This window comes from Anas acuta, chromosome 1, assembly GCF_963932015.1.
Source record: "Anas acuta chromosome 1, bAnaAcu1.1, whole genome shotgun sequence".
Taxonomy (NCBI): Eukaryota; Metazoa; Chordata; class Aves; order Anseriformes; family Anatidae; genus Anas; species Anas acuta.
The window spans coordinates 87,437,347-87,509,435 of NC_088979.1; the positions used below are offsets into that span (position 1 = coordinate 87,437,347).

The 72,089-nt window shown below is 39.4% G+C and overlaps 1 protein-coding gene across 4 annotated transcripts; it reads left to right on the forward strand.

Annotated features, from left to right (window-relative positions):
* The first annotated feature begins 2,778 nt into the window (after nucleotides 1–2,778).
* TAB3 (TGF-beta activated kinase 1 (MAP3K7) binding protein 3) lies at nucleotides 2,779–46,981 on the forward strand. Of its 4 annotated transcripts, none has more exons than XM_068686854.1 (8): nucleotides 2,781–2,970; nucleotides 28,470–28,658; nucleotides 30,123–31,254; nucleotides 31,399–31,572; nucleotides 35,234–35,394; nucleotides 37,806–37,899; nucleotides 38,639–38,722; nucleotides 42,425–46,981. In XM_068686854.1, exons 2-8 carry the CDS (start codon nucleotides 28,557–28,559, stop codon nucleotides 42,571–42,573), a joined length of 1,896 nt encoding a protein of 631 aa, XP_068542955.1. In that variant the 5' UTR covers nucleotides 2,781–2,970; nucleotides 28,470–28,556; the 3' UTR covers nucleotides 42,574–46,981. The 4 variants fall into 4 exon arrangements, 3 of the variants coding, with proteins under 3 accessions (XP_068542955.1, XP_068542966.1, XP_068542944.1); XM_068686865.1 differs by having other exon boundaries at nucleotides 31,435–31,572; XM_068686843.1 differs by having other exon boundaries at nucleotides 2,782–2,970; nucleotides 30,123–31,572.
* The last annotated feature ends 25,108 nt before the right edge of the window (nucleotides 46,982–72,089 follow it).

Below are 72,089 nucleotides of genomic sequence, written 5' to 3' on the forward strand. Positions count from 1 at the left end.
TCCTTGTTTCCAGCTGCTAAATCCCATTAGAAGTAGCTAAAAATACATTAAATACTTTCCTAATATTACTTTTTCATATAATCACTTGTCACACGGATAACAGGAAACAGAAGAACTGGATCAGCAATAAAATGAACTACTTTGAGAGGTGTGTTCAGCAAAGCTAAAACACATACAATCTCTTATTTCTTGGGTTATCAGGTACCTAATAGCCATAAGGATTTTTCCCTAAATCCTTAAGCAGAGCCAGCGCTTTGCTCAAGAATTTAAGAAAAAATCCTTATGGCTATTATTATGATTAATTGTGAACTTTCAAAGTTTATTTATTTCCTGGAAGTACAATTCCACCATCAAATCTATGAACAGGCAGATTAAAAACATGATACCAAGTCTCTGCAATTCTGTTGGAAAAATGTTTTGAAAGTGACACATGTAAACATAAACGAAGCACTTGCTAATGGAGGTCTTCCATTACAGTCCATTGTAAAGGAAAATAATAATTTCCTAGCGCTTACAAAGGACTGGTGGCTGCTAAACTGAAAGGGAGCTGTGGAGCTCAGTCTTATGATTATACAGTGGCTAGGCAAAACACCATCCCCTGGAGCTGTAGTACAGGGAACTTACAGACAGACAGTAAGAAACAGTAGCAAAAATGTTTGACTCAGATGTGGATCTGAAGGGTCTGGAAGCAACAAATGAGAGGACGAATTAAGGCAGGAGCTGGATAACACAAGAAGTGCTGAACAAAGAAGGGTCAGTGCAGGGGCACAGAAGCTCTCATCAAGGATCAACAGCTATGCACAGGGTTTTTACTTGCATATCACGAAAGAGACCGGATAGAGCTTCTAGAGCTATTAATTAGGTCCAAAAGCACCCACTTATACTTAGAAAATATGCATTTTTGCTGAGGAATGTGCACTTTAGGATTTTGATAATAGTTTCAAACATAGGGCAAGAACTGATCTCTGTTAGGTAAAAGCACTGTTGCACTGAGATCTTGCTTCCTTCTGGTTTTGCATCTTGCCTCTCCAAAAACACTAGTCAGGCTTGGCTGGCTTCCAATGTAGGGATTAGAATACAGGAATTCCTTAATTAACTTTACACAATCTCTGACACAGGAGCCAAGGCCTCAGCCTAAGGAAGATGACGTGAACAGTCGGTAATGACAATACAAGATGCATGCCGCCTCCTTTCACTGCCTCACCCCGCACTTCCCAGATTTTTACCAGCCAGGTGGAAGGTGGGTACACGAGCTCTGCATCCGCTCTGAGCAATTTCAGCACAGTGGTATTCTGTGGCTCTGATAAATGGTGATAAGTAAGAGAAAGGACTCTGTAAAGAGAGATGCTGACTAAACAAATAAAAACATTTGAAGGAGAGAAGAAAAAAAAAAAGCTCAAATCATGTTTTTTATATTTATTGATCTTTATCATTCAGAAGCAGGCATGTTAGATCAGCTTACACAGGCACACAAACGGAAGATAACCTCAAACTAAGGCCCAGTTTACGGATGAAAAATTAAATGTACACCCACTAAACCATCTGCAGCGCTCTGCCCGAACAGAGATTTCAGGCTCTACTGACGTCAATGAAAAGTCCATCCATCAGTCACAGCTGCCTGAAGCCTGTCCTCGGAGCAGGGGGATGCAGAATTGCTGTTCACTACGGCAGATGTTGACAAGAGCTTCAGGCAGGAACACTGGGCATGGGCATTTTTATACTAACATTTATCCCCTGTTACATGGAAGAAATATTAAGAAATGTATTAAGAATTGTAATACAGCTGTTGTATCCACACAGCTTGTTGCTGGTGGTATTCACAAAACGATGCCCAATGTTTTGGTGACCACGTGGACCAGGCACTGACTTTAACCATGCTCATGAGGAAGTTTCTGAGAATGGAAAGCTCAGGGCACCGAGGCTACCCTTCACACAGCCTCCAGCCGCGTGAGGGACCACCACTGGGTTCCCAAAACCTCTTTTTGAGGAGAAAACCATTTCCCTGCACTCTGCTCTGGTGAGGCTGCACCTTGAGCACTGTGCTCAGCTTTGGGCCCCTCACTGCAAGAAGGACATCGAGGCCCTGGAGCATATACAGAGAAGGGCTAGGAAGCTGGTGAAGGGCCTGGACCACAAGTCCTGTGAGGAGCGGCTGAGGGAGCTGGGGGTGCTTGGTCTGGAGGAGGCTCAGGGGAGACCTCATTGCTCTCTGCAGCTACCTGAAAGGAAGCTGTGGGGAGCTGGGGGTCGGCCTCTTCTCGCAGGTAGCTGGTGATAGGACTAGAGGGAATGGCCTCAAGTTGCACCAGGGGAGGTTGAGGCTGGCAATGAGGAGCCATTTCTGCTCAGAAGGAGCAGTCAGGCACTGGGACGGGTTGCCCAGGGAGGTGGTGGAGTCACCGTCCCTGGGGGTGTTCAAGGAGAGGTTGGACGCGGTGCTTGGGGCATGGTGTAGTGGGTGACACTGGTGGTAAGGGCTGGTTGGAGCAGACGACCTTGGAGCTCTATCGCTTTAACACTTTATTTTCGCTGAGCTCCCCCAGCCCCACGGCCGTATTTTTTTTTATTTTTTTTTTTAAGCGCGCGCCTCCCCGCCCCTCCCCTCCCTCCCCTCCCTCTCTCGCGATGCCGGGCGCCATGCCGGAGCCGGGCGGGCGCAGGCCGGGCCCCTCCCCTCGCCGCGCGGCCTCAGCGCCGCGCACTGAGCGTGCGGCGCCGCCCGCAGCCCGGAAGCGCTTCGCGGCCGCTGCTCCAGGCCCCCCCCTTCCCCCTTCCCTTCCCTCCCTCCCCCCCCTCCCCGCTCGGTAGACCCGGAGCGCGCCCCCCGCCCCCCCCGCAACCGCCTCCAGCGGCCGGCGCCTGCCGCCCCCTCCTCTTTTTCCAACGGCCGCCGTGGCGGAGGCCCGGCGGGGCGCCCAGGGGCCGGGCATGCGGCCGGCGGCGGCGGAGCCGAGCCCCCAGCGCAGCACGGTGAGGGGCCGGGGGGCGCACCGGGAGTGAGGGGGGGATCGTCCCCGGCCTGGTGGGGGGGGGGGAAACGCGGCCTGTGAGGGAAAGGGGGGGGGAAAACTCGGGGCTTGGAGACCTCCATGGGGGTCCTGGGGGGGTTGGTCCGCGAAGGGAAGGGAAGGGAGGAGAAGGGAGGGGAAGGGGGAGCAGCCGCCGTGGTGCTGTTGGGGGTGGGAGGGCCCCAAAGGACCCCAAAGGTAGCAGGCCGTAGGTGTGCTCTGCCCGAGCTCCTGTCCTGAGGGCAGGTCCTGCCGGTTGTGGGAGCTGCTGGGGGGACGAGCAGGCCTGGTTTGTGTGGGGGTGCCTTATCGCTGTAGCTGGGTATGCTAGGCAGGTGCTGCCCTACGCCTTGGTGTTATACCTCTCCCAGGCATCCAGCCCTGTGGTTAGTGTGTTTCGCCCCCCCCCCCCCGTTCAGACAGGACTTGTGACCTGGCATTGGCAGTTCTTTCCCCTGCTTCAGCAAGGCGAGGAAAGGTGGCTTCTCAGATGGTCTGGGAGCAACTGCGCTTTGGAGCTTGAGGGAGAGTCTCTGTCAACCAAAAAGTAGTGTGGGCCAGGTGTGCTGCGCTGCAAGGTGATGCAAAACGTAAAGCAAGACGCTCTGCTCAGATAGGTATGCATGGACATAGGCGCCTTTGAAGGCTTAATTTCAAGATGTCATTAGTAACTATTAATATTTATTGTATTGATTCTGACTTTGAAAATTAGCTAGGATGTTGGCTATTTCTAATGCTTTTCCCATTGCTTTTATAGTTACCGAACGTTACAGTTTGTCAGTGTGATGTTCTACAGCAGTTATCCTCTTCCCCTCTTTGTCTATTCCAAATAAATACTGCGAGTGAATAAGCTGACCATTCCTGGTGGTGCACTGAGAGGTGTCCGGTATCTTGAGTGCTGCTTGAACAGTGTTCACAGTTACTGAAGTTGGGAACTGATTGCTTGTAGGCTCACGTTCCATCAGAGGGCCATTCAGAATCACAGAATGGTTGGTCAGTTCTGTTTTCAGAAGGAAAAGCATAAAAGAATTCTTAAAACTTGCAGGTAAAGCCTGCATGGGCCAAGGTCCATAACTGTTCTGGTAGTGTTAGTTTGGTCTTCAGACCTGTGAGAAGAACGCTGCTTTTCCCTGCCCCTTCTCAAGTATATTTTCAGTTAACCATTCTTTTTACATGAAATATGTTAAATTCATTTCCTCTTAGCAATGAGAGAGGAACAGGAATCTTAAAAAATAAAGTATTTCACAACATTTGTTAAAGTCAGCCCATTGTCCTGGCCTGTGAATGGTGTCAGTTGAGAGTAGCAACTAAAACTTGTATCTGAGTGTAAATACATGTCTCAGTTCACTCATAAGACAGTTAATGCATCATTTTTTACACACCTTATTAAAAGGAAATAAAATCAGCATCTAAAATCAGCAAAGTCTGCCTTTAGTTGTAGGCCTTTTGTTTTAGGTACAGTGAGATGGGTAAGGGTGATGGATGCATGTTATACTTTTATGATCTATTTTCTTCTGGTTCATGTTGTAACTTTTGCTGTAGATGACTGCAGATATACGTAAAGATGATATTGTGAGATTTGTGTCCATTCTTTTTTGTTGTTTTGTGTGTCTCATTGAGGCTCCTTTTTCTTTCTGTTAGTCATCATATTCAAGTAGATAAAATGAATAGGTGTTGTGAAAATGGGCTGCCTTTTCCACCAGGTTTTGGCGATATGCCTGTGTTGATACTTATCCGCTGAATTGCAGAGGAATAGCAGTTTCTAATGGTAAATGATTCTTTTGAATTGTTCCAAGAGAATACATTAACGCGATTCTCAGTGTTATCAGGTAATAGCTTGTCTCTGTCCCCTCTCAGAAATCAGGTAGCACTTAAAGGAAAGAATGTTTTCAGTTCTACTAGTCTGTAGATGCTTTCTCCTCATTTTGATCCTGTGCTGATTTGTTTTGTATGTAGTTTTAAGTAGCATAAGTAGCCCCGAAGGATGGCGTGCAAAAGTATAAAGTATTCTTGGTTGGGGTCAGAGTTGCATATTTCTATTATGCCTGCTTAGTCATTCAACTTGACTATAGCACGACATGTTTTGCTTTCTGTGTGTCTCTTTCCACTACTGTGAGCTGAACCAGGTGTATCTGTGCATGCATAAATGTAAATAAAGGTATCTACAGTGACAGACTTTTGTTACTTGGTGTGTGTAAAGACAGGTGACAGATGGAGAGTGAAACTAGAGTTTGTATAAAGCCTCAAACTTGTTCACAAGCATCTTTTGGACTACTTTTGAATTCACATGTTTTGAGTTACAAGGTAGAAATATCTGTGACTTGTGTTCTTGCAATGTGTTTTCCTGTCCTTATTATAGTCTTTACACAAATGGGGGGAGGAGGGGGTGTAGGGACGACACCCTTCTAAAGTTGAAACTGGTAGTGCTGCCTAGCATTGTAAACTGATATCAGCAGAAAAGTTTGGCAGAGATTTGAAAGTAATTCCCTAATACTTGCCTTTTTTTTTTTTTTTTTTTTTTTTTTACACAAGGTGAAGCTTCATTCAGTTATCTATAATAATGTAGACTTTCTGTAGACTTATTTCTGTAGAGGCATAATAGAATAAAATGTTGTCTGAAGGGTGACATTAGCTGTCTTGTGAAAGACCAAGACTCATATATTGTTGAGTTTGAGCGTGTGGTGATGTCATGGTGGCAGTTTGCACATGTAAGCATTCTTCCACATGGGAAGATAAGAGTTCAGAAATGCTTGTTTAGTTTCTTCAATGCAGATATCAAAGGTGTTGGTTCAAAACATTTCTGGAATAGGTTCCTGTAGACTGCCAAACCTTAAAGTATCCCTCGGTTATCCTTGTGAAAGGCTTTCAAACTGTATATGTTAATATGTCACAAATTTGTCTCCAGCTTAAGACAAAAGATACTGATACTGTTCTTGCAGAAGGTTCTATAGTACCGAGTATATTTTATGGCCTCCTACTCTGTATGAGGTGGAGGGCTTGTTGTCAACTTCTGTGCCATGTCAGTTGGTGCTTTGAAGGTGGCACTGTAGGACTAGTATCCAGGAGACTCATCTGCACATCCACCAGGAAAGGAATCATTGAAGCCTTTTTATTGGCATGAGAAGCTGAAAACATCTGTCATAATCCAGCATGCAATAAGATGGTGAGACAAATTACAGTGTTGCTAATAAACCATATAGATCAAGATAGAAAGACACTTTTTTTTTCTTGTTCTTTTTCTCCTTTAAAAGCTGAATTATACAGGATAGATCAGATGTAGTTGCTCAGTTTCATGTCAGAGTGGATTTAATACTTCAGTGTCCGTGCATCCCATTGATTACTACTACAAATGTCTGTCCTCCTCCAAGTGCTGTTTCGTTACAGCCAGCAAAGCAATATAGTACAAAAGTGAAGAGTTTCATCTCCGTTAAGGTTATATACAACTTTGTGTTCTTAAGAAGCCATAGTTCTTGGATTCCGGGTAGGCTTTTTGTTTTTCCTCAGGGCCTGAATTTAAAGCTATGGTGTTCTAAAGACATCTTCAATGCATTACTGGGTTCTGCCCTAACCTATCTCTATCATAGGGAAAGTTACTTCTCCTTTTTCTCTTTTCAGAGGTTGTGTACAGCAGGATGGCTTTGTAAGCAAACAGTGAAGCTACAGACTAGAGTTAAAGGTCATTGTGCTATAGCAGTGTTCAGTAGCCTATCACAGCTTAAGGATAGATGTTTTGCTACTTACGTGTGGGCTTGCTGATGGATAGTTAAGAATGTTTTCTTAAAAGCACTTTTCAGCAGGTTGCGTGCAGTTAGTCACGTTCCGCACTTGATGTGCTTTAATAGAATGCTCACATTCCAATGAAATTGTATGTCCACTATAAAGTATGCTAATTGGAAAAGTGGATCAGTTTCTGTGAAATCATGGTAGAGTTAGGGATGCTTTTAGGAAAAAAAGTCAAATACTACCAACATTTGTCTCAGATGTGGCAGAAAAAAGTATGGATACTTTTCTAAAATGTTTTCAGTGTTGACTGCTCAAGTTTGATCATGAGATCCGTGGTAGTGCTAGTATTTTAATCTGGTTGTGGCTTTAAGGTTTCCTTTTTCCCTTCCTTGGCTGTATTCAAAGTTTTTTGGCCCGAAGTCTCATCTGTCCGAGAAATTTTTGCTGGTTTACAATGTTAGAGACTATTGAAAATAGCTGGTGAAAGGCTTCTTTTATTCTTTGGATGTGATTGCATTTGTCACACAGTGTATAAATCCTCAAGTATAATTCTTTCTGTTTTGTGGGGAGCTTGTACACTGTGGCTTAACTCAAGCCACGGACACTTACTGCTAACACTTGAAGGAGTCAGGGATTTATGTTCTGCCTTGGGTTTTCGTATTGGGCATGCCATCAGTAGTAGTTAGGAAAGGTGTAAGGGGTTCTGTATTTACCCAGACTGCAAATTCTGAAGGGAACTTAAAATTTGCCTTTCCTGTTGATGTCCTTGAAGATCAGCTTGCAGAATCAGTGGGCTGCGTGCTAGGTCACTTGTGGAGCGTTGCTGTTGAAATGTGCCTGCTTCACTTTTCTGAAACTGCTAAGATTGTGTTGATGGAGTAGTGACTCTTGCTGTAACGCTGCTAACATCAGGTCAAAAGTGACATATCCAGATAAGGCAAAGTGTTCATTTGGTACAGTTTTACTCTATTCCTTCATACTTGCTCAAAACAGTATATTAATAGGATGAATTTATACTAACGAGCACTTCTCTGTCAAATATTATCCTTCTCTTCCCCCTGCTGACTTGAAGGTGGTAAAAAGGAAAAAAAAAAAAAAACAACACTTCATTTTCTGGGTAATTCTACAAGAGTGCCAATTGTACAAAATCAAGTTTTTGCTCCTATGTGGTCTGATAGTGTACAGATGTGACTTTACTAACCCTGAGATTGCTGAGTAAGTATTGTAACTGAACTCAGAACTCTTGTATGAGACATAGTTCTTTAAAACGGGACCTTTTAATGCTTTTGTAGGTCGGCATTGCAATTCACTAGTAAATTTCAAATGGGCAGTGTAGGGCAACAGTTACTGTAGTCTGGAGCTCTGTTTTGTTTCCTGCTGCTAGAGCAGGATTGTGAAAAATGTAGTTGTAGAAGTTTGCTTACTATTCCTTCTGTATGAGCAGCAGTGTTCTGTGCAGGTATTTCAAAACAGATCTCACTGTCAGGCTGCAAATGGGTCGTGTGTTGTGAGCTTCTGAGTAACTCGTCAGGGTGATGTACGTGGTTTGTACTTTTTCTTGCTTCTGTGTTGAAGGCATTAGTCTTCAGTGTGTGCCTGTGCCACTAGCAGGTAGCAGTGGTGAGATGTCTCTGTTCATGTCCAGCTTCCTTTTATGTTTGAGTGTTGGTTTTTTTTTTGTAACAAACCTGTTTTTTTTTTTTTCTTGGAATATCCAGTTTAAAGGAATAGGGTGTAACTGTCTCTGTCATATCTGTTGCAGTGCAATGAAGTTTGAGATGTCAGAATACAGACTTAACTGCAGTCTACCTCTTTGCTTTTGAAGCCCTTGCTGGATACAGTAAATGCTACTTCTGCTTCAGAGAAATTCCAAGTCAACTAAGTGTTCTACCTGCTAGTCCTTTTTAAGGCTTGGGAGCTGAGGTACACAAGGCTGAAGGGGGCATTAGGCCTAAGAGACCTGACTCAGATCAGGTTCTTTATCTGTCTTTAGAAAAGACCGTCTATTGTATTTTAAAGAGAGAGGAAAGAAAATAAAGGGTCAGCAAAGTTTAGTGTTGAAACAGTTTCCTCATCTAGGAGGAAGGGGTCTGTGAGAGGGAGATGAATGAGCAGCTTCTGTAAAGAACAACTTGGTCAAGTTTTCCAAATACAGGAAAGAAACTTGCTCTTCCAGCAACTCTAGAGCAAGCCTTGGTGTCTTTAGTTTTAAGTGGATGGCATCTCCCTGTACTGACACGGACATTGAGGGAACTTCACTGATCTTTGCTGTTGTTAGGCAGCAAGGCAGCAGAACCAACAACACAGACACTGCTAGTACTGTGACAAGCAGTACTTCTATTTCTGGAGGAACACACAGTCACTTGAAAGCTGCTTTTCCCTAACTGAGACAGCTTTCTGTAAAAGTTGTAACAAAAATGCATGACGGGTCTCCGAAGAGCATATGTTACCCAAGATGTGATCGGGGCAGGGAGGCAGCAGCTTACATTGTTCCGTTTGTATCTACACAGCTCCTGGGCTTTTCATTTGCAGAAGCCCTTGTGCAGTTTGTTCTCATGTATGTCTGCCTGCAGGTCAAAGGAAAGCTTTATTGAGCAGGCGTCTGATATCTGGTGGAGGATTCTCCTCTTGGAAACAATGGAAAAGATGACAGAAGAGCTTCTGCTTCTCTCATATTTTAAGGAATCCATATATTCTCAAAGAGAACATTCTGCATACTTCTTAAGGTAGAGGGAGAAAGCCTTCTTTTTATTGCCAGTCTTGGACGCATTGAACCAATCCCTGTGGAAATTACTCTCTATGGACTTAATAATTGCAAGAACTGGATGGGGGGGGGAGAGGTAGTGTTAAGGCACTGGCAGAAAAGGACCAAAAGAAGTTGTAGCTATTCTTGCATGAATTCAATTTAAAATGAAATAAACAAAAAACCCCACCAAAGTTCTCTTATTTTTTCCCTTCTATTGATTTCTGTTAAGATCTACATGATACTTTTAGTCCCTCTTTCTGTAGAGAAGTCTGAAGAATTGTCCTAATATCTCATGGTTTTTGAAAGGTCTGAAAGGTAAAGCTTTTTTAAGAACATACAGAGTGCTAGAAGAAGGGCAAGGGGAAGAAAAAGGCTTAAGCTTTTATGATGGTCTTTGATTAAGAAGGGAAAAATGTTATGAAATTAGTATTTTTTTTTTTTCTTGTTTTTTCCCTATGTGATGGAATACAGATTTGAGAGAGTACAGACGTGTCTTATAGTAAAGGCTGTGCTCTCATGACTGTCACAAATTTCTTTGGGGCTACTCTGAATGAATTTGCTTGAGCCCAAACATTGGTATATTCTTTGGTGATCACTATTCTCTTGCTCATTCACAGAATGAACATTTGAAGTTAAGATTTGGTAGTAGTAGTTTATAGTAAACCTTACTGGTATTTTGAAAAGTTTCTAAATGCTACTTTCTGAATAGAGCATGTTTATATACTTCATTTGCCACCGTTTGTTGTATTGCTGTCAGTAAAAAATGCTTATGACGACTGCCACATGCTTACATAAGCTGCACTCATTTTTAACTGAAACTATTTATGGCACAGGCTATTTAGTCTGTTCAGAAAATGAAAACTCCACATGCTTAGGGGGAATGCACTTAGACTTGCTAAGACCTTTTTTGTCTGTTTTCCTGTTCATTTTGTTGGTTTTTTTTACTGATTTTTTTTCTTTTTCCGAGCAAGTATGGGGTATGCTTAAATGTTTAAGGCAAGTTATTTCTGAGTACAGTAGAATATTTACATTTATATGACGTTTACATAATTCACATAATCTTAATTTTTATTAAACTAAAGAAATTGAAAGCAGTCAGAGAAACATGATGGTTTTGCTTATTTGTTCACAAGTAGCAGTGGTCCTGTGTTGTGTAGCATGAAGATCATAGCTGCTGGTTACCCGGCGGTGAGGACAGCACAACACAATGCCATGAGAAGGTTGCCCTGTAGGCAGGCACTCCACAGAACATTTGTTGGAGTGGTGATGGTGATTTCAGCAGTGTCTTCCTGAAAAGCAGTAAAATAGTTGTATGGCAATTGTATTAGACAGTATTTACCTGGGGTTCCATTAACAGTTACTTAAATTGCTAGCTATGAAAAAAATAATGCTTAAGCATTACATGAGTTTACCAAGGTACAAACCTCAAAAGTGAATTATAAGTTGTTATTGAAGATACATTTGAGTACATTAAGTCTGTTAGTTTTATTAAATAAGTTACAAAGCCAAGATGATTAAAATATTCAGGAATTACCCATATAACTTTACAATTTTCTAGTGATTAACTTTTCAGGAAGGATCTGTGAGGCTTGCAAACTTGGGCTTAGGTGTTTGATCTAATTCTTCATGATACCAGGTTAAAGTCGTATCACTGCAATGTATCCCATTGAAATACTAACATTTTTTTCCAGCATCATACAGGTATGCATAGCTTGCCCTCTGTGTAAGTTTTCACTGTTTCTTGCTTGCTGAAATTCCTCCACAGCTCATCTGGATGTATAGGATAGCCTTGTTGTTTTTTTTTTTCTGTGTTCCTGGCTGAGAACTTTTCCTGATTCTTGCAAACAAACAAACAAAAAAAGACTCAGGAGGGATTTCAGGGATGCTGAAACAGCCACCCCCCTCTCCAAGGCTTGGGTTCCTGGCTTGCTTTAATGTAGATCATTTGGATGTTACAGGGTACTGTACTGATTGCCATATTACTTAACCTTGTAAACAAGATTTCTAGTTTCTCATTTTCTCCAGTGGTCATACTGAGCATTTGAGGCTTCCAGATACATTGGTCTCTTGAAAGCTGGCTGCAGCTATGAGGTGGCTGTACTAACCCAGACAGGCAGAAAGATGCTAAAAAGAGCGCACAGGTGTATGGCTTGGACTGACCTAATATCAGAACAGTCAGATTTGTAGCACTTTTTGCCTTTACTTAAAGGAAAAGTCTGCTCCAGAGATATTTCTAGTGAGATCTTGTGATCATTTTGGTCTGACACTGCTCTCCCCCCTGGCTAACTGCTTCTGCCCCAGCATCTTTCATTTGTCCTGGCACAAGGCTTCATGTGGTTTTGAGGTAAATCAGAGAAGTGATCAGGGTTGAGCTAGTGTTTGGTGGTTGTAAATAAGAGTTCAGCTTTAATAATCCATTCGCTATTTGGTCCCTAAGCATTTGTTCAAGTGCCCTTGGGAGGAGCAAGCAGACTAGGGAAAGGAGAAGCAAATTGCTGTATTTTTGCTGGATTAAAGTGATTATGAAACAGTCAGACCAGACTGCCTATGTGATAGTTTGCTCTTGTGGAAGCACCCAGTACAGCTGATGGTTTGTGCTTTATCATTTTATGTTGACAAATATTTCCTAGGACAAAGGCTTTTTTGTTCCTCCAAAACTTAATTCCTCAAGTTAGAGGTTGTTTTGTAGCTAATGCTCACTTGTTTCAATTTTTAATGTTTTCAGAGTTCAACAACAGGAAAAGCCCATCTCCTTTTTGGGGATTGTTCTGTTGTGGTTTTTATTGTTTGTTTCAGTGTTCTCAGCTGTGACTGACACCCTATGCTGCAGAGAAAATTATAGCATTTGGATGTTCAGTATTCCTTTTCCCTTATAACTGCCTATTTCTCTCTCTCTTCATGTAAGGGAAGTAGACTGCAGCCCTCAAATAAGCAGAGGTGATCTTAAGTTCCCTGTTCAAGAAAGTTTTCTCAGAAGCTTGCTATTTGAGTATAGTCGGGTTTAATATTTTTTGTTTCCCTGCTGTTAATTATTTTGCACTTCTGGCATTTGAGTAGTTTTTTTTTCCCTTTCTTTCTGGAAATATCATTCGTAGTTGTAAGTTCTAATATTATAGGTACTGCTAGCAAGTTAAGTCTTTCTAATGACTCCCAAATTAGTCCAGGTTATGTCTATTCTGTTATATAACCTTCTCTATAGAGGCATATTTGTTAACACCACTAATTGATAAAATAACTCAAAATATAAAGTAATAAAATTGAATTTTCAAATCTAAGAGCGGCTATCTGAGCAATTCTATAGTATTGTATTCTTGTAGTGAGATTTCCTTTAATTCTTTGGCTCTCATTTGAGAGTAAAAGGTAATCACGTGAACTTCATAAGCTGTTTGTTGTAATACATGATTACAAATTCTCACTCTGCATACAGTTTAAACATGCATGTTACAGTTCTTTCATGATGGTGTTCAGTTATTGGCAGCTGCGATGTATGTACTAAATACTTTGCTGTGTAGTCGATACTACAGTGTTTGAACTTGCAGCCTGCTTTTCTTCATGTGCAGTCTGTTTTCTGGAACCTGTTCAGTTAATCTGAGCATGTATAACTACATAAAGAATGTCTTTACTCTTCTGCATACTTGGAAATTTGTTGATTAAGGCAGTGACTCATTAGGGTATTTTATCTGTGTCTCCAGTTAACTCACTTTTCAAGTATGTAGAAAGCTGCTCTTCTGATCAAAGTGAATGGCTGGGTGTGGAAACATGACAAATTATCAAGCAAAGTAATTGGTATTGGAACATAGGTGTATCAAGAGCTCAGTATACATTTTCTTACAAGAACACTTAAAAGTGTTCAAATTTATGTGAATTTTGTTTTTAATTAACTTGAAAATCAGACAAAATCAGTAGTGAGAAGATAGATGAATTACGAGTAACCCCATAGGTTAAGCTGTTCACACAGCAGTGGAGAATTAGTTGGCCCTGAGTGCCCAAGGTCTGCTAAAGAGTCTGAAGAAGTCACTGGGGCTGTTTGGCTAAGCAGTGGGTGTGACTACTCACACTGTGACTGCAGATTCAAAGCATCAGGTTACAGTGTTATTTTAATGTACTTGGGCTTCTGAAATCTACAAATCTGTAAGTGATAGGACAAGGGGTAATGAATGGCTGAACTTACAGAGGGGAGATTTAAGATGAGATGCTAGGAGGACATTCTTTACTGTGAGGGCAGTGAGGCACTGGAATGGGTTGCCCAGAGAAGCTGCAGATGCCCCATCCCTGGAGGTGTTCGAGGCCAGGTTGGATGAGGCCCTTGGCAACCTGATTTATTGGGTGGCATCCCTGCCCATGACAGGGGGGTTGGAACCAGGTAGTCTTTCAACCCAAACTGTTCTGTGATTGATGCTGCTTCGTGCCCTTCATGTGTGTAGGGCAGATATTGTCTGTCATAGGCTGCAGGGGAATACCCAGGTGGCAGTGTGTTCAGCTGGTGGGGGGTGACTGCAATTCATTTTAAATCTTAGATTTTTCTGCTGTGTAACCTCTTGTATACAGAACTACATTTGATTTGTGGAAACGTATGACCTTTGTTTTTTTCCTTCTGTGTTCTCAGCAGATGATGTTCTTCTAAGACTCCTGGGAGTTATACCAAGAGACCTGTGTTTCAGATTCAAATTAGTTGTGTCTAAGTGGAGAGCTGGATGTATTCCATATTGTTTTGCTCTACAAACCATATGCGTACTGCCAAAGCTGAACAGTAAAGAAATTGGAGATTCATTAAAGAACTAGCTAAAGACTATTATGCCTATTATGCTTCTTTGCTGCAGCATCTAAGAAAAAAAAAAGTGGTACTCTTACTAGGTGAAAGACAAAAGCTCTTGTAGCTTGTATCTGCAGCCACTCAGATCATGGGATATCTGTTATGCTCTTTCATTCTTGTGAAGGTGAATAGCATTGAGCACAGCACAAATACAAGGGTAATTTTAGAGTAGTGTAAAGAACATTTCGGGCAGTTCATTTGCTACTGTTCTACCAAGTTATCCACGGGACCACACATAAGGCAATGGAGAAGTCTGCTAAAAAGGGCTGCGCTTGTGGGGGATGCATCTACCTTGAGCTTGTGGACAGCATCTTGTTTTAGGCACGTGAAATAATCCAAATGTCTTGAAGAGTAGAGTGAGTTTGTAACTATCTTAAGTTTGGGCTGTCTTTGAGCCTTTTTATTTTTTTCCTCTAAAGCAGGATTATGTGGGTAGCTTCCTAAAAGGGAAATGAAATCAGAGCAGTTTATCCTACCAGCCTTAATGGAGTACACCAGGGAAGATCAGTGTGGAAATGATCTGGCTTTAGAGAGATACTGATTGCTTTAAGCATTTAACATGCATGTTTAACTTGCGTTTCAAGGATATGCTTGATACAGCATAAAAATAACATTTTAAAAGCTGAAATTGTGATTTTAGACAGTTTTGGATGAAATGCCTTAAAGTCATACCTATTCTTGGAAGTTTCAGAAAATGTGCTTTGTTCATTTGCAATGTGGTCAGATTTATACCTTTTTTTTTTCCCTATAACTGGACCTGATGGAAGTGAAGCTTGCATGGCTGTATGACGCTAAGAAGTTACAAGCAAAGTCAACTGTGGAAAGACTAGCTATTAGCAAAGAGTCTCTTTACCTTTATTTTTTTTTCTACTGTAAGCCCAGTTTTATGCAGCCACAGAGTTGTTTAACATGTTCCTGCTAAAATTTGTGATGCACGCTTCTACCACAAATTGTGTTAATCTCATCATCTGGCTCTGAAACTTTCTAGCCTGGTACCAGACCAACAAAAATAAACAAATGTGACTTGACTACTGATAACTTGCCTTTGCATACATACAATATTAGGGAGTAATCAAGGTGTCAGGACTGTAAGTACAGTTTTCCTTAACCTACTGAAGTCATGACTTAAAGGTCTTTAAAGGCAGGTAAAGCATGGTCTGTAGCATCATTTCATGCTGGTATATAGCAAAGTGATTGAAATGCATAAAGCTTCTAATTTAGAGATTATTAAAATGTCAAAAAAAAAAAAGCAGTTTTTGGTCCTGTCATCTGTCCAGGGCTCATGGAAAAGCACAAAAGTTACTTGTGGTGTGAAGTGGAAGTCAATATTGTTGTGGAAAAGCTCAGTGTTGGTAGCTGCACTTTTACTGCTATCTGTGTTCTCTCAGCATGCTTGCTTTGGTATTAAAATATCTGACTTAGTGCCAGATTCTCTGTAAGGAAGAGGACACTGAAGCTTATATCAAGTAAAGCTGCTGGTTACTGTTCAAGTCCTCTGAAGTTGTACAAGAATTTTGGCAGGAATGCATCAGTGCATCTTAGGATGAACAATTGTATTCGTATTCTGGTCTTTCCATTATCTATTTTGGCTGTCCTATTTCTGGCCTAAGGTTATGGAACAAGTGGGTCTGAAATATCTAGACTTCCTCATGGAGATTTGCCACTGAAGCAATGCAACAGACAGGGCAGCTACAGCTTTATCTGAGTATTGATTATTTAACCATTACCCTACACCACCCAGGTTTCTCTCTCCAACACCTGTAGCATAGAACTTGATTATGGAAGATGCTTAGGAAATCTCAAAGCTTTCCTCCCACCAGACAGACTTGTATCTTGTTAGTATTCTTTGTAGAGAATGAAGATGAATGTGGCCTTAGCAGAACAAAAATTGCATTGCATAAACAAAGATCTAATTTTAAGGTATTCTTCCTCCCCTTGCCTAAAGCAAAACAAAGTTTGATCTAGAGTTTATATCACATACATATATGATATCTGGTTATATCTATATAGACATATATATGGTGGCAGATTAACCTTATTTTAAAGTATCTGTTGTGTTTCACTAGGAAATTGGGTACAGGAATTCCTCATATGCAACATGCCCTTAAGCATCGATGTTCCTATCTATCTATCTATATATATATACATACATAATGTGTATAAATAATATATACACATTATTTATATATCTTAAAATATTATCATATGAAAGTAAACATATATAGATAATACAATTAATGCTGTATGTCACCTCTTGTGGTCTGTCATTGTGACAGTCTTATGGTTATTCATGCAAAGAGTTGTTGGAATGTATCACAGAGTAGGCAAAGTCCATGTTACAGTTTGGTAATAAATTCTTCTGGCGTGATACAAAAGATGGGTGTGCTGCGTCACTTGCCCACCATATTTTATAGCAATTAGTCACATCAGAGAAATGTAGGCAGTTAGTGTAATCTTTGTGCTGCTCTGTATTGACTCCTGTCTCTTCCGTGTTTTTTCTGTGTTGGCCCCCTCCCTATTTCTGTCATATTTTTTTGTTCCTGTTTATGTGCCTCTCCACTTCCCTCCTCTGTTTCCTCTGTGTAGAGTCATATCCTCCATTAGTGTGTGTTTGCTGTGGATCCTGAAAGCAGGTTTTCTCGGCTTCTCGCTCAGCTCCTTGTGTTTCTAGTCTAGTGTATTTCTTCTAGTTTAAGGTCTCCAGAGTGAGGACAGGCTGGTAGTGGTCAGGCCAGAAACAGTTGTGTAGGTGCCTGTGCTTCCCAGGACCCTGTTATTCTTTCTGCTTTATAATCTCTCAGCTTGTTTTGGGTGTAAGAGTTCCAGTGCATGCAGTGCAGGGGCAGCCTTTACAATAGATGTTGCTTTTGGCACTGTTGTCAGTTACATGGGCTGCTAATAAATTTACATAAATCATTTAAATTGAAACTAATTCTGGTTAGTTTCTTCTTTTCTCTCTGCATTAGAAGGAATGCTTCTTGACAAGTAGAAATATGTTTTGCAATTGCTTTCTTTGTGGTGCAGCAAAATTTGAAAGTTTGAGACAAGTGCTGTTACAGAAATTGTCTGCATCTCATCCTGTAGTGCTCTTCTGCATATGCAGTTTTCAACAAATCTTTGGGTTCAGCTAGTGTTCTTAACACAGAGTATTTTCAAGGTTTGTCATATAAAAACTCACGGGATGCATGTCAGAGGAATCCTACTCGTCTTGTTATTTTTAATTTTCATTTATGACATTATTGCTGTTACCTCTGACAATTTTATGATGGCTATTTCAGAAGCAGGAAACCCAATCATTTATTTGAAATAGTTGGCTTAGAACTCTTTCTCTTCTTTCTATCTACTTTAATTCAGGCTTATTTAACAATGAAACTTTATTTTGGAAAGTTTCTGTTACCATTAATTGCCCATCCTATTGCTTACTCATAGCATGGTTAACTCGGAAGAATGAATTTCCATCTTGTAGTTCTTGTAGCTTTAGCTGACTCAGAGAGATGGCCAAACTCTTATTTCACTGTGAAATTGTTTGCCCTGAGCCACCCAAGTAAATCAAATAGCTGGTTCAAAATTGGGATGGTATACCACTGAATGCATGAAGTGCAGCTGTGTGCCTGTACAGAAATATCAGCTGTCTCAGATGACTAACCTGATTATGCTGCTTCTGCTCTGCAGACGGACAATAGTTTCTTTCAGTTTTATTGCTAGCAACCCGTTTATTTAGAGCAAACATTTTAACAGGGAGAAGCCTGAATCAAAGGGTGAAGGTGAACAGAAGTGAGGGAGATGTTGAAGCTAATTATGTGAGTAGCAATATGCATGTGTAACAGTGGATTTGCGAGTGTAGTTTACTCTAAAATTTTATTACTTTTATATGACAAGCCAAGTGACACATTCTTATTCTTAGATAATGACTGTTGTCTTCAGTCTTCCTGAAACCTCTGGCTTGAGGAAATAGTAACGAGTCCATACTTACTTCTGCAGGAGTTCAGTGTTTCAATTTGTAGAAGTCTCTTGTCGGAGTACTCACTGTATTTTGACCAGTGTAAATGCATCTTACGACAAAGCCTGCTCTGAATATCTTACAAGTGAATGCTAAGTGTGGCAGTGAATTTGTGATCTGGGAGCAAGAGCTGATGCTGAGGATCATTTACCTTGTGTAGGAGCTGTCAGACGTCTCCTTGTCCGGGACAGCATTAAATTCCTGGTAGGGACTCACGCTGGTGACCTTCAGACACCTCTGCCTCCATAGCAAAGCTCGAAGACATGTATTCTATGAGGAAATTTAATGTCACTTTTGAGAAGGAAGCTCACTTTCTGAAGCAGTTACGTATTAAACAATGTTCTAGTGGCTTTGCAGTTTGTTGGACATTGGCTTTTAGTAACTGTTAAACATGGAAATACGGATGGGCTGTACCATGGATTTGAAGTAGACGTTTTCTGATACTGTTAGTACGTGTTTAATTTTATATATTCTTGGAAGGGAATATATATCCTTTCTGGCTCACTTTGACTCCTAAAATAGGATGTGGCAGCCACTCCTCCCCCATATAATTTTTACACTGCATTTAGTAGGGCCAACATTTGGAGTTTGTGAATCGGGAAATCTGTCAGCGAGCTGATTTACTGCAGGATTTTTTCCAGCCACAGCCTGTAGTTCACAGCTATTCAGTCAGTAGTTGTACGTCCTGGCAAGGAGGACGATTCATCATCCTTATATATTTTGGTACAAACGTGATACTTGTGATAAAATCTCATGATTATCTCTGTGACATACAAACTCAGTTGTTCTCACAATTTTGTTTGACCTGGTACTCTGCAGAACTGTTGTGGAAACTATTATTTGCTGTTTAGTAGCATTATTCCAGAACTGTCTCAGTGCCTTGTAAACCTACGGGGTTGTAACTGTTGTGTAGCAAGAGCTGCTTCTAGTTGCTTGGGGGAGTGAGAGAACCATACATATCTAATGAAGTATTTCATTATAAACACAAGAAGGTTACTAGTATCTTCTTGGTAGTGGAATTACTAGGCAAGTACTTCTTAGCCACTTGCTAAAAGGATTATTATTTTTCCAGTTAAGTAGTCTTCTCATTATCCTTTGGTTCTTACTGTGAAGTAATCAAAAGTACTCTGTATTTTATGAAGATTTGACTTGTATTAGGGTTAAGATGATTTTGACTCCTTTTCTTTTGTTTCTAAAGCAGTGGAATAAATAAGCTCTCTTAGTGCCACATATAGATACTACCTTAAAGGAGAGAAATTTAATCATGACCAAGGCCACAGAATAATGTATGACTTGTTTGGGAAACAAGATCTTTGTATTCTACATAATAAATCCCTTTCCACCTGGTAACATGCTGTCTCAGTGCCTGATGTTTTTGTTTAATTGGTGTCAACACTGTGACATTTTTGGTGTCTTTTATCATAGATGGAAGAGGAGGAATAGTAGATAGATAACACTCGTCCATTTAGATGCTGACAGCTTACAAGGGTAACAGACCATAATGAAAGGGAGAAAAGCAAAGCAAATACTAAAGCACACAAAGCAACACAAAATAGGTTCCTAAGAGGGAACAGTGATTGATTATAACTTCTGATTTTTTTCCTAGCAACAGCTGTCACTGAAATGCTTGCCCACAGACCACAGAAGAAACCTAATTATGCTTTAGTCCCATCCCCAGGCAGTATCCCTGTTGTGTGAAAAATGGATTTCCTTCTTCCAGGTTTTTCTTGCCTTGGGATTGTATGTTGCCTTTTGTGTGATGAAGACAAATCACATTGTATTTCCATATTCCTCATTTATTGAATTTGTCAAAATAGTTTTCAAACATGGACAAAATTGATCATTGCATAAATGAATAAAAACAAGAGAAGGAATATCTTGATTGTTTGACACTCCTGTTTCATCAGTGTGAGCTAATGGTATTATTGTCGTGCCCGCTTTGATGAGTTATGCTCCATTTCGGTACTCTGAGCTGTTCTAGGCCATCAGGTGACACACCTGCGAAGTTGTTGTATGCCATATGCACAGGGAAATTGAATCAAGAATTGGCAAGTGAGATTGTGTAACTTTACCCTAATTTAAGAGACCAATTGGTCAGCAATTTGTCAGTTATATTTTTAGCTTTATTTTGCCATATACTTCTTTACTATGTTTCCCTTTGCCTTCCTGCCATCCAGGAGCTTTTTGAAGCTGTTGGCCTTCTTTCATACGAATGAATGAATGCTCATCATAAAACAGCTTGCCAAACCACTCATTGTGGTTTTTAGTGACTTAGCCGGTCATTTATTTCAGAGCAAGTGACAACAGCAAGCTGAGCTCGGCTTTAAACATTGACTGCTTTTCTTTTTTCTCTTTGTGGAACTTACTATGTCTGTATGAAATGACTAGATAAGCTCAGTGGCTAAATGTTATATTGCTTTCTAGCTGTTTCCAGGCTGTGAAGCAGTGTACTCCAAAAGCTATGGGATGTGTCACCCAGTAAATAAAAAGGCTTCTGTAACAAATGATCATTGTGATATATGTGGTGTGGGAGAAGTTTTTAGCTATAAATAATCTTAAAAATTACCTATTGCAGAGAAAAATAATTCCTGTTTTTTTGTTTTGTTTTGTTTTTTTGTGATAGAACATGTTTAAATAGCATGATTGTGGGCCTAAAAACAGGTGTGAGAAAATTGTATTGGAAATGCTGTAATAGCTTAGCTTCTTGTATTTGATTTCTTTAACGATGTTCCAGCTAAAAATCTTTATAAAGTTGTTACATGGCAGTAAAAAGTGTTTGCTTTCCTCTGCTACAAGAGCAATCCAAAGTTGGATTGGGGCGTGTTCTTACACCCATGGGACGGATTGGTTGTTTGGTTTTATTTATTTGAATGGTTCAATCAAGGGAAGCTTAATGTACAAAACTGTTTATTTCATTGTTCCTAGTATCATTATAGTGTGACTTTAAACCATTTACAGCCAGTTGAATATTCTTCTGCAGGCATCTTTGAATTGAAGCCAACAGTGGTTCCAGAGGCTACTCAAGGATTAGAGGTGTGATTATGTGATTGCATCTGCAGCCAGGTCACATGCCAGGCGTGTTTACAAGGCTATAATTGGGTGCAGATGCCTATTAAACAGTAGCTGTGTGTGGGATGGGATGGTAAAAAAACTAAGTTTTTGCTCAGTTGATCCTTGGTGCAAAGAAACTCAGTTTGAATCATCTTAAAATTTTAAGGTCTTTACTTATGCAAAATGTTACTTTAAGCAAGTGCTTTTTGACACCTTAACTGTGGTTTGTTTGCAGCCATTGTTGGAAGCACCACAGTAATTACACGCCTCAACATCTTGAGTATTGAAATACAGAAGTGGAATTGGGATGTGATCACACTAGCATTGCAGGCCTCCCTGGCCCAAACCACGTTTATTTGTTAATACCACAATGTTAGTCAAATACCTTGTCTACTTCAAAGTCAGTGCTTTCTAAATCTGTTGGCTGAGCTAATTCCTTTCTTGTTTTCTCCTGTTTTACTACTGGCATGCAGTGTATCAGGAGTATTCTGGCCTTTGGAAGTATGTAACTAGTGTGGTAACAGATAATAAAGTCTGAGTGTAATCATGACAGTAGTACAGATGGGGATGCCGATATTCAGTCGCTCTGTTGTGGTTTTCAGAGAGTAATATTGTGTGGACTGTGGGCAGATGACGTGGAGCTTGAAGTTTCTTCAGTTCTGGCCTCTTGCTGATGGTGCCTCTCCTGTGCTCAGCTGCCCATCACCTGTCTCACATTGCCACAGCTTTGTGCTGGACACACAAGGCTGTGGACAGAAAGCTGTTGTGGGTGGCTTGTAACTCGCTACGATGGAACTCATCTCACTGCTTTTTTTATGCTGCCTCATATGCAGTGAAGTTTAGCATCCCTGGGGGACTGTAGCCAAAACTCTGGAGGACTTGGGAGTAGCTGGTTTGCTCACTGCTGTTCTAGGAGCTCACCTGGCATTACCTAAGCACTCCTTGCAGAGAGAGTAACTTGTTTCAAGAAACTGTAATGAATGTGTTCCCAGTCCTCTACCAGTAACATAGTTTCCAGGGACCTAACTTGCCTAATTTTTAGTTCTCTAATATTAATAAATGGTTTGGAGTAGACGTTGTATTAGAGTGCTGAAGATGGAACAGGTGATGTTTTTACCGTTGGGAGAAGTGGGTAGTTTCTCTCTGTCTTATCTTTTGCCATAGCTTTTAATAAAGAAACTTCTACTAAGTAGGCTAATCTCTTTAATGCACCTTAAATACCTTTGTTTATGCTAACGTAGCACAATGAAATCGCTTCTGCTGTTGGGAAGATAATAGATTACTTTGGAAAATGTGTTACGTGCTTCCCCTGTGGAAGGGGAACACCACAGTTCAGAATGTGGATGACTTTTTTTGTAGGATTATTTCCATACTATCTGATGTCTTGAATTTAGAAATCTGGAAGGAAGTAGTCATGAAACATGAACGTAGATGCTTTTAATAAGCAGCTATGGTTTTCAATTATATAGATAAAGGCATTTCTTTTATACAATGTTTTTTAGTTCCTAAGCACTCCATGTACTGTGTTCTTCTAAAGAGCTTTTCAGATTAGAAGTCTTTTTTAAAGTTAATCTCAAGAATAAGTTACTCCCTTTAACTTCAACAAAATAAGTAAAAGTAAGTAAAAGTAAGAGAAATGCAATAACAAAGGTAATTTGAAGAAGTTTTTCTTCAGGTATCATGACCAGAGAAACACAGTTTGTAATTATCTCTCAGAAAAAATATGATTCATAGCACACATTATCAACTTATTTCCATTTAATAAATTTTGGGGTTTGAGTTTGCCAAGATGGCAGGTGCCCACCATGCTGTGTTCTCATTCCCTTTCCTCAGCTGGAGAGGGGCTGAAAATACAACGAAGCAACTCACAGGTTGAGGTAAGGACAGGGAGGTCACTCAACAATTACTGGCATGGGCAAAACAGACTTGGCTTGGGGAAGATTAATTTATTTTAGTTACTTATTTCATAATAACAATAGTGAGCAGTGCAAACTTAAAACCAAAACAAACAAACAAAAAAACCTGAAAACCCCTTCCCCTCCCAGTCACCTGCTTCTACGTCCTCCCCCCAAGCAGTGCAGGGGAAGGGGCAATGGGGGCTGTGGTCAGTCCCTGTCACTTCATCTTGGGCTACGATGAAGTGGGCATCAAATGGCTACTCCTTCTCAGTCATTCTGCCCCTGCTCTATGTGGGGTCCCTCCCACTGGATGCCGTCCTTCCCGAACTGAGCTTGTGGGGGGCTGCCCACAGGCAGCAGCCCTTCAAACATGACTCTGTCCCATGAGGTCCATCCATCCCCCAAGAGCAAACTGCTCCAGCATGAGTCCCCCATGGGTGGGCGGCAGCTGCTGCTGCATGGGCTCCTCTCCACAGGCTGCAGCTCTGGCCCGGGGCCAGCTCCTGTGGTAGCACTCCATGGTCTGCAGCCTCCTCCAGGCCACATCCACCTGCACCACATGGGCTCCTCCATGGGCTGCCTGCTCCACCAGGGGCCTCTCCGCAGGCCTCAGGGGAACTGCTGCTGCCTGCCTGGAGCACCTCCTGCCCTCCTGCTGCACTGACCTGGGGTCTACAGGGCTGCTTCTCTCACATTTTCTTACTCCTCTCTTCCAGCCACTGTCACACAGTAGTTTTTCCCATCTTAAATCTGCTCTCACAGAGGCACAAACTTCGCTCATTGGCTCAGCTCTGGGCAGTAGTGGGTCCCTTTGGAGCCAGCTGAAACTGGTCCTTATCTGACATGGGGCAACTGCTGGATTCATCTCACAGAGGTCTTGAGTGTTAAACTTTTGTTCTTTTGTTTAAAAAACAAACAAACAAACTATATTTTTCTTTTCAACATAATCTCATTTTTATTTACATTGCCATTTTTTGGTGAAAATATATTTATGTACTTACCCAGATTAATGAAATTGTGTTTTAGAATTTCACATTTTTCTGCTACATCCATTCCTGCCTTCGCTCCTCAGTTCTCCCTCTATCCACTACATGAGGAACAAGTAAAATTCGTATTTGGGGAAGAGTACTCAGACTGTTTTTGCTCTTCTGTGTAGGCCAGAGCAGGAATAAAGGTCATAAAACGCTGTCATCACTGTTACTTAGAAGTCTCATACCTAAATGCCAGAAGCGAATATGAAGAGGTATGAGTTGTTGGTATTGGCAAATTATATTTTGATGGCAAATTATATTTATTGTAGATCACAATTAGGAATTTCTGTCGAGAATTTGGATTGTATAACTGTTTATTGGATTTGCTATTTTGCATTCACTGGAAATGAGTTTAAATGTCACTACAATACAAGTCGCTTTTGCTTGGTGAAGATGTTATGTATGCTCACTTCATTCGCTGATGTGTATCTAATATTTGTTTTTATTCTGAAGTTTCTATAAGTAAGAAGTTGGTGGTAGTTTACTGTTTTGTCCAGCGAAATTTCATGGTACATCCACACTGAAGTTCGAGAGGTGTTCAGACAGACAATCTGGTGCAGGTGTTTGAAGGAAGCACCTAGTGAGCACTGAAGTAGGGGGAAAAAAAGTCTCTCTCACACACATGCTGCATGCATGAATCTGAAATTTTTCCTCAACACCTTGAACAGTAATGGTGAAAAAGTGAACAAAAGAGAAAAAGAACATTAATTTACAAAGATTGGGTTGAGTTCATCTAAACGCCATTCAGTAAATCCGCTTCTTGTCTGTAAGTGTCAGCATGCATTAGATTAGAAGTCAGGACAACAAAGTGTAAGAACTACATTTGTGTAGTATGCTGAGGGAAAATTGAGGCTCTTTACCTGTCTGTACTTAATCCATCTGTTTTCTCATCTTTCTAATCTAAAGATTTAAACGATCTTTTAAGATGAAGGAATTTGCTTAAAAGGTACAATAGCACGGTGTCTTTGAAGAGTTGATTTTTCTATAAACTGATTTGCTTACTGGTGTGGTGTGGTTTGGGTGGGGTTTTCCTCTTATCCTTCAAGGCACAACTACGGTTATACAACTCATAATTCATTTTAAGTTGATGAGGCTTTGTGAGAAGCTGTCTCCCAGATAGCCTTTTTCTGGGAACTCACTTAGGAATCATTTCAGTTGTTGCATATGTTGTAATTGCATGGTGCAATTGCATTGTAAGCACATGCCATTACATAATTTATAAACTTTCACATCGTATGTATTTACCTCATTTGTTTTTCAATTAGATCTTTTTGATGATTCATTTATCTTTATTTTAGGTGACTTAGTGTTTAAAAATAACGGTAATAAAATAGATTTTCTTCTGAACACAGTGTGGGGGAGTAACCAGATTATAGTAATTCTGGTTTTTATTCATCCTTCTTGAAGAGAGAAATTAGTTGTTTAGTGGAAGTGTGGACCCTGGTTTATTTTCTTAACTTACAAAGTTCACAAGTGACTTTAGGGAAGAAGATACAGGTACTGTTTTCCCATCCATACAATTTAGTCATGTAAAAGGTGTGGAAAAAATACTGGTGGAATTGTTTAGGACCAGAGTGATGCTTTGCATAAGGTCCAAGTTTCACTAGTGGCTGCCAAGGCCATTTCTGTGTCTTATCACAGCAGGACCAATTCTGCAACAATATCCTTTAATGCTTTTGTTACTACAACTTCAATGTACATAGCAATGTTAATTTATTTCATCCTTGTGAATTACTTTTCGGCTAGGATCTAGGTAACCTCTGTGCGCTTTTGAAAGTTGCAGATGAAGTGACTTTTGCTTTCATTGCAATTGTGGGTTATTTTTTGATGTGAACTGTGCTGTGAACTTTCAGTAATAATAAGGCACCTTAAATGTAGCGTACCTCAGCGTGTCCCTCAGCACGTGCATGCCATGAAAGAGGAGCCTCAGATAGTTGCTTTCCTAGGCTCTTGCACCTCAGCAGGAGCTCCTGTCCTGTTTGCTCCTGTCTGTTGCAGCTCCCTTGTCTACACTGTGAGGTCTGCTCTTGTCTCACTGCTCTGCTTGCCTGGTGCCATGCAGTGACCTGGGATGTGAGTCTTTTGTTCCCACTGGTTTGGGCCACTTAGCCTGGAAAATGCTGATTGAGGTGTAGGCAGGTCAGATAGAGTAGGCAGATGTGTGCTCCAACATATGGCTGAAGAGGACTTTGTGGGGTTGACTGTAAAATAAATGCGTAAGTAAATAAATCCACAGTTGTGCAGCCATAGAACCGATGGAGTTCTGAGTGTTTGTGTGTTTGTTCTTCTCACGAGAATTATTTCAGGTTTCTTGTAGACTTTTCAAGACTAGAGGATTTGACTCTGAAATGAGAATGGAAGTTTCTCTTATCCGTTATTTGTGGTTAGAGAACTCTGATTAAATTCCTAGTTGGCTAATAGCTGCCAATAACTGAGGGTTACACATCTGCTCACCCTAAGTATTCAGGAATTGTTGGAAAAAATGTCAAAGGGAATGTTGGATTTAAATTCCCAGTCTGCTTTCTTGTGTTACATTTGAATTGATGTTTGAAGAGAGAAATGATGCACTATGATTATACAAGTTATATTTCTTGCAGTATATCTGAAATCATGGCAGGATAATTAAGATCTCGCTGTTTTTATTTTTTTTAATTTTTCTCATTTATTTTGGAAGAGTATGATGTGACAGGTGTAGTACTGGATACTAGAATGCATCAGATAAAACAGAGCAACCCTTCCTGTGAGCACATGTCATTTCATGATTGATAATGTTACTTGAGGGCTGTCCACATATGTAGCAGCCAGATAGTGAAGCAGACTTCTGTTTTGTGTTGTTGCTGTTCTGCCACTTTTCAGTGAAAGGAAGTAATATTTAGGAAGAGGTAATAAAAACAAAGGCCTGAGTATTGAACATTTAAAACAATACAAATCCCTCCCCCATTCTCCACCAAACCTTTTTTTCTTTTACCCTAAACCTGACATGTTTTATTTCTTTGAAAACATGTTTTATTTTCTTACTTAGTCAAACTAAGAGACTTTCTTAGGAAAGATACAGGAAGCTGTAGGAGATGATTATCACATGAAGGTGTGAAGGTGTGCGGATGTCTAGGCTGATTTGTTGTACTTTACTAGTTTTCTGTTACGAGCTGAGCTAACTACTGAAAAGACAACTCTGGAGTATGTACATTATGTACCATTCAAAAATTCCACCAAGGCTGAAATATGAATGTTTTAAATGGAGAGAAAACTTTGGCCTTAATCTAGCTAATGATGAACACCCTAACTTGAACACCCACTCTGCTGGTATCTTTCATTTTCATTTTTGAAAACGCCTTTACATTCTCCCCAGTTAAAAATTCAGCTGAATATTACTGTTGGAAAGACAGAGGCTATTTCATGTACCATCTCCATGCAGTGTTCACGTGAATTTTTACTTAGACTTAGCTCTTGGATGATTACTCCTCTGATCATGAGCAACAAGTGAGGAAAGCATTTATTGACTCAGATTGTATTTGTTGTCTAGCATTTCTTTGGTATTGTAGTTCAAATCCTGTATTTTTGCTGTTGAATGCAAGAATCCTGAAATGTTTTTTGTAATTAATTATGCTGATAATTAATAGGTGCTTTACAATGATCTGAAATAGATTATTATCATAGGCCTAAAAAGGACTTACACAACAGGATTTAAACATAGTTTAGTTTCACAAAAATTCCTTCCAACTCCTTGAATTTACAGCAATGTAAGGAGTTTATGCCCCATTACTAGAAAATTATTTTAAAATATTTGCGCTACTTCTAGCCCATTATTTCTGGTGTAATGTGAATAATAAAGATACGTGTGCTCCATGACCTCAGACGTTTCCACAAACTATTCAGATTCTCGCTGGGAATACTATGTAAGTAATCTATTACAATTCTGTTTTATACAAGCCAGGTTAATTAAAGCCATGCATATATGGTACCACAATGGGACTAAGTAAAGAACTGAGCTAGCACATTCCAGTAAAATATTGTGTAGATACACCTGTGCTATGTTAAGTGTTTTTGGATTAGAATTTGAGAAATGATGATTCCCACTCTCATGCTTAAGCCATCGTCTCTTTATATCTGGATCTAAAAATGTACTTGTCATTGCAGTTGGGGAAAGGAAAAAGAATGGCTGTGATAGCTTAAAAATAATTGGCTGCTTCTTATTACAGAAAATGCCAGAAGCCTCAGAAGATCATAATCATTGGAAGGCCTGTTGACTTCTGTTTTTTGATAATCTGGAACATCATCAGTCTGGCATGGCGCAGGGCAGTCAACAACTCGATGTGCAGGTACTCCATGATCTCCGACAACGTTTCCCTGAGATACCTGAAGGGGTGGTATCTCAGTGCATGCTTCAGGTATGGTGAAGAGTTTAAAGGTGCCTATGTACTTCTGTTGTTGTAGCATGAAAACTTCTTAGTAGTCTACTTGGAACATAAATTCTCATTCTTCTGGTTTTATTTTGAAGGAGTAGAAGACTCTGTTGCTTGCTTTTTTATTCTGTCTTGTACATACAAGATGTTACCATTCCTCCACTTGCATTTGTGTTTTATTGTTGTTTTTTGTTTTTCTTGCTGGTTATTCATCCTTGCATGTGTGACTGTATGGACACAGGATTAAGGAGAGTGGCTAACAGGGTGGTTATTAATGATGGCTTCATCAAGAAGCATCAAGAACATAAGTATGCTGGAGGAGGTTTTAATACAACTCCTTCCTCCAAAATAAGGAACTGGCTTTACCTAAAAACTTAAAGTTTTTCAATCTTTGTGGCATGGATGCTGAGGACTGACCTGATTAAGTTTTTTCTTATGAAGGCAAGTGGCTGATGTCTTGGGACTGTGGTTCTGGTTATTATTATAAGGTCTGTCTCCCAGGTGTTCTGTTAGATTTGTGTGATACATCTGGATATTCCCACTGACCATTGGAGTCTAGCAGGGGAGCTTGACAGGAGGGGGAAGTAAGCAGGTAGAAGTATCCACAGAGTGAGAGTCATATAAAGTTAAGTGCTGGACTATTCTCTTTTTCTGTCATGTTCAATTGTCTTCATCTGAAAGGATGCTGAATGTCCGTGTTAGCCTGGTAGTGAAATTTGGTGAAGTTTTGACTAAGTCTTCACTTTAGTATTAAGATATGAAGCTAAAATGGATGAAGAAGGGAAAAGGGAGTTCCCTATTTTAAATTGATTGATTCATAATTTAATGTTTGTATATTCAACTGCTGGCATCACAGAACAAATCAAGCTCTTACAGGGGTTATTTGGTCTTTCCCCTGATGTGTGAATAAGCCTTTTTTTTTTTTTTTTAAGCTTTGAGCCTGGAAATCTTTAAGACAGTTAAAACTATGTAATAATTATAAGGGGCCTTTAGGTAGAAAAGTACTCAGCTAAACTGTAAAATAAAGGTAAAACAATAAACACATGGGTAAACAGTAAAGTGATATCTGCATCTCTGCTTGGACTCTTCAGAGTGTGCAATTTTGATCTAGTTTAATTTTTTTATGTTATTAGAAATAATTGTGCATTCCTGTTCTTTGCAGAAGATGCATAGAGTTAGAACTTTTAATTTCACCAAATCCAGACTTGATTCTTATATCATACTGTAGCTAGCATTACCATTGTATTTTGCTAGATGCAATGTGAGCTATGTACTACTTGCTATGACCTGGTAGGTAAGATCTTTATTTCAAAATTCATATCTGTGTCAACTGCTATGAGGTCTGCCTATTGAGGCTTGATTGCAGCTTCAGTTGAATGCTTGTTGAACTTTTAGCAGTGGCTTGTTCTTTTGCCATTTAAGAACACAGGTGTCCCTTCTTCTTCCTAGAACAACAACAATCTAGATGCCTGTTGTCGAGCCCTCGCACAGGAGAGCAACAAATACTTATATATGGAGTACCATAGTCCTGATGACACCAGAATGAATAGAAATAGCCTTTTGCACATTAATCTGGGTATTCATCCTCATACCAGCTATCATGCAGGGGATGGAGCTCAACTTAATGGTGGTCGTACACTGGTACATAGTTCAAGTGATGGACATATTGATCCACAACGCACAGCAGGTAAACAACTGATATGCTTAGTTCAAGAACCACATTCTGCTCCCGCTGTTGTGGCAGCTTCTCCTAATTACAATCCATTTTTCATGAATGACCAGAATAGAAATGCAGCTACTCCTCCTCCACAGCCACCTCCACAGCCATCTTCCATACAACCAGGAATGAACACGTCTGCTATGCAAGGCCCTCCCACGTATATGCACATACCTCGGTACAGTACAAATCCCATTACTGTTACAGTATCACAAAACCTCCCATCTGGACAGAGTGTACCCAGAGCTCTACAAATTCTTCCACAGATTCCAAGCAATCTTTATGGGACTCCTGGCTCTATTTATATTAGACAAACATCTCAAAGTTCTTCAGGACGACAGACTCCTCAGAATACGCAGTGGCATTCGTCACCACAGGGCCCAGTTCCACATTATACTCCCCGTCCTCTACCTGTGTATCCACATCAACAGAACTACCAACCTTCTCAGTATTCTCCTAAACAACCCCAGATCCCTCAGACAGCTTTTCGATCACCACCGGCATCCCAGTGTCCCTCTCCTTTTGGCTCTCCTCAGCACCAAGTTCAGCCTCCTCAGCTGGGTCATCAGAGTTCACATGTCTTCATGCCTCCTAGTCCTTCAACTGTCCCACCTCATCCATATCAGCAAGCATCCCAGACTTTTCAAAAACAAAGCGGTCACTCCGTGTCGTATCTTCCTCCTTTTGCTGGACCTAGTTTATCCAAAGGTTCCATGAACAAAATAGAAATTACAGTTGAGCCACCGCAAAGGCCTGGGACTGCAATGAACAGAAGTCCTTCACCAATAAGTAATCAACCATCTCAACGAAACCAGCACCCGCTGTATGCAGCCACTACTCCTCCTACAAGCTCTCCATCAAGAGGTATGTCGGGTCAACCCAAACCTCCATTTAGTGTTAATCCAGTATATATTACCTACACTCAACCAACTGGACCTACAGGTGCACCAACACAGTCTCCTCGGGTAATGGTATCTCAGCCAAACCCAACTATTTTTAAAATCACAGTAGGTCGAGCACCGACTGAGAATCTTTTAAATTTAGTGGACCAAGAAGAGCGTACTGCAGCACCAGAACCTATTCAGCCTATTTCTGTAATCCCAGGATCTGGAGGAGAAAAAGGAAGCCATAAATATCAGAGAAGTTCTAGTTCTGGATCAGATGACTATGCTTACACTCAAGGTAAATGCTTTACCCTTGCAAATTGTATTATTGTAAAAGGCATTTTTAGCTTGATTTTGCTACTTGTTAAAGTGGGAAATATCGAACCTGTACAGAGAAGAAGACAAATCATGCCAAAGATCATCTAATCAGTTTGTTTTTTAAAATTGTACCAAAGTTTAGTCGAATACATTAAGAATTTCTGAGGCTCATAAAATTACTGTGCTTTTGACAAAAGAAAGGGAATTTCTTAAGAGAACACTACAATGAATGAACGTATGCCATGTATTTGGTTTGTAAATTGTGTACCATGTCGTAAATTTACATGTGGATTTTATTACTTTTTGTTTGAAGAACTTTGCAGTACATTTAGTTGTTCAGTACTGGGTGCTTTATGGAACTTGAAGCACTAACTTCTGCAAGGAATTTTATTCTTATTTGTTTTAGCTTGAAGAGTATGAAGTAAAAGAGGAGAGAGGATTGCAGCTAAAATTGCTTCTGATGTCACTATAAATTGTGTTTTGTTTTGAAGGGTATTAAAATAATTATTTTGAAGAACTTGATCAAAAGCTCACTTGTTGCACTTAAAGTTTTCAAAGAGGAGGAAAAGCTTGGTAGACAGATTTTAGGATTTGTGTTCTGCTGCATGGGGACAGATTATAGTTAGTCTTAATGCCATGTGTAGAGTTAAATAATTCACTCAAGAAAGATAAACACAAAGTGGTGAAAACTAAACTTTAGATGAATACTGCTTTTCTCAGGGTAACCAGCTTTCTAGATTTGAAATGTTTGAAATGGAATAAATGAATCACTCTGTAAGCATTCAAACTAATCAGTTGGGGTAATGACAGAATGATAATCAACAGCAGATATTTAAAGAATGTACTTTGTTTCTAAATTTGTGTTTGGAAAGAAGAGTCTCTATTCCTGCATTGCTCCTGCATTGCAATTCCTGCATTGGTTTCCTTTCACTTGAGACAGCTGAAATAATGGTTATAAATCTGTTCTTGATTTATTTTGCTTTCTGTTTATTGAGCTATTTTAATTCATTGACAGAGCTGTTTTGTACTTGGTAAACCCAATTAGAAATGTTATTTTGAGAGAATGCTAGTAGATCTGTAACTCAGGTCATATGATTTCTTTGGTAATGTTTGTTTTCCAACTTCACAAAAGGTAGTCATTTATGTTTCACATATGTTCTGAAATGTAGAAAGCTGTTTTTGACTTTTGAATCTGTGTCTAGATTTCCATGTTTGGAAAACAATAAAACCAGCTAGTATGTGCCGTTTGGGCTGTCTGCTTTTGTGGTAATACCACATCTGGAGCTTTGTTAGCCTTTGGTGTTGCCGCACTGTGAACTCTTAACAGAAATAAATTGTGGAAGAATAAATGTTATACTCTGCTACCACTGCGGAGGCCTGAAGAGGAGTATACTTAACAGCTTAATGTAGGGAACAAGATCACTTCATTTTCTTCTGAATATGAACCATTGTGAAAACTGTTACCAAAAATTCATTCTGGTGTCTGTACTTCTAAGGTTTTGTAGCATAAGTCAAATTTGATCAGTTGTACCTGAGGTATAATACTAAGCTATGTAGTGAAGCCATATTCCATGTTAAGTTGGAGGAGTCATGTGAAGACAGGATTTGACTGTAATGGTGGTAAATCATACACCCTAGTACCAGTACGTTCTTTTTTTAAAATTAATTCTGTGATCTCCTCAAATGTACTCGAGTGACTTGCATTTACCTCAAAAAGTAGAGAACGGTTTTGATCAGTAATATTGGAACCTATATTATAAGAACATCTCATGTTATTCTTTGGATAGGATTTAGTGTTTATTCTTTGACCAAGAATTGGTGGTTCCATACCAAAACCAAAGTATAGTGCTGTTGTTTTGCACAGAATACTGACACATGTTAAAAAGTCATTTTATGCCACTGCATTTTTATCTTCCCCCGGTAAGCTACATCACGTTGTTGCTTACTTTTTCTATATTTTTTTTCCAGCAAGAATGCAAGTATGTGTGAGACTTTATTTTTTCTCTTTGCCTGTATTAGATAGAGACGAAGAAAAGGGGTTGGTGGTGGCAGGTGCTTTGTATGAAATGTCATTTTTTTCCTAAGTTTTCTACAGCATCTTCATGTATTCAGTTTGCTGAAAGATTGTTACATGGGTAGCATGCTTGTCTGAATACTAGCAACAAATTTCTCCTATTTTTCTCTTTCCTGGTAGACTTTCATCGGGTAAAACAGCTAGGTCAGAAAGTGTTAAGCATCACACTAACAAACTTGGCCAATTTTGCATCATGATGAAATACTCAGGACTCTCTTCCTGCAAAAAAGTATTTTGTAGCTAGGCAAATTTCTATAGCTGAGTGGCTGCTCAGAGAGCCCAACATCAGCTTGCAACTGGGAGTCATAAGTTTCACTGTCATGACAGAAGTATGAGAAAATGGTTGATTAACAGCAGGGAGAGGTGAGAGGGCAGCAAATTAGTTGTATTGTAGAATTAATGACTATGAAAAACCTGAGCTTCCCTCTCCCCCTGCCAGCTCTGTCGCTTCCCCCCCTCCCTCCCCCCCTCAGGATTCTCATGTGTAGGCTATTTTATTGAAGTTCTGTAGTTCTGCCTTTGAGCAATGCTGAATGTGTAGTATTGATAATTAAAGTACTCCCTGAAAAGATGGTTGTCCCTCTCTCTGCTTGGAGTACTGCATCCAGATGTAGGACTGTTAGAGGAGATCCAGAGGAGGCCACGAAGATGGTCAGAGGGCTGGAGCAACTCTCACCTATGAAGAAAGGCAGAGAGCTCCGGGGAGACCTCATTGTGGCTTTTTAGTACTTAAAGGGGGTTATAAAAGAGATGGAGAGTGACTTTTTACTCAGGCAGACATTGAAAGGACTAGGAGGAATGGTTGTAAACTAAAAGAGGAGAGACTTAGATTAGATACCAGAAGGAAATTCTTCACTGTGAGCATGGTGAGGCATTGGAACAGGTTGCCCAGTGAAGCTGAAGATCCCTCATCCCTGGAGGTGCTCAAGGACAGCCTGGATGAGGCCCTGTCCAACCTGATCCAGTGACTGTCATCTCTGCCCGTGGCAAGGTGGTTACAACTGGATGATTCTGAAGGTCCCTTCTATCCTGAGACATTTTATGGTTCTGTGAAAAGCAAGGAATACTTAAGTATTTAAATATTCCTTCCTATACTGCATACTCTGGAATAGCACTGAATAAACAACTTAGCAGTCTAAGGGCTAGCGTGTCAGACACTGTTGGAACAGTAGCTATGAAGTGTTATCTTCTGATCTTACCTCTGGTATTTACTTTTTTGTCAGTACAGTATTAACATAATTAGGTTGCTGTTCTATCCTGAGAAGCTGTCTGCTTGTACAGGTGCCTTTTGTATTTTTTGAGATGAGAAAGACCAAATGCAAAAAAAAAAAAAAAAAAAAAAAAAACTGACCAAAATGGTAATATCAACTTCAAGTTACTATTTTTTTAATTTATTCTGGAAGAACTTTGTCCTAAATAGCATCTTCACGCTGGTATTTGGCTGCATGTTTATGATCACATTCTTTTCCAGAAAGGTCACTCATGAATCTTACATATAAGCTAAGAATTCAGTTTTCCAGCTTTTTTTTTTTATGTTAGTAACTATTTCTTCCATGTGAAATATTAGCCTTGCTTTTACATCAACGAGCAAGGATGGAGAGATTAGCAAAGGAATTGAAGCTTGAGAAAGAAGAACTTGAACGCCTGAAAGCTGAAGTCAATGGCATGGAGCACGATCTAATGCAGAGGCGGCTTCGAAGAGTTAGCTGTACAACTGCAATTCCAACAGTAAGCAATTTGTTAGTATTTTAATTCAAGATACAAATTTATTTCTTACGCTTTCATGAAATAAGGCAAAATATTTGGGGGTATATTATACTTTTTAAAATCTTCAGTATTTGGAAATGATTTTTCTCTTAAGTTCTTGGCTTTGTAGTAAGCCAGTTCTTAACATTTAAGGAGTGTGTATGTCTGGTTTTCTTAGGATTCACAACAGACCTAGTGAGACTTGTATATGTGTGTTTCTCTGGGCCACAGAACTGAATAGACAATTGCTTTCGTAACAACCTGTAGAAGCATGTGTCCAAGTCTGTCTGTAGTGTCTGATCCATATCCAGCACAGTTGTTGATACAGCTCAGCTTCAAGTTTTTTAAAAAGGTATTTTAAACACCAAAATACCTTGATACAATGAGTAATTGCATCTCTTAGACATTCCACTTCCCATTTGGTATGTGCACAATGTGCCAAGTTACTTTTCACTGGCAGTGTTGGCTCAAATAGCTGGCACCTCTCTCTCCTCGTGTCCCTGTTACTTCTTCCTATCTCTGACTTCTAACCACTAGTGACTCTAGCCCAGACATCTGTATGGCTCTGATAAGAGAACTCATCTGACTGAAAAATAGCTTTCAGTTTGTGCAGTTGTTAGCCAAATCAGTTCAGTCTTGTTCACTATGCTTACATAGACAATACAGTCAGATGTAGGCAGGAAAGCACACTGTGCTTTAGTAACAGCATACATGTATATGCTGTTATCTGCTGAAGTAGTAAGTACATCTGCTGTATGCCTTATCTGTTTGAGGTATTTGGCATGTATGAGCATCCAGGGATGAGGTTACGAAAGCCAAAACCCAACTGGATTTGAATCTGGCCAGAGATATCAAACACAGCAAGGTCTTCTGTAAGCACATTGATGACAGAAGGAAAAGTATGGAAAACATGGGCCCATTGCTGAACCATGTGAGGGACTTGGCTCTACAGGGAAGGGACAAGGCTGAGGTACTGAATGCCTTCTTTGCCTCAGTGTTTACCAGCAAGAGCAGCCTTCTAGGATCCCAAGCCCTAGAGACCAGGGGGAAGGGCTAGAACAAGGAATACCTACCCTTGGAGGAAGAGGACCAGGTCAGGGAATACTTAAGCAAACTGGACACTAAGTCTGTGGACCCTGACAGGAGGTACCCATGAGTGCTGAGGGAGCTGGCAGATGTGATTGGGAGGCTACTCTATGATCTTTGGTCAGTCATGGCAACTGGAAGAAGTGCCTAAAGACTGGAGGAAAGCAAATGTCACTGCTGTCCTCAGGGAGGGCAAGAAGGAGGACCCAGGGAACCACAAGCTGTCCAGCCCTACCTCATTCCCTGGGAAGATGGTGGAACAGCTAATGTCAGAGACCATTTTCAGGCCTGTGAAAGTCAGCATGGCTTCGCTGAGAGGAAGTCATGCCTGTCCAACCTGATATGCTTCTACAATGAAGTGACCAGCCTGGTGGACAAGGGGAGAGCCATGGATGTTGTCTCCCTAGACTTCAGTATGGCCTTCGATGCTGTTGCCCATAAGTTCTATCTGAACATTGGGAAACACACTGTTACTCTGCAGGTGGTGAGAACAAGATGCCCAGAGAGGTGGAGATTCTCTCCTTGGGAGATCTCTGTAAGCTGCCTGGGCATGGTCCTGGGCAACCTGCTCTCGGTGTCCCTGCTTGAGCAGGGGTTGGAGCAGATGACCTCCAGAGGTTCCAACCTCAACAATTTTGTAATGCTGAAGTGTACCGTAAGGTAGGATGCCTAGGGTTACTTCTGCATCTGTGTTGTTAATCGTTGCTGCTAACATTAGGAACACTTTGCATTTCTGTAACTTAAGTGGGGTTTCTTTATTGTATGCATATAGACTTGACTCTATTCATTCTTCTATTATGAATAATTATTGTTATGCAGTACTGAATTATTTAAATGTACTGGGTTAGAAGGTTTGGCATGTTGGAGCTCTTTTGGGTGATGTAAATTGACTATTATTTGATTATAATCAAATAATATCAGAAGCTTATATGAACTGCAGCTCCTGTTTTCTTTTCTGATCATCATGATGTAAACTAATGTATCAAGTTGTCAGTTCATACAGATTTTTATAAGGCGTGTGATTTTATAAGGTTGTGAAGAACTATGCCCTTTTACAAATGAATTCTAATATTGTATTTTTCTTTTTTTTTTTCCTTAAACCTCTTCAAATGACAATAGAAAAACGTTTTTTGAGGAAAAATTGGGTGGCAGGGAGGGTGAGGCAGTGAAATCTTGGATGTTCTATTCAGTGCCTTGGCTATACTTTGTTTATCTATGTTAACAGCTTTATTAGAAACTATGTTATTTATATGTCAGATAAGATGCTGACTCTCCTACAATTGCTATCTTGGGTTGTTTCTCCCTAGCCTGAGGAAATGACCAAATTAAGAAGCCTCAACAGACAGCTCCAGATAAATGTTGACTGTACACTGAAAGAAGTTGACCTCCTTCAGTCTAGAGGTATAGAACTGTTTTTTGGTTTTGAAAAAAAAACAAACAAACAAACAAACTCTATATTTAAATTACGTTTTTTTGTATGCTTAAGTGTGCATATTCTTCTTGGACTCTCTAATTAAAAATTGAACTTTATCAATCTCTTTTTTTTAACTAAAAAGATGTATTTTTCAATAGCAACTTGTTAAATTTGACTTGGCCAAGTTAAATTACAATATTGACTAAATAGTTACTTAAAATTAACTTTAAGTAAATCTAAAAATAGTACTTCCTAGTGAAGGTTCTCAAATTTTTAATTTACCTCTGATAAAGTGATACAAACCAGAAAGACTGATTGCAGCCAAGAAGTTGGCAAATATAAATTTGTCTAGATATTTAAAATCCTTTATGTGACAGAAACCTGACATAAATACAGTCAAATAGGTGTAAAAATTCATAGTCTCTCTTTTCTCATTCTTTTTAACCAAGACCATGTCCTACAGAATGATTTGAATTTTCCTGTATTTTCAAAGCAATACAGAACATTGAACTGGAGTTAATTGTTCAGTATGAGATTAGACTGCTAAAAATTACTAGAATCAATATAAAACTGAAAATACTTTTAAAAAGACTGTCAGGAAAAAGCTAAAATAGAGTGTAATAGTAATAACATGTATAAAATCTGAAGTTTCTAGATGTTCATGTCACTGGTATAGGCTTGTAAATAACATTTGAATTATGCTTTCTTATTTCTCTCTTTTGACAGGGAACTTTGATCCGAAAGCCACATGTAACTTCTACGATAACATAGAGCCTGGTCCTGTTGTGCCACCAAAGCCATATAAAAAAGGTAAGTTAAAAAGCAAGCCTCAACTTGCTTTAACTGTACTGAGAATGTTTTCTTTTTTTTCTTTGTATAAGCCAAACCATAACATGCTTACGTAACTGCAGTAATCCTGGCTGCAGCTTGTTTTCCTCAGACAGGTTGTTTCCAACAAGTGTTCTAGTAGTGTCTTGTTTGCAAATACTGTTACCCACTATTAGAAGAAGAGTTTAAAGTATACAAGCTCTTAACACTTTAAAGCTTCCTAATTACGTTTTTTTTTTTTTTTGAAATGCTTTTAACCGAAGAGTTAAAAGGATTTTTAACTCTTATCAGGATTTTTTTTTTAGCTGTCTTCTAATACATTGTTGGGATTTTATAGTTTGAGATCTTTTATGTAAATTTATTTGTCAAGATCAGCTTTTTAAAATTTGCATTTATATTTTTAATTTAACTTGCCTGGTCATGCTTGCATTTTGTGTGCAGAATAGGAGTTTCACAGTAGCAACCCTGAAGTTTGTTCTAGTGTAGCAAGAGCCTCAGACATCTGAAGGACTGTGATGGAGTATGTTTTCTTACAGGGGACTGCAGTTATTCCAGGTTCCCACCTGTTAGAAGTGCATTCCTGATTTCTGAAATTTTCTCTGCTAATTGTATAGTATCTAGCATTCCTATCCAGCTTAGGACTTAAGATATATGTGCACACAGGAGCTACGTATTTAGTCTTGTTGTTCAGCGGAGATTCAATCACTACATTCCAGAGTGAATCCCTGCTCACCCGAAGTAGACACCTAGTGGTTGCATAGCTCAGTAGCACTCTAGACTTCAGTACACACAGGGGTCATTTTGGAGTAGAACCCTGCCTCTTGTCTTGGGTATTTTTTGCCCAAGTATTTTTTTTAACAATTAGTTCTAGAAATCTGTTAGAAGAATCACTTTCAAATGCCAGTGAATGTTCTTAAATGCTTAATACCTTTCCTCTAAAATAGTCAGTCCAGGATCCTGTGCTCCGATAAGAGAAAACAGTGATCTTTTCTCTGAAAATCTTATGTGATAAGATGCATAATACTGTCTCCTCTCACCGTAAATAGTATGTACTGATATTGCTACTGTATCAGAAAATTAACTATATAATTTGCTTGAAAATCCAAATTTTATTTAAAATAAAAATAAAATCTATTTGTTAGTAAGCACTTCTCAAAGGCTTTTGCGGTTTAATTTTGAATTTATATGAGGAAATCTTTTCCCACCTTCTTCTGAACCAAATTTTTTCCCTTCAGTGTTCTAAAATGCCAGGCATGTGGAAATTTAAAAAGTAAAGGTCCAGAACTACTGCTCATCCATATACCAGCTTAAAAAAAAGTGTTCCCTGCACAAGTGCTACTGCGTGGTAAAGACAGTATCATCAGGTGGGCAGTGGCACAAAAGCAGCTACCTGGATTCATGTTAAATTGCAGTGGTCATTTGGTTGATTCAAGGTACTTAGTGATTCTTTAAGACACTCTTTTGATTATACAAGTCAATTTATTCTTTCAAAGCAAAATAGAGTGCAAGATGTATGAAATAAGTGATTTTACTGGTAATAGGAAAGTGTCTTATGAGGACTCGGATGACTTAAGACTAGCTTCTGGGTTTCGTCTGACAACTTAATAGCAACCTGTGTTAGGATTGGTATATTGTATGTTGAGCTTGGCTTTTAACATGGATCCATCTAGTTCATTTTTTCTTGGAAAATTAAATTAATATTCAATTTTATTTATTAATATTCAAGATCCTTAATATTCAGTTTTTGACGATGTGGGCAGAAAGGCAGGTATGGGCAGACATACCTGCTCTTTGCTTCAATCTGGCTAGTGAACATGAATGAGGTCTTTGTACTCACATGGCTTGCTTGCTTAGCAAAAATCTGTTCAGGCTACACACTGCTTATGTGATTATGCAGCATCTTCATTGGAGAGGGTTTACATCTAAGCAAGGAGGCCATTTTTTTTTCTGTCTTTACATATGTCTTTGAAGACAAATGTAGGTACTATTTGTACTAACTTTGTCATCAGCCTCCTGTTAGATTTCTGAGTAGATGATACTCAGCAAAGTAATAAGTGAACTTCTGAATTGCAATTTGCAGTCTTTTTTTTACAACATAAGTTTTATTTTAAGCTGTTTTAAAGATGTCTGTTTTTCACTTTTAATAGATAGTCTGAGGTCTTGAAGTGTTGGAGACATCAGAAAACCTTTTTTGGTTCTTTATGTGGGTTAATACCTAATGTATATTCATACATACATACTGATTTTATGAATTAAAACTTAAGTACTACTTAACACATCCCTGCTGCAAAGCCATGAGAAAATCATTTGGCCTTTTCCAAAGACCCACATGGTAGAATCCAGTGGGATAAGACCCTGGAAGAGCAGCCCAAGAATGCTGAATTGTATTCAAGGACCACCTTTCCATGCTCAAGAGCAATGCCTCCCAACAAAGTCATGTAAAATTGCAAGGAGGCCTGCATGGACATGGACACGAAACAAGGAACTCATGGTCACGCTCAAACACAAAAAGGAAGTCTACAGAGGGTGGAAGCAAGGACAGGTAGGAAGCAATCCCATGCAGGTGTACATGCTAGGGGCCGTCCAGCAGGAAAGCAGCTTTGCATAAAAGGACCTAGGAGTCCTGGTAGGGACACAAAGATGAACATGAGTCAGCCATGTGCCTGTGCCTATAAGACAGCTAACAGTACTTCTGATTGTGTTAGGCGAAGTATCACCAGCAGATCAGGAAAAGTGATTCTTCTTTACTCAGTATTGGAGAGGCTGCATCTAGAGTGCTGTGTCCAGTTCTGGGCTCTCCAGTACAAGAAAGATCTAGACATGCTAGAAGGAGTCTGGCATAGGGTCACCAAGATGATCAAGGGATTGGAGCATCTCCCCTTATGAGGAAAGGTTGAGAGAGCTCAGACTGGTTGGTCTGGAAAACAAGGCTCAGAGGGATGTCTTATAGATGTTGATAAATACCTGAAGGGAGGATGCAAAGAAGATGGAGCCAGGTTCGGTGGTGCCCAGTACCAGGACAAGAGGCAGTGTTTTGTCTCAACATTAGGAAACACTGTGAGGGTGACCAGGAACTGGCACAGATTGCACAGGGGTTGCGGAGTTTCCCCCTTCGGAGATTTTCAAGAGCTACCAGGACATGATCCTGGGCAACCCACTGTAGGTAGCCCTACTTGAGCAGGGGGGTTGGACCAGATGATCTCTAGAGGTCCCTTCCAGTTCCAACCATGTTGTGACTGTGGAGAAAAACAATCATCCTGGTTTTGAAGCAGGCCTATCATTTGATTTGATATTTGATATTTTCTTCTGCCTGGATGCCTAGCAAAGATGTAGAAAATATTGAAGAAACTGATTTAGAAGTTGTCTTTCACTTCAGATGAAAGTAGGGTTATTGGAATTTAAAATAGGGTAAGAGACTGCTGTATATAAATTTATCAGGTCATTCTTAACAGCAGTGTTTCTTAACAAACTTTGTTTTAAGATATTTAAACCTTTAGCAATATCAGTGGCCTAACAGTGGTGACTCCTTGTTTTGAAAGCAGTATGGTTAAGTGACTCTTTACAGAAATGAAACCCTTTAAATCCCTTAAATAATTACATTTCACAAACTGAATTAGAAGTGCTGTAGGAAAAAAAAACAACTTGTGTTATCTATGTAGAACTTTTTTTTTTTTTTTTTTTTAGAGCATCCAAACAATTCCAAGCAGGCTTCACGGACTCAACCAAGAGATGAAGACTTTGAAGGGGCTCCATGGAATTGTGATAGCTGCACCTTTCTAAATCACCCAGCACTAAATCGCTGTGAGCAGTGTGAAATGCCACGATACACCTGAAAATCAGGAAGGGGCTGCATTGGGTTGAAAACAGGCTCTCAAGCTGACAGCTGTAGGAGAAGGAAACATGGGGAACCTTTCAGTCCATCTGCCCGGCCTTTGCCAGTCTACAATCTTCATAACGCAAGGGGTGGGAGAAATGTATTAAGATGTTTCTGCTTGTACCACAGTAAAAAGAAATAAGGGTGAAATTCTTTCTTATCCTATTACAGTGAACAAAGCAGAAAACAAAAGCTGAAAATGTAAAAGGATTAATTTCAGGAAGAATGTATGCAGGAAAGCAAATAACTACTGGTGTTTAGTCCTGTGGTTATAGATACTGCTTAGTGGCTCTTTAAAAAAAAAAAAAATTTTTTTTTGAAGTTATAGGACTTTTAGTAATGGTGTGAAATGTTACACTTAACCCGAAAACTGAAGAGCCAGAGCTGATTTAACCTGGCCACAGCTAGCTGGAAAACAAAGGCTCCCTGTGCTTCTAGATTGTAAGCTACTGAAAAGGAAGACAGGTAAATGCAACCATAAATTTGCAAAGTGTACAAAACAAAAAAAGGTATTTGTAATTGCTGCTTTTTTCAGGGTAATTTATGTCTACAAAAAATTGCTGTTTGAAATAGTGACCTAAGGTGACTAAACGAGATACTGTATGAGTGTTACAGAGAGTTTAATCAGAGGTAATTTTTTACAATCCCTTTTGCTTGTACAGTGCTCACCTGGCTGTGTCAACACTGGTAATAAACTAAGAATGAATTCTACCATATTATGGATGAAAATACTACTGCATGCTTTCATTAGGCCATTGTGTTTTAAAGCTAAAAGTATGCTTTTATATGCAACAATTTTCTAAGACTGTGCTGTAGCAGCACAGTGACATGCCAAATGCAGACTACTACAAATTCAGTTTGGAAGACTTGAGTTCAGCCATGATTATATATGAGAAGTGTTTGTACCCAGTTCCTTAGGCCTTTTCAGCTTCCAATTTGTGGAGAATTCATGATGTTTACAGCACAGAAGGTACTTTGTGCCCCAGTTCAAAGTTAGCTGAAAAATAATTAATCAGTTAGCTCTTCAGTAAAGGTTTATTTGCACATTGTTAATAAACCAGCCTGTATAAAATAGCAGATGGCAGATCTTGAAAAAATATACACTGCATTCTTTTTATTTTGGTCAGGAAATATTTGCCGTAGGTTGAAGAACACAAGACTTGCAACTGAAATTATACTGGTACTTTTATGCATATGATATACTGTATTATAAAGGTGATGTTCAATTTGAATGCTTCAGGTTGCTGTAATAAAGCACTCATTATTTGTGAAATTGAACTTGGGTTTGGGCAGCTGAATGATTGTGTTACTAAACTGCAACTGAATAGGATATTTTGTGTACTGGTCAGAAGCTGATACAGTGCATTTGAGTTTTTATGGTGCAACTTTGTCAGGAGTCAGATGCAACCAAGCACGTCAGCTGAGTTGTGGTAATTGACTTTACAACTGTGAGGCAAAACGTGCTACCTAAACCTTAGCAGGAGAGATTCAAACTATTTCATTGTAAGTTGTTCTTAGCTCATGGCAACCCCTTCCATATGGTCAATTACCACAATTCACTTGATGTGTGATAACTTGTTGAGCTGTGGTAGAACAATCATGTGTCTGAATCCTTGTTTAAAATCAAGCAGCATTTTTAAGGGTTGGGTGGAGGAAAAACTTATCTTGACTACATTGCTGAATCTGGTGTCTTCTCTCCCTGCAGTTTATAAAGATAACAGTAAAAAAAAAATAAACTGTGATCTTAGATGAGGAACCAGTATTTGATCTGGCGTTTTTCAATATGTTCTTGCACTAATTAAATCTTCAGCATAATTTTAAATAAGCTAAGAGATCTCCAGCAATCAGTGTATACCACAAATGAGCAAAACAAAGTCAAAGGCATCAGAGGTAGTTTTTCTCGCTTCCATACTATGTGAAGAGCTCATCACATATGGAGAGGGGGGAAAAATCACTGTCTGAATAAGATAAAATAATAACTTTGCTTAAGTGGACACATCAACAAAACTGCGATAACTAGAAAACAGATAAGCAGAAGCATTCTACCTAGGATAAGCAGTACCATGGCTTTTACTGGCTCTATAATGAATTACTCAAAACAAGTAACTTGATGACTTCTGTATCATGATGCCTTTGCCTTTGTAGTATTTCAGTTTTCTATTCATTTGTACTTCCATAGACTTTCTAGAAAGAAGCATTTGTTTTTGCTGGAATTCCAAAATGATAGAAACGATCATGGCGCTCAGCAAATGAGAGTAGGTGTGTTGTGTGTCATTACTGTTGTGTCACTTTCTGACAGAATAGATGCTCCTTTTGAATAAAAATAAAAATGCATGCAGTCCAATCATTCCCTGAGCTGTAATAACCACAAGTATATGGTTTCTGGGGTTATGGAGACCTGCTAGTCTTAGTTATAGCTTCACCAGAGGAAGAAAAAGAAGGCTGCCTTGACACCAAGATACTTTTTTGAAAGACCAAGTGAGTGCCATTAAATTGCAAATGAATTCATTTGTACCAATAATTTTAGCCCAGTTTCTCACTTACTCTCATTTGTTGTTTGTACAAAAAACAAAGCAACAACAATGCCACAGAAAAACCTTCCATTTTGTTCCTTTATTTGTAAATGCTTATGCACAGACATTAATAGTAAAAACGTTACATGGTGCTTGAATATTTTTAGTTTCTTAGAATGTAAATTGTATTTTGAATGATGATTCATTTTCCTTCTGAAAGCAGGTGATGCTGTTCACACCCCAACTGAATTGTAGATTATGCCAAAAAAAGATTGGTTTCTGTAATATTTATTGAATGCACATAAAACCCTAATGTCAGCTGGCATATAAAAATGCACTGTATTGTATAAAACTTTTGTGTGTGTATGTGTGAATGGTGGGATGCTGATGCCATTGTGTTGAGTCAATGCACTACTTGTGTTTTCTTTTTTCCTTAATGATTGAGCTCTCCCTCAACCATGCTACTAGATTGGTAGAATTTGTAACTGACTTGGACATTCAAATACTCAAAATTATTTCACTGTTCATTGAAATTTTATAAAGCTTATTTTATATCTGCTGTGCTATTAAGATAAATTCCCTTTAATTATAGAATACTTCTGTAGTTCTTCAAAAGTTTATTTAGAGTGGGGCTTGCGGAAGATGATTCAGAGTACAGTAAACCAAAAGAAATCCTGAACTTTGAATCTCCTTTTAATTTGATGTAATTATTAGTCTTGTTTGAGTGAAGAGGAAAGGGATGGGAAATCAAGCAAAAGGAATTACTTTGTAAAATGTAGTCTTAGATCAGATTGAATTGTGTATCTGTATGTCTGTGGTATGTGTGTTTCCCTTGAAAATTGGGAGGTGTGGTGAAAAGGTGTTATAATTCTTAAAAGAGCTGGTCTCAGTACTTTCTGATTATGATATGCTTCTAAATCACATTTTTAAAAATACCCTCTCTTTCAGTTACTTTCTCTCTCCCAGTTATACATCTCATTTCAATTTTTAAATACTTTCACATTTAATATTGATTGTAAACCCCCTTGAAACTGAAATAAAAATACTTGAGTTGGAATGGGGACAAGTCAAAACGAAAACAAAAGAATGTTTTAAAAAGAATGTGAGAAGATTAAATATGCTAAAAAAAACGTGTCATCAGGATTATATTTTAAAATTCAGTGATATACCCTAGAATGTGAAAATGACTATCCTGGCAAGAAGTGGACAGTTGGACATAAACAATTCATCAGCTTCTTTGGCACAACAGAACTTGTGTACTGTATACTACAGTGACTCTCCATCCCGTAAAGAAAGAAGACATGCACAATAACACATCCCATAGTCAGTACTGTCTCTATGTGCTGCTACGTTTGTTTCATTTTGAAATGTCAGCGTTATTTTGAAGCTGGCCATGACTGAGTTTTGCCAGATTTCTTCAGATTGGGGCTTTCATTGTTGTTTATGTCCATAAATATTAATGCGACTATTTTTCTTGGTTTTGAATAATCAGAAGTCAATGGAGTTAATGCAATATTATAATCCTGGATTTTCAGTACCTTTGAAAAAGATTTTAAAAAACTGTGTTCTTGAAATTTATTTATTTATGGTGGCACCAATGTATCTAATCCGTATTTCCTGCTGTGTGAAACCCTGTTAAATTTTTTTCATTAAAACAAGAAGACACGATCTTGTTTAATCCTGTATATATGGTGTCTACATTCTAGATTTGTGTATGCTGTGAATGAACTTACTACTAAGAGATGAAATTGTATAAAGGCATTCAGAGGCTATGCATGCATGGTACCTCCAGAAAGTGCATACTCCGAGTTGCAGATTCCTGCAAAATAAATTAATAAAACTAAGCAAACATCACATTCTGCATTTGTTCTTGTATGTAGTAGGAAACATTTAAAAATACAACCCTTCTGCTTTCATAATCGGATTGCTTCTGGTCTACTTGAGCCTACTGCTATAGCAAACCTATTTCAGTGACTTTGGGGATTTTTTTTTTTTTTTTTTTTGGTGGTCAACATAAGTCTCATAAGTCTCATTAGGCAATTTCTGGGTATTCAAACGGGGTCCGAATCTCGTTCCTGTGAAGGTGCTCAGGGTGTGAGTCCCACTGCGATAATGGGTAGGTATTCTGTGCATCTTCTAGTGTAGAAACAGGACATAGGATGTTAAGTGTGTGAAGAAGCAGAGTTCATCACAATTTCTTATTTTTGAATGGAAAATTTGTTATTAAAGGAATAGCTTTATGCTATAGCAGATGAACACCTTTTTGTATTTTTGATTGCAGTCATTCCTGCTTATTCTAGACAATATTGAGTATCTGATTACAAAAGTCTGTCTTCTGTTATAACCTCTATAGAAAGTCACTACTTTGGGCCAGGGTGGAGAATTCAAAAAGCATAAATCATTATGCAGACAATTTCTCTTTATGGATATGTTTTCTTAATTATCTTAATTTTATCAGTTCATTGTAATAAAAAACTTGAAAGCTCTGTAGCTGTATTACAGCTGTATTTTTTGTTAATATACAATTGCAGCCATTAAACATTCTGGTCTAACAAACCTACTGCAATTTTGGTTTTGACTTTTCGTCAGCAAACGTAATAATTTAGTTCTGCATTCCTTTTGCAAAATTTGAATTATTTTCTATAAAAAAACAGGTTTATGTTTTAATCAAGCATTTGATTCTTTTACTTCAGAAATCACTGAAATTGAAAGATTTATTTATTATTTTTAGGGGGAAAAAAGTTTTTTTAAATGTTAAGGTAGCTTTAAAACATGCTATACTAATGGAGAACATGCAAAACCAAAATACAAAAATCTAACAACAACTTGAAAGTGGCCACTACTCCCCTGTGAATTCCAAAGAGGATCTGCCTGACATAATTATATTACACAATTTGTTTTACTCATACAAATTGCTTGGTTAATTGCATTGTGTCTTAAACCTGTGGTCTTTACGAAGATTTCTGTTGTGATCTGGTAAGTATTCCAGGAATGACATGCTGCTAATTGTTCAAGGCGCTCCATGGTGCTGGGTAAGTACTGTATTTTCTTAATTGTGTGCTGTCTGATTGCAAATACACTTTTTGGAAGGAGGAAACGTAGATAACCAATTTCATCTAATAGCTGGACTCAAATTATTATATATTAAATAGGTTACCTGAAGTTTTGTAGAAACCCTGTAAAGTTGTTAGAGAAGGGCCTATGTTGATTTTTAGGTTGAGGATTTTATGATTGTTTTAGTTTGACAGTAAACACTGGGTCAGACCAGTAAAAGCCTCTTCTGGCAGCAGTGACACTTATTTTACAAAACATTCTTTCTTGGAAACTGTAGTGGTTTTGAGTAAAAAAAATGAAGAGAAAAGAGATGCACCAGAACTCCACTCTGCAGATAATTTATTTTCAGTTAGTGAGGACTTAAAACATACCAGGTAATTGATAATTTCACAGGTTCAGCTCAGATTTTGACGGAGTAGTTATCCATTGTTTCCACAACATAAAGACCTTGTCAAAGTTAGAGGTTCTGTTGAAAGGTTTGTTTAAAAACAAAATAAACAAAAAAAAGTATATTACTGCTTTTAGAAACAAAGATGAAAGCCCTTTGAATGAAACACACACAGTACAGATTTTTGAAAGCTTCATGTCTTTTTGAAAAAGTTTTGGGAAAAGTGTGGGGCTGTGCACCTTCACGGTGGGCAGGCATGTACTACTGTGCCAGGAAAGATCATTGGCCTTTGGGGAAAGACTGAAAAACACCAGGAACAAATACTTCCTTCCACCTCCCCACCCTAGAGGAAGGGAGAGTTCAGTTTAAATACACGTGATAGCTTTAGCATTGTGATTAAATGGAATGCTATGTAATTGGCCTGCAAAATATTCTCATTTAGTAGTGCATGTGTTAATTACAGTATTAAAACAGACAAACATCAATCAGATTTTTCAAGGGAGTAATAACAAAATCCTTTTTTTATGTTTGTTTTAAAGTGTAGCAATATCAGACTTACTGAGTATGATGCAATGTTCACAGAAATGACCCATCATGTTTTCCTGGTTACATTCTAGTTTTACTCCAAGATAAAACATACCCTGCTTTGACTAAGCAGCATCCCCAAGTATTTGATTGTTTCTTGACTGATCTCATCTGCTTTTGGATAGCAAAAATTTTTCCAAAATTTCACCTTTGAAGTCTGTAACACTTCCTGGTGCACATGGTCGCCTTGTGAGTGTCACTGTCTCTCTAGCAACATGATTGAAGCAGATGCTGAGAAGTGAAAGAATCGGACTAGATTTGCTATGAACTTCTGTGACCTTTATCTGCTAACTCTGCATTTGAGTGCTTAACAGCTGCATGTGTACAGGACTTGTCATGAAGAATGCTCTTCATCATGGAAATGTTATGCTGAGACATTATTTCAGCAGGGGTAATGCCTGATGCAGCTTGTATCCTGGTGCATTAGCTGCTGTTCATCTAGAATTTCTGTGTGGTTCCCCACTCCCAGTCAAAGCCTGTAGACAAGCAGATTGGCTTAGCTGTATTGCTGCTTTTTTTTGACCGTTTTTTTCCTAGGTGGCTACTTAATCCCTCAGTTTGCTCTTCCTTTTTTTTTTTTTTTTTTTTTTTCTTTCTTCTTCCCTGCTTGTCTTTTTGATCTGCCTGGATCAACAGCAATTCTCAGAATCCTGCAGTCACCTGGATTGCTAATCTCAGAAGGGCTATGTCCGGGGGCACTCTTAAAATGCATTTTCCCTCACTGGGAGCCAAAGGGAATTGGTTTACTGCATTGATACTGTGCCCACCATTGCACAGGGTATGATCCAGTTGAGAAAAGGGCCTTGCAGAATAGGATTTTTCCCCCTGCTCCTCTACTCCCACTATTTGTGTGTGTGTGTGGTTGTGGTCTCGTGCTTTATTATTTTTCTCACGCAACTTCACAGTAGCACCATCACTCCCATCACAAACTGGCTCTGTCATGCCTGTGGTAGCACAGACTTTGAAAGACCCTGTGTGCAAGAGGGTCAGAGAAAAGCACATCTTGGTGGATGGTTGTATCCTGCATGCCTACACTGGGAAATTTTAGACCTGTTAAACCCAAGCCCAGTGCATCAGCTTTCTCCCTCCAGGAACCTGCTGCCCTGGAATTTTTCTTACGTGCTTAGAGAAAACTTGTTAATGCTGTATGGTGCAATGTGCGGTACAAGTAAACCACCACAGAAGAGATGTGAATCAAACAAAAGGGTCGAGAGATTCCATAGTACAGTCTTTACAAGGCTGTCAGAGGCTAGTTCTCACTAGTTGGGTTAGGGAGAATCAGTTTATTAGGGCCCAAGCCTCATGCAGTCAGTCCTTCAGGAATATCAGGCAGGGCAGATACAGTATATCTCCAGCAAGGAGACTGAGAAGATATTGAAAATATGAGGGTATACAGCTACTGTGGTGGGCCAGGTGCCAGCAGCTGGGCAGGGCGAGGGGTCAGGGCAGCCCCTGGAGATATCTCGTGTCTGAGTCTGGTTGTGGGGGATCCACGCTGGACGTGTGCATGTGTGCTCCCAGTGACAGGCCTTCATCCCAGACAGCTGGAGAGGGAAAAGGAAAGAGAACACTGGTGCTGGTTGTGTTTAAATGCTGAGTGTATCTCTGTGGATGTGTGTGCTCGTCTATACATATGCATGCATACGGGCATACATATGTATACATATGCATACATGTGGGCACACATGCCCACATTGCACATACATGTGGGCATATGTGTGCTGTGAATATGTGTTCAGCCCTGCTGCTGGTCAGACCTGGGTGACGGACCTCCTGTGGCCTTGCCTCCATCAGGCTGCAGGATGTGGCATCTCTGAACTGCTGATATTGCACGGCAATAGAAATGCACTTCGGGAGATGCGGCAGTTCAGGAGAGCGTAGGATATAAAACTGAGGAAAGTCATCATAACAATGACAACAGAGTAATAGCAGGATGTTACACTAAATATGGCTAAATTACTAAAGTATATTCTGATTGCTACATGAGTTATCTTTCCAACAAGGAAGGAAATATAAATGTTTTCATGAGTTATAAAAATCAGTGTGTGCGTGAAATTTCCGAATGGTATTGCCTGGTCTGAAAATGAAAGCAGGTTTATTACAGCAATGAATGCAGTGTGTGTAAATGTTTCCCTGTAGTTTTCAAAGCTGTTCCTTAAAACTGGAAGTGAAAGATAACCACACTGCTCTTTTTCTGACTCAGAAATTCTGCTGACATCAAATTTGTTCTACAAGAGAAACCACTTTGAAAGAAATTCTCTGTCTTGACAGTTTGGAGACCTATGCCTTACCCAGAGGAAATAATTTACTGTCTCCTGTATAACATTATTTTCTTATCCAGATTTTTCTAAATCCTGCAGATATTCAAATCTTTATCAAGTCCTGCCACTCTTGAGAAGTATATCATCTAATTTTTCACCTGCCTGTGCCAGTGACCATTTCACCAGCCTCCTGCAGAGTGCTGATCCCACGCTGAAGTTTTGCTGTGTGACAAAAGTAGGCACATGTGTAATCTAGATAGGATTAATGATCATATTAATTTATTTTGGGAAGTGGTCACTACTGTGGCTGTTTTATTAGGTACTGAGTCTCCAGCACTGCCTTGGGCACCGAATTATCTCATCATCCTCATCAGCTCTCAGACTGGAGAGCGACCCATCCGAACTACCCCTTTGGAAACTGCTCACTCACGTGCAATATATTGCCATTACAGACATCTGAACATCTGATAGAGACTTTACAGGTGACTTTCGCCTTTTGTTCTGTGCCTGACTGGAAGACAATACTTTAGACCCACTACAACCAAGTGTGTATATCCTAGCTCAAATAAAGAGAATCCTTTACCTGCACATGTTTTAGTAAGCATGTCTTGGCATATCGATTTTAGTGACAAAACATGAGAAACCACAGCCAGCTGCTATTTTTATTCACTATATTCAATATTAACATCAGAGAAGAGTTAGAATATAAGAGAAAAAGTATATATTGTTTCCTTTGTGTAGTTATTTACATCAAAATTGTATTTGAGCAGTTGTTATTATTGGAAGGCAATGGTCAAGGAAAAAAAATAAGTGCTTAATACTCTGCTTATTGAGGATTTTTTTACATGTCTCCATTCAATAGTAATGGGAGGAAGTTTTCTCACCCTAATTCACCTGGAATGTTTTATATGACAATACAAAACAACAAAATATTTTCAGCATGTGTACTTCTAAAGGAATATGAAAAGAAAAATCCTAGTTTTACAATTGTAACAGGAAATAACATGCTGAACACTTCATGTACATTAATTTGAATGATCTCTTTGTCACTATTTTCCCTAACTCTGGGAGTAGATAGGTGGATGTCTGAATTCATCGGTGATCTCCTCAGACCAAGGGATGAAGCAGTGCTGGGCAGAGGGGGTTCTGCAGGGTGCAGGGGTGGCAGGGGCCAATGTAGGGCACTCTAGGCCTTCACACATCCTGATGTGCCCAGATCTCCTGGGATTTGGACATAATCATGCCTTTAATGTTATATCTTGCTAAGATTTTTTTTTTCTTTTTAAGAAAGGGACTTTGTGCTTTACTTTCTATTAGCAGAGGTTGGCCTTTTCGTTTGCTGTTCAAACAAACAAACAAACAAACAAAAAAACTATCTCACATGGAAGAGGGGGAAATTTGAGAAGAAAGAAGAACGTTTTCCTCTCAACCTGAAATCAGTAGAGAGATGCAATGTCGATAATGCACATTAGTTATCTGAGACTACAGCCAGAAATAGATCCTTACCCACTTATTTATGACCCTCCAGTCATCATCCTTGAAGGTATTTAAAAGACGTGTAGATGTGGTGCTTAGGAACGTGGTTTAATGGCAGACTTGGCAGTGCCAGGTTAGAGGTGAGACACAATTGGCTTAGAGGACTTTTCCAACCTAAATGAATCTATGATTCTATGATTTGGATGGCCTAAATTAGATTTTTATTATTATTTATTTATTTATTTATTTTTTACAAACTGAACCTCATTCAGTTTTTAGCTTTCTAGGTTTCTCAAGTTATACTAATGTGTCTTCCGCTTGTGTTGAGAAACTTCAAAATTTGTGAACGTGAGTACATCCTTCTGTCAGTAGTTATACTGAAAAATCTGCATTTGGGAAGTGTGCAGGAATCTCGATAAAGCTGGGCCTTCCACTGTTGCCACAGCAAGTTGTGTGACTAGTACTTGTCCCTTCTTGTCACAGCAGTGACAGTGCCTGTATTCACATCTCTGAGTCCCAAAGGCAATGAGGAAGGCCAGGTATGGTTCCAGTGGCTGAGGGAGGCCTATCTCAGAAAGCCCCGTGCCTTGCTCCCAGAGACCTAAGGCATGGAGGAAGAAATTAGGTGAGCAGCATGTCCTGAAGCCATCACCCCAGGCTGGCTGCCCGAGGGCTGTGCAGGCGCCAGCAGCAGAGCGTTGGCCTGCTCTCCTGTGCATTCCCTGCAGTCCCCTTGGGGTCACACCAAACCCACCAGCACAGGGCCTGCGCAAAGTTTTGTTTCCTCCCCTTCGATGTTCTCCTACAAAACTGCACAGCACCACGGTGGGGGTGGGGAACAAACATCAAAGTCAAGTAACGCTTGTATTTTGTGTTGATGTTGTGCTGGGTCTTGTGACAGCTAAGTCTCTCAAGTTTCTTAACCCCAGCTTCTGTTTGTCAGTTAAATACATCTTGATAAAAAGAACAGAGTCCTCAATGTGTCCCACTGTATAAAAGAGCAAGCAAATGCCTATAAAAACGTTGCTTCTTATCAATTTGCTGCCGTAGTACTAAAGATGAACTGCTGTCAATAAAGACATGACCAGAAGCTCTCCTCATTGGTACTTGCTGCTCCCTAAAAGTGAGAATATGCGATAAAAATGAGTATGATCAGCAGGTTGAGGGAGGTGATTCTACCCCTCTGCTTTAATGAGACCCCATCAGGAGCACTGTGATCAGCTCAGGGTGCTGGGGCGTGGCCTATTACCCTATTAGAACAAGTCCAGAGGAGGGCCACAAAGGTGATCAGAGTGCTGGAGCACCTCTCCTATGAAGAAAGGCTGAGGGAACTGGGGTTGTTCAGCCTGGAGAAGAGAAGACTCTGGGGAGACCTTATAGCGGCCTTCCAGTGCCTAAAGGGGGCCTACAGGAAAGCTGGGGAGGGACTCTGTGTCAGGGAGTGTAGCGATAGGACAAGGGGTAATGGCTTTAAACTAAAGGATGGTAGGTTTGGGTTAGATATTAGGGTAGATTTAGATTAGTTACATGAAAGAAATTCTTTGCTGTGAGAGTGGTGAGGCGCTGCCACAGGTTGCCCCGAGAAGCTGTAGATGCCCCATCCTAGAAGTGTTCAAGGCCAGGCTGGATGGGGCTTTGAGCAACATGCAACCTGGGCTGACTGTGGCAGGGAGGTTGGAATTAGATGATCTTTAAGGTCCCTTCCAACCCAAGCCACTCTATGATTCTATGAACATTACATGATTTATTATTAAGGACATATTATTTTATAGATTTTTTTTTTTTTTTGATTGCTTGTTTCCTTCTTATTTTTTCATGTAGCCTGATAGGACTGCATGGCTGTTCTCGGTGTTTGTACCATAAACTATGCTCAGTGCTAACTTCAGCTTGATAGATAAAGAGTATTTCATGATTTCCTAACATTGTTATCTGTCAAGTGAAAAACTCAGAACGTCTGCACCTGAAATGTTTTTCTGCAAATGTTGACTGGCCAACATATCCCTACAATGTAATAATCTTCAGAGGAGATGAGCAAGGACGATGTGTTCCTGAAGCCCAAGGAAGAATAGAGTGAACATAGCTGTTGTAAAGGCAGAAGAACTTATCTCAAAACCAGGGGAACTGGAAGGGGGCTTTTTCAGTAAATAAATATCTGTGTGAGTTGAGTGGGTCATGGGTTGCATAAATGGTCTGACTTGAGTTCACCAGAAGAGCATGAATGTCTTCCTGAGCCAGCCAGGCCAGCATGGGGTAAGTGTCTAAGTGGCTCAGCCCAACACTGAGTGCAAACACTGAGCAATCAACAAAACTGACAGGGAAGAGAGCAATGCGCTTGTGCTGGCTTCAAGCCACATACTCTGTCCTGGCATTAGGGATGCCCAGCATCCTGACAGCAAGCATATAGAGACTCACATCTGTACTGTCATTCAGCCATATTGCTATTGCTATATTGTGCTTGTGTTGTGATCTCAGTACATTGCTGAATCTCTTTGCTACATCACGATCCCATGTAACATCAATTACCTTCAAGTAAGCAAATTAGGTATTAAAATATTAAGCCCACCTTGCATGGGCTATCTGAAAGAGCCTGGCCAGAGAGTACTAGGCTCTGGCAGCTTGCCACTGCTCTCCCCACGGGGCTGTTAGCTGCATGGCTGCTCATTACCTTAGCACTAACAAATCCCCTCTCTGATCAAAGTTGACAGATTACTTACCAAACAAATATACAGGGAAGGAGAGATCAGCTGAAAGAACAAGTTGACTGTTGCTGCGTATAACAACAGACTTTTTCATCTGCTTTTAATATTATTTTTCAATAAATTATGATTAAATAGCCTTATTTTTCTGTCTTTCATCACCTTGACCTTAGTTAGTGTTTTGTTTGTTTGTTTGTTTGTTTTCCTATCTGATTGGGTGCACACTTAAATTGAGTTCATTTTCTGATAGTTTGTGGGGTTATGTTTCTCAGACAATGTGAACAATAAAAGAGATTTTGGACATATTCTCATAAAAAGTGGTGATGAAGATGCAATGCATATTTTCCAGACTACACCAGATCCATATTCACAAGCATACTAGTTCATGTATAAGGGCTTATGTACAGGACCAGATCTTGGACAACTGTAGCAGAAAACAATAGTGTTTGGACAGGTTTGGGCAGCTGCAGGATGGCTAGTTTTCACTCCTAGGTGTATCTGAGGTTACTACCTCCGTAACTGATTGGGAAGCCAGCAAAGATCAGCCTGCTGCTGAAGAAGCAAAGTACTAGGACATGGCAGCATCTTTACCAGTTCCTGTTGTTTCTGAAATGGTCACTTGAGTGTACCTTGGTCACAGGAGTGTGTGATCAAGCCGTGACCCATTCACCAGGTCAGTGAGAGGCAGGATACTGTGCTGGGCTCTGCAGAAGGTGTTTTGTTCTTTCTCACAGAGTGAGCAACAGGAGAGCAACAGGTAACAAGGGAACGTGCATATGAAGAGCCCTGGGTGGGCTTGTTTGGTTTATTTAAGTAGATTAAAAAAAAAACCTTAGTGAAATTAAAGGTGATATTTATCTCACCTAAACTTAGCCACACAGCTGATGTCTGTATCTGAGCTACTCATTTTGGGTCCTCTTTTAAAATGGAGAGCAGACACAGGAGCAGCATTCATCTGGCCTGTGTTGGTGGTGTCTTGTAAAATAACACATATTTCACCCTAAAAGTACATCTTTCCCTTTGCAAGTATAAAAACAAGCCACCCACTTCCTATCAGTTGAATCCTACCTCAAGACTAAATTAAATTGCTGTTATTGTAAGCTGCTTCTTCAAGGGTCATAGGTGTGAAGTGCACTCACTTGCAGCATCTGCAAATGGGGAACAGAGTGAGGTAGAAGTAGTGGGGGCGTTTGGATAACTTCTGTCTGTTGGGTCTGTGTTTGCAGTTACCAAAGTCCAAAGTGCAACTGCTTGCTTATTATGCACATGGTAACAATAAATCATTTTTCCCTGAATGTGTCATGTCAAAGAAATAATAACAGCCTAATAATACCAAACTCCTTTACTTGCAGCTATCTTTGTGTATAAGCAGTCACCCCAGGCAAGATATTTTTTTTTGAGTTCAGTTCAGTCACAGATCTACTGTGAAAAATGGGGAAAATAAGATAAGAAACAGCTATATTTGTTTTGTTACCTCTTTGGGAAAACAACAACAAAAACAGCCTACAAGCTAGTTATCTGCCTGCCTCTCATTTTCAAGTTCTGCTCATTTAAAAACAGTGTTGCAGAAAGACCATTTTTCATTGCCTCTTCTGTTTCTCCCCAGGCCTGTTGTACACTGGAGACACAAAAAAGAGCCTGTCAGAAATACACTCTGCTCTGCCTTCTTTTGGAGCCATTCGCACCCTGTGGGGCGCTGGCACAGCTCTTTTTGATTCATGTAAAAAAATGTGTAAGGTGGTCAAATGTGCAGCACTAATTGTTATCACTGCTGAAAGGTGCAGTAACAGCACTGAATGTACATCTTTCAGTTTTACCTCTCAACTTTGAGTGGGCTAGCATGCTGATGAAAGCCCAGGTAGTCCTTTAACAAGTACCTCTTAGTGGTCAAGTTTATTCCCACATTGCAATAGTACAGAATTTCTTACAGGTTCATCACAAATTCCTTTCCAAATATTTCCACCATGTCCTACAAAGCAGCTGTATTATCATGTGTTGAAATGCTAGCCCTTGCCTTCCAAGAGGAGCAGGAGAAAGAGGGGAAGAAGGAGCCAAGAGAACAACTTCTATATCCATATGGGTATAGAAGAAATATCCATATGGATATGGAAGAAATTATAAGCTAATACACACTCATCTTTATCATCATGACAGATTTTTGAAAGCAACAGTACAAATTGATCTGAAATGATGCAGGTGCGAGGCACTGTGTTGTCACATGTAATGTTTTTCTATTGTTTCTTGCCTTCCAACATACAGATTTTTGAAATTGTGTTATTAAAGTGCAGTTAAATCAATGAATTTAACAAAGAGAAGCTACCTATAAAGGAAGTATTCATGATACAATCCACAGGCTATATAATCATGTTTTGTTTTCATCTAATAGGAACATCCAGATAGTCTTACCTGGTGCTTACCTGCTCATTAAGCAGGCTGTTTATCATGGCAGAGGGGTGTGCATGTATGTGCACACAAATATAACATCTATGCTACTGCCCTAAATTAGAATATCTAAAAAAGTGAACATCAATCTTATTTCATCTATTTATGAAACTATGAGGTCTAGATCATGACTTCTTAACTACAATGGACCTCAAGTGTTATCGCCTATGTTATCCTTCCACACATTTCAAAAGCAATGTCTGCAATAAGATCTGTATTGAAAAGTGTACCAAACCTGGATGTAGCATTGAGCCCTGTGCATGATGTGCCATCAGAGCAGGCAGCTCCAGAGTACAGGGTCGTTCTTAGGCCATTGCTAGTGTAAGGAGGCAAGGAGGCAGAAGTTACTGTCATCATCCTCATTTCAGCCTTGATTCTGTTGCCCAGCTGAGCGTGCATCTACATGGGCATGTCCACTGCACGAGAAGGTACAGTCACAGCTTGGGTGGATGTCCACCATCAGGGTTAGGTCAGCTAGATGGCTGAACCTACAGCTAGCTGAGGTTTTAGTAACCACATGTGAGCAATTACATAGGTAGCCACAGCAATAAGGAATTAACCTAAGGTTGTCTGATACATTTGAGTAGCAGGAGATAAGCTTTGGAGGGCATCTGGTGCTGGAAAAAATCTCTTGCTATTTTTTTAAGTCATCTGATGATATCTGAATATGCCATAGTATTGTAATTGCACAAAACAATAAAGATCAATGTAATGGATTTAAAACTTTTATCGAGAGCTATTTATTGCTGATGACAATGCTTAACACACTTTACAGGAAAACTTATGAGCACCCATTAACTATGGTGTTCAGTGTAGGTTCAATATGTATTCTTGAAACATGTAAATTACAGTGATTGAAAATATTTCATTGCAGAGGAAAATGGTATTCAATAGAAACACATAGTTTTATGTTGAGAAGCTAATTTTATTTTATAGTAACATATGGAATAAATCAATTGTAACATTAGTGCAATTTCTTATTTCCAACACTAAGATGCTTTCAAATATTGGAAATTCAGCGAAGAGTATTAAAGCAAAGTCTTCCTTGCTCATCTCCTCTGAAGATTATTACAATTGCCTTTCAGTAAGAAAAAGAAACATTTTCTTGTCTGCATCTTCCACATATTTCAATGCATCCTTTAAAATCTATTTGTTTTGACAATTGAGACTGTAAACTTTGAGAAAGGTACTGGGCAGGTCCTAGCACAACAGAGTATGAATAGCAAAATCCTATGCTGAAACTTGGAGATTACTTTATCTAGTATAAACATAATAACAAAGTATTTTAAAAAAGGCTGAATATCATCAAAGTAAATAGCAAATACTTAGCAGTCTATTTATTTTCCTTTTCTTCCTATCAGAAACAATATCATTTTAAAGAGTCCTATCTGAAAATCTATTATTTCTAGAAAAGATAAACAGAAATAATCATGTCCTTCAAAAATTGTAGGAAATCAACCCATACAAATTATTTTTTTTTCCATTTTCTCTGGGGAAAAAAAATAATATAAGATGTAGTAAGCAGTTTTCTGATTAAAGGAAAAGAAAAAGCATATATATCTATACACACACACACACATACATATATTTCTCTAAAAAGAAAGTAGAAAAAACTCCACAGCAGATTCGATATAAAACAAAGACAATAGACACCAGAAGAACAAAAAAGAGGCTCTGGTTGTCTTCCAAGTTCATTGTAGCCCTGTTTCTTCTACCGCTGTTTATAGAATTACTAAAGAAGATACTCAGCATGAAGCCCTTTTTATAATTTTCTATGTAGAGAGAAAGTTGAAATGTAATTAATTTATTTTTCCTCACATGAAGCCTCTACACTACATTCAATTTCTGTTAACTCAGAAACTGAAATAAAATAAAACTAAAATAAAAACAAAAGAGGAAATTGTAGATACTATACTATTTTCAAAATTCTGACCATTGTTTACCTTGTAAAAGAAGAAACATGGACTAAAACAGTGGTGGCAGGATTTTTTTGTTGTTGTTTAATGGCTCCTCAAAAAACCAGACAATTAATTTAGCCAATTTAGGCTTACTTTAGTGCCAGGATCCAGCTGGAGCTATTTAATGGCACCTTCCCAGGTACACCCAGGCACTGTCAGGGGTCTGGCGCACTACAATCCTGCGCAGCCTTTCATAGCATGTTCCAATTAGTCTCATTCACACAGCCAGAATTTCTAGCAAATATAGCATGAAATGTGAGTGAAGGCTTACACTTCAAATTCCCTGAACAATTATTTTTTCCCCCAGTACAGACATTTAATCCATACTGAGAAAAAAAGTGTTATCTGGAGCAATTTATCACAATGCTGGGAGGCTATTAAAGGAAAAACTGTCAGGAAATGAAGTTAGAAAGCAGAATTATATAGAAGGATTAATTTGAGGATCTTCTTGCTCTTTATATCCAATTGTATATTTAATACTGAGAGAAGATACCTTCTTCCCCATGGAGACAATGTAAAAGAAAAATAATAGTAAAAAAGTACATTAAAGAAAAAGTGTAGTCCTGAAACAGAAAGGGAAATGAAAAATTGGCACCAAAATGAGTATGAGCTGCTAACAGAAAGAGAGAGAAAAAAAATAATCTATGTCTTATAAAAAAAAAAATCTGAACAACTGAAAAAGCACTTAAATGTAAGGTGTAATTAAGTGTAAATGGAAGGCTGGTTGGCAATCTAATATGGATAAAAAGTCAAATAAATATTGCACAGTGGTGAAGTGTTTTGGCTTAGCCAAGTTGATGGATGAAATAAAGACGGTATGTCCCAAATACAGTCTAAAAAAAGCTAGCAAAAATAAAATAAAATAAAATAAAATAAAATAAAATAAAATAAAATAAAATAAAATAAAATAAAATAAATTGGAAAGGAAAGGAAAGGAAAGGAAAGGAAAGGAAAGGAAAGGAAAGGAAAGGAAAGGAAAGGAAAGGAAAGGAAAGGAAAGGAAAGGAAAGGAAAGGAAAGGAAAGGAAAGGAAAGGGAAGAAAAAGAAAGAAAGAAAGAAAGAAAGAAAGAGAAAGAAAGAGAGAAAGAAAGAGAAAGAAAGAGAGAAAGAAAGAGAGAAAGAAAGAGAGAAAGGAAAGAGAGAAAGAAAAGAAAGAAAAGAAAGAAAGAAAGAAAGAAAGAAAGAAAGAAAGAAAGAAAGAAAGAAAGAAAGAAAGAAAGAGAAAGAAAGAAAGAAAGAAAGAAAGAAAGAAAGAAAGAAAGAAAAAGAAAGAAAGAAAGAAAGAAAGAAAGAAAGAAAGAAAGAAAGAAAGAAAGAAAGAAAGAAAGAAAGAAAGAAAGAAAGAAAAAGAAAGAAAGAAAGAAAGAAAGAAAGAAAGAAAGAAAGAAAGAAAGAAAGAAAGAAAGAAAAAGAAAGAAAGAAAGAAAGAAAGAAAGAAAGAAAGAAAGAAAGAAAGAAAGAAAGAAAGAAAGAAAGAAAGAAAGAAAGAAAGAAAGAAAGGAAGAAAGGAAGAAAGAAAGAAAAAGAAAATTTCAAGCATACGCTCATTAATTTCAGCTCAGTTGGGATGTTTTGGTGCCCATCTAAGTAAGTGTTCCTCTCGTTCAAGCCCCTGCCAATCAGCTCTTCCCCACCCCGCAGGGAATGGGCCATGCCAGGCTGATAGCCCAGCTCATTAAGGTCCCAGATGCTCTCCAGAGGGGACTTCTCTGCTGCATGGGATGGGGCCTTGGGCAGTGCAGGGATGGCTCTGGAACTTCAGAGGACCTGAACCTTCAGAGGGCCAAAATGCTCCCCACAGCCTAACCTGGAGGACTCTCAGCACTTTTTAGTCAAGAGGACTCAACCCACGTAGGAGTGAGCTATTAAGTCCTGGAAGAAGGCACACAAATGCACAGGCTGTGACATTTCCTCAGGGAAAGGGGAAACTTGTAGCCTCAGGCCTGTATTTGATCAACGTGTTTTCTTTTGTGGTGTCTCTGGTTAGGTTAGAATTTATTTGTGCCAGAGTCCTACATATAAATGCCACAGGTTAAACATAAAATTATGAAAAGTTTGGTCATAAATCTGCCAACAGTGAGATTTTGGTTAATTATAACTGAAAAGCTAAAATAACAGAACATAATAAATGACCATTTTATAGTAGAAAAAATGCAACAACAACAACAACAAAACCTTAATTTTCAAAAAGAAAGGGTTATGTATGAATTCTCACAGGCAGTAGTAGAAACTTCAGATTTGTGGTTGGGCAGCTGAAACTGTCCTCACATACGATGTGGAAATAATGGTTTTCCAAAAATAAACAGTCACTGTGACATTGAGTAACAAATATGTAGCTTTTGAGGATAGTAAAAGTCCTTAACTTTTCAGGGTTGTTCTATCTAATTCAGTAATGACCTGCAAGTGCCTTTCAAAGGAGACATAAAAATCAATACTGAGTTACAGGAATTTTCTGGTACCCTTCCCATTATTGATTAAACTCTTTTTAGAATGTAAGGCAATGAAACATTTATTACTTTTTCAAACTTTCTTTTTCCTGATTTTTTTGTCTCCCTTCTTGCAGTCTGGTCTTTGCAGTTACTAATTTTACCTTGCTTGAGGGCATTCCATATTTCAAAGATATGAGGCACATAGCAAGATTTTCCCTACTTAAATTTGTTCTAAATATTGTACTGAGTCTTCCAAAAGGTCAGTCATTTAAAATAATACCACATAGGCTCTGCATTCTCAGTCATCAGGGAACCCAGACCTTCTACCTCTATGGGGAAGAGGGATTAAGTAGGCAAATTGCTCAAAGTTGGAAACACACACCTACATCTTTCCTCTTGAAACTGATAACATTAAAATACAGTTAAACAAATTAAACTTTTTGTTTTTTCCACCCCCACACTGGAGACATTTCTCTGGATTGGATCTATTGCATCCAGCACTTTTCTCTGCACACTATTTTTTCTGCACTCACCGATCCTGAAAAGATTAAAAAGAAATGCACAGCCAGCGGAAACTAAAATTTCTTCTCATCTCTCAAACTACAAGTAAAAGATGGGAAAAAGCACAAGAGGAAATACAACAAAACTAATGATCTGAGAGGATGCTACCCCACAGACCAAGACATCTTTCAATATAGAAATATTTATTGAGCTTAAATCATGCTTAAATTATAGTGAAGTAGTGATAAACTTTATTTATTTAGTTAGTTAGTTATTTTTAAATGAAGCTTTTAAGATAAAAACCAGCAACATGCACTGTTTTGTTCAATTGCAAAACTGAGCTGCCATGTATTCACAGCTATTAAGGACTTATTACAATAGCTATCCTAATTTTTATACTTCATCTTTTAAATACTTCTGCAAAATACAATTGAAATAGACAAAAAAGCCCTCAGAGCACAGGCTATGTTTTGGACTGCATGTATCCACTTATGGTATCATATAAGGCAGTATCAAAACCTGTACCAATTTCAAACGAGTTTCTATGTTCAGCCCATACCCCAGCACACCAAGCAATATGTCCTACACAAGTTCATGTTGACCTGCCAGAGCAGATACCAGCAAACTGATGAATTTGGTTTAAGCTCTATCTTCCTTCCATACAAAAGATGCAGCCATGTTTCAGTGCTGGATGGAAGGAACTTGTAAAATGTTGGGAAAGTGTTTATGTGTCTGTTAGAATTAGAAGGTAATAGCTTTCCTTTTTCAAAAATCCAACTACAGCAGGCATTACACAGTTTGCATAGTCAAATCCTTCCTAAGTTCAACAAGGCCAAGTGCCGGGTCCTGCACCTGGGGCGCAATAACCCCAAGCAGAACTACAGGCTGGGAGAGGAATGGTTGGAGAGCTGCCAGGCAGAGAAGGACCTGGGAGTGATGGTGGACAGTCGGCTGAATATGAGCCAGCAGTGTGCTCTGGTGGCCAAGAAGGCCAACGGCATCCTGGCTTGTATCAGAAACACTGTGACCAGCAGGGCTAGGGAGGTGATCGTCCCCCTGTACTCGGCTCTGGTGAGGCCGCACCTCGAGTACTGTGTTCAGTTTTGGGCCCCTCGCTACAAGAAGGACATCGAGGTGCTTGAGCGGGTCCAAAGAAGGGCGACGAAGCTGGTGAGGGGCCTGGAGAGCAAGTCCTACGAGGAGCGGCTGAAGGAGCTGGGCTTGTTCAGCCTAGAGAAGAGGAGGCTCAGGGGTGACCTTATTGCTCTGTATAAGTACATTAAAGGAGGCTGTAGCGAGGTGGGGGTTGGCCTGTTCTCCCATGTGTCTGGTGACAGGACGAGGGGGAATGGGCTAAAGTTACGCCAGGGGAGTTTTAGGTTAGATGTTAGGAAGAGCTTCTTTACTGAAAGGGTTGTGAGGCATTGGAACGGGCTGCCCAGGGAGGTGGTGGAGTCACCATCCCTGGAAGTCTTCAAAAGACGTTTAGATGTAGAGCTTAGGGATATGGTTTAGTGGGGACTGTTAGTTTTAGGTCAGAGGTTGGACTCGATGATCTTGAGGTCTCTTCCAACCTAGAAAATTCTGTGATTCTGTGATTCTGTGATAATCATGTTAACTAAATATATCAGCAAACTTTGAAATAAGTGTTGCTCTAAAATGGGTGGGTACTAAAAGTAGGTAAATTTTTCAGTGTGCAAGTTAGTAAAAGGTGTTGCCCAATATGTACAGAATTTGTAACAATTGCTAGTGAGGAGAAACAGGCTAAGTCATGCATGGACCACTGCTGGGAGAGGTCTATGCCAGGCATAAAGGGTGGCTGGAGCAGGGGATGGCTGCTGCTTCTTCCTTTCACAGTCATGGAGTTGTCATAGTCCTCTCACAGCAATCCTCAGCTCTATCCTGCAAACACGAGTAAAGCAAATGAGGAAATGGGATGCACATAGGATGCACATGCACCGGTGTCTCCAAAACTCACTCTCCTTATCTTACTGAAGTCCATAGGATGACTGGGAAAATGCTGTAGAGAAGTATATCTGTCTCTCCAGCTTCCCCTGAGCCATGAGAGACCCAATGAACTTTTGTTGTTGTTTTTATTTTTTTTGTTTTATTTTTTATTTTTATTATTTTTTCTTCTATATGCATGCAATTGTCTGTTGTTTAACTATTGTTGGACAATAAAGATATGCTTGGGCACTGGCAAACTACTACTCCTACTGAAGTAAGCAAGAGGAAACCATTCACCTTTTCTCTTTTTCCCAGTTCATAGCTTGGTAATGGCAAGATGAAACCATTCCTTTAGATGTAGTTGCCATCCAGTCAACATTTGGACAAGCGCCCAGGTCCCTAAATCTTCTCCACTTATTTCTGCTCACTCTGAAGAAGTTTAAATACTTGAGAATGTTATTAATGTGCAAACAAGACCTGATCCAGACCTCATTGATATTTAGAGATCCTGTCAACAGCCCACTGCATAATATTTATACTGGAGGAGCTACATAAACAGCACTTGGCTGATTTTAAATGACTAATCATGGCTCGGAATAGCAATATTCTCATCAAAAATTGCTTCTTACCAGCAATTAAGTACTGTGTTTTTAACTGCCTTTGGGGTACTTTACATAAGCACTGCTCATTAGCTCCATCAGGAACAGCAGAAACAGAATGAAGGTTATTTTAAAACTAAAATGAGCATGCAAGAAAACAAACACTTGGGCTCAACACCTCATCTGAGGCTGATGGGTCATCACAGTTAATATGCAGTATATCACTGATGCAATATGAATAATCCATGTCCCACCGTGCAGTCTGGAGACAATAATTATGAAGATTTTACATACTTATCCACCTACTCACATTTTGATTTTAGAGTAGTCTGTAATGTCTTGCATTCTAATTAAAAAACCTTTATTCACTGTTCCTCCTCGCCCCATGTCAGAAAAAAAAATATATTAAAAATTAAAAACCACAATTAAGGTAATTATTCATCACTTTACAGTTTAAATCCTAAAATGCAGAAAATTTGATTTCATTAAAAATGGGTAGTCAGAAAAATAAACCCTGGCTATCTGATATATTATTACTGTATGAAGCACTATCGTGTAAGTTCCTCTTTTAACCCTTCACAAAGGGAAGTAACAGAAAAGTAATTCACCTCAAGTGTAATAATCCTGATGTAATCATAGTACTCTACAGAGAGACCAAGGAAAGGTACATGGAAATGAAGAGAAAACAAGCTGTAGTAGGCCCAACAAACCTCCCAAGAGCTGTCTTCCAAATTTCAGTTGGAGGAGAGAAATACACCACCAAGCCCAATAACTCAAACGCTGTTTGATTTGAGAAATATATTTTCTTCTTCTTCTCGATCTTGAGAGAGAGAGAAAAAATTGAACTAGATGGCCTTTAAGGTCCCTTCCAACCCAAACCGTTCTGATTACATGAACCTCTGTCACGCCATGCTAAAGGAGGCACGTGGTGACTGAACCTCTGTGGAGCAGTCACTGAGATGTAGCCTGAGCCAGAATCTGAGAGTGCTTGCTAAAACGCAAGCCTCCTGAGAAATTTTTGTGTGCTGGGCCACCACCACCTCTCCAGACTGCCCCAACATTCAGGCTGTTTTGCAACTTGTGCAGCTTTGTGGCATGCCAGTGGGGAGGAGGGAGGCTCCAGAGCTGAATGCACCAAGGTCTGCAACCTGGGCTGCAGAGCCAGGTTTTGGGTATGGAAGAAGGGAACGCAATAGCAAATGTAACGTCGTCTGAGGCAGGAGCTGCAGCTTCACTTGTGGGGGTGCTGTGGGGCTTCATGGGGTATTTCTAGCTCTCGTTTTTGCTCAGGTGGCTCATGAAGAGGAAGGGGATGTGCTCTGAAGGAAAAGTTGCTGAATGTTACCCACCACTGTCTTGCTTGACAAAATATAGAGGGAAAAAATCTGAAAATAAAGTTTCTTTTTGCAAGAAAGCTGTAATTTGGAGTCTGTTCATGTAGAACAAGAAAATGAAACTATGGCTCTGACCCAGATGCAGAAGGGACTGGGGAGGGAAGGGAATATGTTCCTGAAAAGTGGAGCAATGAAAGCGCCACCGTCCCTTTCCAGCTGCTAATGATATCCAGCTGTTCTTCCCCACTGAGCATATCACTTTCCTCCCTCTTAAAGTTACGGTAATGCATTTTATTAATCAGGAAGGAGTTTGAAGTGACTAATATCCACTCATGCAAAGACAGTTCAGCATGGTATTTTTATTCTTTTCATTCCTACTCCATCAGAAAAGCAGCAGAGTTAGCCATGTTGAATAGACTTACATAATTAATGCAATTTAAACCCTGGTATTTTCCTTTTTTTTTTTTTTTTTTTTTTTTTTTCCCAAGGTTTAATTATAAAACCTAGTTGATTAATTTTATGTATTGAAATAAATTTTAATTAAAACCTTTGTAGTTCCTTAAATCAACTTACCTTACACAAATTACTCGATAAATTTTACAAATACATACAACCACGTTACTCTGGGTTTTTAAATTGTTTGTATTTTTGTCAGGAACCCTAACGAGGGCACATGTCACCTGGGCAAAGGCAACATGACCTGAATGGCTGAGTATGAGTTGTTGTTGGCTGCCACATTGACTAAACACTCATCCTTTGACCAAACTGCTCATATCTGTCCTGGTTCTGGTGCTTGGGATGGATGCCTTGAATGAAAGCATCACAGCCTCATGGTGTGACCTTGGGTGAATTCCTTAAGCTTATTCTAAGAATGGTGCAGAGAGGAGAGGAGAGGAGGGGAGGGGAGGGGAGGGGAGGGGAGAGGATAGAGGATCGGTGTGCCTGGATGTTGGTTGCCCACCGATAGTGGGGTTAGGAACTCTTTTGGTATTGAGCAGATGGGTAACCACCCAGGGACATGGCATTTTCTCAGTGGCACCCTGATACCAAAAGAGACAGTCCAAATTCAGCTGGAGTTAAGAATCTACCTGTGTACTTGGTGCACAAGGGTAAGAGAGAAGGACTCTGTCTGCTGCCCATGCACAGCTTGTTTTGTGAATATGTAAAGGGTTTCTGCTTGTCATACCATCACCTGGGTACCTCTAATTATAAATGAACTGAGCTTTCCTGAGAAATGAATGCAGACAACATGCCTTGTTTTTAATTATAAACAGGTGGTACTTTTCAGCAAAGGCTGAATTAAGAAAGCTAAGGCTGTGATTAAGAAAGCTAAGCCAATTCTCTGCTCCTTTGTTCAGAAAATACAATTTATACTTTAAACTTCTAATCAATCAAAAGCTTCAGATTTGAAGTGGAGCTTATCATAACCATATGGAAGCTGTTTGTATTACCATTGTTTATAAACTAACCAATCATTTCCAATTCTCCCTCAAGTCACTTGCGGCATTAACTTAATGCCAATGTAGGCAGTGCTAGCAAATGATGAAAATGTCAAAGAAGGAGATCAAATGTATGTTTGTTGAAAATGAACATAATAAATATTGCATCTGTGTAAATTGCTTCCGAGTGCAAAACATGCCTTACTTAGTAAGAGTCCCATGCATGGCCAGCAACATCTAGATACTCAGCTGATCGAATAGCTTTAGTTTTACAATTAGGACTACATTTCCTTAACATCTGCACTTGTAGGAAAATGACAGTGGTGACAAATCTATTTTTTGTATTTTGGAGAACTTCAATCATATGTGATAGGAGCAAAGGTCAATCTAAGGAACAACGGGGACTGAAGGAACAAATTGATGCACATATCCAAATAAAGTGATACTATCATTTGATTATTATTATTTTTTAACCCTTGACATTAGCTTCTTTCTCATATTCTTTAAAAGTTTGTCTTCACTGAAGAAATATTACTTTGAATAGACTATATTTATTATATTGTGTTTAAATTAGAAGCACTCTGTGACTTGGCCTGAGCACTGAGTTATTAAAATTGTTCTGATAACTGTCTGATTTAGTCCAAGCCCAAGATGCCAAGGCTATGACTGCAAATGCAGGATTTCTTTCCGTGCAGAAGTGAGATAACAAGCAATTTTGCTGTGGTAATACAGAGATTTTAGATCAGTCCCCACCTAAAATACTCGTGTTGCCAGTAAAAGCACAACATTGCTACTATGTCTGATGTGTGTGGGTGTTAAGACATCAACCAAGCAAAGCATCCTTATACCTGTGGGTAACACAGCTGTGCTGGCAAAAGGCTACAGTGTGGGCCTGGCTGCAGCACTGAAGTCGGAACTGAGAGGCAATATTTATACATTGTATACAAACAAATTGTATACAAGCACAAATATAAAGAATATCAGATATGTATATATTTTTTTCTCCTTAATGTTCTTTTCCTGGCCAGAGAGCAAAAGAAATATTCTAACTATTGTCATGATGTAAGCCAGCTCCGTAAAAAAAATCATGTAAGATGCTATCCTGAATCCCAACAGGTACTCCATGTGTGGACTTCAGTGCAACTCTTATTTATATCATTCCTCTACATATTGTGTCTTTCAGACTGTAGCTACGGACTGTGGCTGCCTGACAAGATGCAAAAGTTAACACTAGCTCTGTAAAGGCAGATAAGGAGTATGTGCTCTGAAGAAAGCATCTTTAACATACGATGTTGCCTTGCATCTAGGTGCATGATTACGTGTGCTCTAAGACTGCTTGTGTTCCTGTTCTGAAATGGGAGTGCCTGTATTGACACTGAGTCTGGACTCAAAGAGATAAAGATGACCAAACCCAAAACAATAAACCAATGTCTGTTAGCAGCCGTCTGGATGGATAATAAAAGGCCTGCATTTTTTCCAGGGCTAGAGAATAGAGAAGGCTGGACAAACAGTTTCAGATATGTGGGCTACAGTAGGCAGATTAAACAGAATCTGCAGGATCTGGAGACAGGTGAAATTCAAGGAACAGCAGGCAGCAGGGAAATCTGAAAAGTGAAATAAGGACTTTTATTTATTTATTTATTTAATAGTACTTAGTGTTTTTTTTGTTGTTGTTGTTTTTTTTTTGTTTGTTTGTTTGTTTGTTTTTTAGATGTTTCAGTGTTTAAAAAAATTCATAAGGTTCATAATAAAATAACAAACCAGGGGACATGGGAGGGAGAGGGAGAAGGATCTTGGAGAGAATCATGGAATGGTTTGGCTTGGAAAGGACCTTAAAGACCATCAAATTTCACCTGCCTGCCATGGGCAGGGGCACCTCCCACCAGACCAGGTTGCCCAAAGTCCCATCCAGCCTAGCCTTGAACACCTCCAGGGATGGGGCATCCACAGCTTCTCTGGGCAACCTCTGCCAGTGCCTCACCACCCTCTGAGTGAAGAATTTCTTCCTTATTCCTAATCTAAACCTACCCTCTTTTAGTTTAAAACCATTCCCCCTTGTCCTATCACAGCACTCCCTGACAAAGAGTCCCTCCCCAGCTTTCCTGTAGGCCCCCTTTAGGTACTGAAAGGCCACAATGAGGTCTCCCCAAGCCTTTTCTTCTCTAGCCTGAACAGCCCCAACTCCATCAGCCTGTCTTCATAGGAGAGGTGCTCCAACATCTTCATACTCTTTGTGGCCCTCCTCTGGACTCATTCTAATAGGGTAATACATGTATGTCCATGTCCTTCTTGTGCTTGTGGCTCCAGAGCTGAATGCAGCACTCCAGGTGGGGTCTCACAAGAGCAGAGTAGAGGGGGAGAATCAGCTCCCTCAAACTGCCAGTCACAGCAGACTTTATAGCTCAGTGTAATTGCGTATTTGCTTTAGAAAATTTAGAAAAGTGCTGCACAGAGACAAGAACTAAGGACAAGCAACATGATAATGAGAATCTGTGCTTTTGTGTACTACAAAACCTTTAACTTCAAAATAAAAGTTATTAAAAAGACATGGATCCTAGCTGAATCAGTTTTCTTCACTAGGGAACATCAGCTCATTTCAAAATCTAGTTAACATTCAAGATTAAATTCTATAGAGCAAAAGAAATTTCCTAATTATAGTTTAAAAGCTATGCTGTGCATTTGGATTATTAGATCCATGTGTAACCTTAGTACCAGATCTTCATAATTTTTGGGTGAAAAATGCATAACTTTACTAGTCTTAGGGTAATTTCTACAAAAAAAAAACAAAAAAAAAAAAAAGTATTTCCACATTTTATTTTATATATATATTTACTTTATTATGAAAGAGCACACTGTCTTTCCTCATATGTTTTTAGTAATACACACTTGCATCAATCTAGTTTGGCAGTATGATATGCAGCTCATAAATAAGCTACGCTTGTGCTGATGTTACCTTTCTTTTTATTGTAAGGTAATACAGCTGTGACTCATGTCTTTGCATAAATATTTAAATTATGATTTCAACATTTTCATTGTGAGGATACTGTGCCAAATACTGCTGATAGCTTCAGTGGGTGCTACTTTGAAAGGCAAGTGGGAATAAGTGATTTTATTTTATTTTTTTTAATGAAGCTATTACAGAGTCTTCCAACAGTTTCAGATACTCAAGGATATTCTGTAAAACAACATCACCGTACTGTTAGGACCTTCAACCACCCTATTGCTTGTTATATCAATCCATTGCTGTGTTACACTGGGCTCTGAACTGCTGAAATTCTGGTAGGTTCCCTCTACCTTTCATAAGAGCTTGTCACACACACTGAATAATAAAACCATACCTGCCTATTCCAATATACAACATCCCTCATTTGCTCATCAGTTGGGACTCAAGTGTTTCACATGCTCATGAATAAAAACAGATAATCTATTTCAAGATTAGCAAATGAGATCTTTCAGTGCTATTGTAATACATTTAATTCAACGAATTAATTTATTTAATATAACGATTTCCTTTAATTAACATTACCAAACACTTAGTAGTTTGACAAATCTCGCCCTGCGTACTTTTGTTTGTTGGTTAGTATCAGCAGCCAAACAAAAAGCACGGCAACAATCCAAAATGATAGCATGATCTGAGATCTGTTGCTGGGTATGATAGCTCCTGATAACTCTGAGTCTGAAGTTGCTCAAAGAGCTGTTCAACGAGCTGAAATCCAAACCAAATCTGTGAGTGCTTACTTTAAGGCTTGTCTATCAGAGAGTCCCAGAACAGAGGCATATGAAGTGGACTGCACCTTCTTGAACGCAGAAATAAGAATATAAACCTATTTCCTGCAGGGAGTGTCTTACAAT

Coding starts and splice junctions, on each gene's coding strand:
- TAB3 (XM_068686843.1), top strand. CDS start 28,557: ATGGCGCAGGGCAGTCAACAACTCGATGTGCAGGTACTCCATGATCTC. Junction 31,573..35,233: donor TGACTATGCTTACACTCAAG/GTAAATGCTTTA, acceptor GTGAAATATTAG/CCTTGCTTTTACATCAACGA. Junction 38,723..42,424: donor ACCAAAGCCATATAAAAAAG/GTAAGTTAAAAA, acceptor TTTTTTTTTTAG/AGCATCCAAACAATTCCAAG.